Source organism: Amaranthus tricolor, chromosome 2 (genome assembly GCF_026212465.1).
Source record: "Amaranthus tricolor cultivar Red isolate AtriRed21 chromosome 2, ASM2621246v1, whole genome shotgun sequence".
Classification (NCBI taxonomy): Eukaryota; Viridiplantae; Streptophyta; class Magnoliopsida; order Caryophyllales; family Amaranthaceae; genus Amaranthus; species Amaranthus tricolor.
In genome coordinates this window covers 7,279,802-7,340,749 of record NC_080048.1, presented here as the reverse complement: position 1 = coordinate 7,340,749, position 60,948 = coordinate 7,279,802, and the positions used below count along the sequence as shown (strand labels likewise).

Below are 60,948 nucleotides of genomic sequence, written 5' to 3'. Positions count from 1 at the left end.
CATGACACACACACACTATTCATAGTTCCAACCTAATTTTGGGTTTTCCTATTAATTTAGCATTGAATTATGACTCGTTTATTATATTTAATTAATATATGCATAACTAAAAAAATCTGTCTGATATCAATTTTGAATAGGGAAGTAAATTATTTCCATCGATCATCTATATAACTTACCAAAAAGTCTAATAATTTTGAATTTTTCTATTAGGTTTTGAATTATTTTTCTCAATTTTCTCTATATATGTAACCAAAAAGCCTAGTACTTTTGAATTTTTCTAATAATTTAAAAATTTTCTGATTAGATTTCGAATTACTCTTCTCTATTTTCTCTATATTCTCTATCTATCTGTATACGTAAGCAAAAAGCCGACTTAATCTCTATTTATACATATACATATATACATACGTATATGTTTTTAGATGGAGAGCAAGAGCGAATTCGAATTGAAAAGCGGAGTTCCAAATCCAAAGGAAAAAACTTTTGTTAATATATTGCAGGCAAATATTAAAGAGACATTTTTTTCCGATGATCCTTTTCGAAGATTGAAAAAACAACCATTACTTAGAAGAATGTTATTAATAATACAATATTTTGTACCAATTTTAGAATGGGCGCCTCGTTACAATTTGAAATTGTTTAAATCGGATCTTATTGCTGGCATTACAATTGCTAGTCTCGCTGTTCCTCAAGGAATTAGCTATGCCAATTTGGCCTCTTTACCACCCCTTATTGGCCTATGTAAGTTCTTTTTCTTCTTTTTTTTCGATTATTGCAAGTAGAGGTATTTATTTCGGTATTTAGGTCGTTTTAATTTGAGTTTTTGAGTATTTTATTTTAATTTTTTATTATATGAGTTATTTTAAATTGAATCGGATTAGGTTCTATTAAAATTCAGTTGATCGAGTCAACTTGATTATTGCGTTTAGAGGTGTTCATTTAGGTATTCGGTCGATTTAATTTGAGTTCTTGAGCATTTTATTTTAATTTAATTTTTAAAATATGAGTTATTTTAAATTGGGTTGAATTAGGTCCTATTTAAATTCAGTTAATTGGGTCAATTTGGATAGCTAAATACATTTTTATCTATTTGGCATAAAATAATTTTCTTTTTTCTAAGGGATTAATAGTTTTGCGATGAACATATAGAGTACTTAATTAATATGATAATATAATTGGGAATTGGGATAATTTTTCATTCAATTAGTTACTAGATATTCGCCCATCAATATTTTGGAATTTAGATAATCGCTAATTCGGTATGATGGTATGATATGATATGGTATGAGTGATAGCAATATTATCAATTTATTTCGTGAATAAATTTTATGCATTATTTTGAAATTCTTGTTTCTTTGCATTTTTCAGTTTATACCACAAAGTTTAGTGCTTGTTTCATTAATTTTTAATAGCTATGCTTTTAATTTTCACACAATTTAATGTACATTTTAAGATTTAATATCTTAGCTTAATTAAAAGTTATAAAAAGTCAATATAGTGAAAACATAATATAATTGTGTGTTTTTTTACACATTCGCAGAAAAATTATAAAATAATATTAATTGATAAACAATGTATACTGTTTAAATGTAGCTATTTATTAAAAATGGAGAATGTAAGTCAAAAAAAAAAGAAAAGAAAAGAGTATTAAAGAGAAGATGTAAATCAGTAAACTTATAGAATAAGTTCGTTGTATATGGGAAATATATCTTCAACAATTTAAATATCTGATACTCTTTTTTTTTTCTAGCGTAATATTTGATATTTATGTGATGCATATAATTTAATAAAATAAGTAAAATTTGATAAAAAGTTAAATTGGATAAATTGCATTTTTAGTAAAACTCTGAAAAAACTTTATGTATTGAAAATTACTTCTACTTTTTCACTTAAAAAAACTACTTCCTCCAATTCAGTACTAACATTCCATTCACTTTATGTACTGTATTTAATGCACTTATTTAATCTTTAATATTTTTAATTGTGCATTATTAAAAATTATGAAAAGTTAATATGAATTATTAAAAACTATATTTAGCAAAAATCACCATCGTTATAATACATAGTATATTCCGCTCAAAAAATTAATAATAAACATAAAATTACGCGTAGATTCAAGTGTTGTACCACCGTTGATTTACGCAATAATGGGAAGCTCAAGAGATTTGGCAATAGGAACAATTGCAGTTGCATCTCTATTATTCAGTGATACCCTTGGGAAGGTTGTTAGCCCCACCGAGCATCCAACCCAGTATTTACAACTCGCTTTTACAACTACTTTTATTGCTGGCTTTATTCAAACAACTTTTGGAATTCTCAGGTAATAATAATTACACATGCTACATTTTGTTCTCCATACTTAACTAAAACACTAATTCAATTTTTATTATCCCTAACTTTCAATAACTAATATTTATATCTAGAAATCAATGCTATAAAATGCAAATTAAAAGTTTCCCATAAACAATGCTAAAAAATGAAATATATATATATATATATATATATATATATATATATATATATATATATATATATATATATATATATATATATATATATATATATATATATATATATATATATATAACTAAAGTGGTGAAAATTGAAAACTAGATTGTGATATACATATTTGTGACAAAATGTATAGATACTATCTTATAAGGTGTATATAATTTTGTGAAGGAAAATTTTCATATTATTTATAAAAATGTCATTTGAATATGTATACTTTTAAGCATGTATATACACTTTTTAGAAAATGTTTAAATATTTACAAAATTGCCACTGAAATATGTATATCATTTAAACTTTTATGTATACCTATTTTTAGTTTTTACCACTTTAATTTAAGTGAAAATGATAGAAATCCGGGAGAGTAAGATAAGAGGATTTATTTGGATTATTTTTTATGAGATTGATTTATGGTTCATATTAAAATTGATCTGAATGTTTTGTGATTTGACAGACTGGGGTTTATTGTAGACTTGCTATCTCATGCAACCATATTGGGATTCATGGGAGGAGTTGCAACAAAAGTTTGTCTTGAACAGCTTAAAACAATTCTGGGATTACAACATTTCCCTCATAAAACCAATTTTATTACATTACTAACTAATCTTTTCTCTAGATTTCATGAGGTAATATCTATACACGACTCTATATACACTTTATAAGTTAGTATCTTTAATTTTATTTTTTCTTTTAACGGCGAGGGTAACACAATTTAGAGATATTTGTGATTTGGTGATATTTAGAAAAACCATTTTTAAATTAATATTAGGGTTGTATGTTTAATTTGGACGAGAGGTGTTTAATGGGGCGGATCGACCAGTCCAACGGGTCAAGAGTCTTTTAAATGGGTGATTACCGAGTTGGATTGATAATGGATTGTATCGTTATTATGGACTTTGATGTAAAAGATCGGGCTAAGTCGGTGCGGGTTTTTATTGGGTCTGGTTGCCATTAAAATCTTCTCACATTTTTTAAATTTATTTATATTTATATGATTTTTTTTATATATAGCGGATGAATCCAACGGGCTACAAAGTCGGACTAAAAGATTACTTAATGATCGAACTTTTTAAACGAGTCGGGGTGAGTCAAGTCTAAATGGGCTTTGACCCGTACCTGACCATTATAAATTGAGTTGCCTCACATCAACCCGAACCATTAACTTTTTTGACCCATCCCATCCCATTTAAGAACTCTATTTTGGACCTCTTGGCGAAGAAGGCTGAAATCTCTTTAAGTTGCTTTAAATTTTTATTACTATTTATATTCAAGTAGTAGTTTAATTTGTGTTCGAAACTTTAAATTTTTTGTTTTTTTTTTTTAAATTTTTTTTAATAAACCGGTATTATATGGATATCTATCTCAAGTAAATTGATAATTAATAATTTATCTTAATTTGTTGTTATAGTGGAAGTGGCAGACTGGGATTCTAGCTTGTGGCTTTATCATCTTTATGGTACTCACAAAATACTACGTAAGTAACAATGAACTAATATACACTATCAACTAATTTGCTCATCATTTTTCATACTCAACAATTTGTTTAGATAGTGTTTGACAATATAGAATTTATTTGAAAATAGAAAAATTAATTTTGGTATTCAAATTTAAGAATTGTAAATGACACTTATGTAATTGGAATTTTCGAATTTTGATATTTGGCCCATTTTTACTTTGTTATTGAAATTCAATGGAAATGACCAAATTTCACATTTTCAAATTGAAGATTTGCGAAACATAATATTTAGGCCAATTCAATATTTGAAAATGAATTCCAAGTTACAAAACATGCCATATGAATTTTTTTTACTAATTCAAGTGATTGAAATTGATTTAGTTGATTAAAATAATTTATATTAATTGAAACTGATTATACCAATTGAAATTGATTTTTATTGATTGAAAATTATTTTTCTGATGTTAACTGATTTTTAATTATGAATAATAACTGAACTGTACTAATTCTAATTGATTTACACTGATTGAAATTGATTTTTACTGATTGTAACTGATTTTACTTATTATAACCCATTTTTCTAATTAAAATTGATTTTTACGGATTACTTATTTTTTTAAAGGTGAACTAAACAGAATTAATTCCGTTTAACAAGTTTTGTTATGTTTTTTTGTCTATGACTCACGCTCTTTCTTTACTTCTCATACGTATATTTAAATTATGTTTTCATTATATCCACACATTTTTTCCATTTTCCTATAAATTACATTTTCATTCACTTTTATTGTTTTTTCTTGATTTGCTTAACTTTTATGTTTGTAATACTAAATAAAAAATTAAAGGGGAAAATTTCATAATAAACTGATATATATTATTTTATAAATGTTCCAATTTGATTAAAAAAATTAGAGTAAGAGAAAAGCAGGTATGTTTTGGATAAGTGCGATGGCTCCCCTAATATCAGTTATAGTAGGAAGCCTGATAGTGTTCCTCACTCACGCCGACAAACATGGTGTTCCAGTCGTAAGTAACTTATTACTTTATCGATTAGTGTTTGACAATCTAAAATTCATTTATTTAATAATATAAAATATTAATTTTAATATTAAAATTAATGAATATATATTTACTTATAATTTATAAATTTAAAATTTAAATTTGCTAATTGTAGTATTTGGATTAATATAGCATACTAGTATAGAAACTTGTATAATGCACGAATTTATTAGTATAAAATATAATTATAAAAATATAATAATAAAGAATAATACAAGTATGTTATCGTGATGAAATTTATCGAAAATATGATTTTTAAAACAAAAATTAAATAATGATTTTTTGAAAAATTATTTATTGAATACATCACTTTTCATTCAATTGAACGTATTAAATTTGAGGTTAGGCATATAGAAATGAATTCCAAATAAAAAAAAAATCAAATTCTAAATTAGCTAAATATTGTCTTGTAGTCAATTATTTTCCACTATAATAATTCTATTTGTCAATGCTTTCTAAGGATGACAGTTGTCATTTTTTAACATTTTTATTAGTTTGTATGATAGAAATGAATTTCAAGTTAAATATAGCGGTAGTGTTTGGCAACCCTAAATAATACATTGGAAAATAGAAACTTTTATTTTGAATTAAATTCATGAATTGTAGTTGACATATACTGTCAGTGATAATTTTAAACGTAATAATTCATCATATGAATATAAATTTTAGATTGTGAAAATAAAATAGACTAATTTTTTTTTTAATTTGATTAACAAAAATATAATATAGTAAATTATGTTATGCATGGTCAGATTGGACTATTGAAGAAAGGACTGAATCCGCTCTCATTCAATGACTTGGCTTTTAAGTCACCCCATTTATCCGCAGTAATTAAGACTGCTACTGTTACCACTATTATTGGCTTGGCTGTAAGTTTTTTTATAGGGAAAAATGTTAGTAAGTAATCTAATAATTTTTTTTTAAAAGTATCTAATAAAAAAGGTTTTGTCAAAAAATATCTAACAATTTTTTGTCAAAGGGTGCCAATTAACGTTTTCCTTCAGTTGACCGTAAAATTTAACGGTTGACTGGTCAAAATCGAATATTTTTCTTCCTCATTTTCAATTTCTTTTTCGATTTAATTTCCTCACAATCTTCTTCCTCTATTTTTTTTACTCAAAATCGAAATTAAAGATGAGGAACAATAATTTTCGATTTTGACCAATCAACCATTATATTTGACGTTCAACTGAAGGAAAACTTACTTGGTACTCTTTGAAAATTTTTTTTATTAAGTATTGTTTGGCAAAATTTTTTTATTTGGTACTTTTTAGAAAATTTTTTTTTATTAGAAACTTTCAGACAATTTTCTCTTTTTTATACTACTCCTAGTAGTTAATATAGTCGTGATGTTTAACAATTGATTGTTGGTGGGTTTAATTGCTTGTTTGATTAACTGGTAAAAATGTTTTTGAAATTAGTTATTAATTTCTAAATACTTGTTTTTTATTTGAGAAATAATGACTGATAAGCAAACAAGCTTAAAAAAAGCTAAGTCAACATTTTTATTTCAATTTAAAATTAGTTTTTTGGTCGAATTTATTTACTAAATAAGTTTTTATAGTTTGTTTGACCGATCAACAAGTATCTTAAATTCATTTACACAACACCCTAGCATCAAGCCAATTGTTGGACATCATCACATCAACCATTAGCTATTTACCGATGTATGAGGAAGATTAATGAACCAAAAACTTGAGTTGAAGACACGTCATATATTATATACTCTGTCACATCTCTTACACGATAATTCTTTAGATTAAAAGTGTAGATGCAATACATTTTCTACAGTGCTAAATATTCCACTTGAGACGGAAGGGTGGAAGACATTTAAACCCATAACCCTTATGTTCCGTTGGTTTTTCATACTGTAAATAAATCAAGTCAACCAAAAACTTGCGCTGATAGTTAAAGCCTTACTGTTTGTTATTTAACTCCAAGAATTGAATGAACAGGAAGGTGTTGCAGTTGGTCGGAGCTTTGCTATGCGTAAGAACTACCACATTGATGGGAATAAAGAGATGCTAGCATTTGGGTTAATGAACATTGTTGGCTCATGCACTTCTTGCTATCTCACTACAGGTCCATTTTCATGAATCATCATCTCTTATCTCACTCCAACTCTATCTTCCATCCAGAGTTGTTTTTTAAGGACCCTGAACGAAAGCAATAATTATCAAACAAATAATCATCAATGGTACCTAAATTGAGCTTTTTGATATGAATAATAGCACTATTTAGGTACCTAAATCGAATAATTATCAATGAAAAATAAATAAATTAAATAGCATCATATGGAAAATAAATAAATTAAATAGCATCATAGGCAAAAACTCAAAAGCAATAATTATCAAACAAATAGTCATTATCAAGCTAAAGAATCATTATTAATTATGAAAAGTTTTGAAATAGATTATATGAACATGATATGTTGCTAGAAGCATTATATTTTTTAATATTTAATTTAAAGTCGGAAATATTGATTTTATTGGACCGTAAAAATTAGGGGGCCCTGAGCTGTTGTTGATGTGGTAGAGCTGATTCAGCTTTCATATTTCTTCCGTTCTATTATACTTGGAATTGTTATATGTCACAATTGTTGCAAGTATTTTGGAACAGAAGTAATATAGGTAATATATACGAATCTAACTAGGGCCGGCTTTTCACAAAAGCACCATGAGCAATGGTTCAGGCTCCGTTATTTTGAGAGGCCTAAATGTTTTTGATATATTATATAAGAGGTATAATATACTTACATTACATAGATGAAAAAGTGAATATATAATACATGTCAATGATTTTCAATAATTAATGGTTATCTGTGACCCTGTTAATGACTAGTTATTTATTTTTCGATTAATATAATTTGATATTTCTTTCATCCGTTATTATAATGTTTAAGTAACATAGTAATGATTGTATTTTATCACTTGTCACTTTAAAAAGAATAATGTTTGTATTTAAACATCTTGCTTTCGATCAAGACTCTTAAAATATCCAAGACAACACTGAATCTAATAAATTAAAATGAAGTCTTTGTAAATAAAAGTTATTTGTGAAGTTAACAAATCATTCTTATATGATAGGATTTGATAGGGTGGGAGTTTTTTTATATTTTAATTTACTAATTTTTATAATTTTGTTTATTTTATTATTATGATTTTTGTCTTTTAGTGGTGATTTACAAATCACTATTATTGATTATGAATTATTGGTGAACTAAATTTGTATGTACTTATAGTTATATATGGAGTAACTCTAGGTTAATAACAGTTATTTGCCACCTTGATAAATCAAACTCATATGAAAGAATTTGATAGGGTGACTTTTTTTAGATTGTAATTTATCTTTTTAAATTTTACTTATTTTATAAATATATTTTTTATGTGATTTATAAATTAAAGTGATTGATTAAGATTTTGAAACCCGATTCTTATTTGTCGCCACCCTTTTCATTTTATCGCCACCCCCCTCCTAATGAAATTACGAATTTGCCCCTGATCTTTAAAAATTTACAAATTTGCCATTGAATTAATAACTTTTCATTTTCATTTTTTTTTAATTTTTTTTAATTATTCTTATTTATATTATTATTGTTATTATTATTATTATTATTATTATTATTATAACGATTATTATTATTATTATAACGGTTATTATTATTACGGTTATTAATAATAATAATAATAATAATAATAATAATAATAATAAAATAATAATAAAAATAATAATAATAAAAAAAATTTTAAAAAAAAAATACCAGTCGCACGAAACGTGCGACTGACAGTCGCACAAACCAGTCGCACAAAACGTGCGACTGACAGTCGCACAAAACAGTCGCACGTTTTGTGCGACTTATATTTTTTTTTTAATTTTTTTTTTATTATTATTATTAATATTGTGGTTGTTATTATTATTATTATTAAATTATTATTTTTGTTTTAATTATTATTATTATAATTGATGTAAGAAAGAAAGCGTAAAATTTTATTATTAGAGGAAACCCAAAATACAAATATTGGCTAGATTATAGAAATTAGGAGTTTATAAATTACTCCAATACAGAAAATCTTAGCCAAAACAAATTTTTTTGGGATGATGCAAAAATAATGCCTAAGACTCCTTTTATAAGGAGAAGAATAACAAGCCTTTGTTATTCTTCCGATGTGGGATAATGATAAACATTAATCTTCCAATGTGGGATAATGAAAAACATTAATATTTCAATGTGGGATAATGACAAACATCAATCTTCCAATATGGGATTCAAGACATAACCTTACATTGGAAGATTGATGTTTGTCATTATCCCACATTGGAAGATTAATGTTTTTCATTATCCCACATTGGAAGATTAATGTTTATCATTATCCCACATCGGAAGAATAACAAAGGCTTGTTATTCTTCTCCTTATAAAAGGAGTCTTGGGCATTAGTTTTGCATCATCCCAAAAAAATCTGTTTTGGCTAAGGTTTTATGTATTGGAGTAATTTATAAACTTTTATTTTCTATAATCTAGCCAATATTTGTATTTTGGGTTTCTTTTACTAATAAAATTTTTCTCTCCTCTGCATGTGGACTTAGTTGACACATTGTCGGTGAACCACGTAAATTCTGTTTGTTTTGTGTTTGTCAATTTTTATGCTTTCTTTCTTACATCAGTTATAACAATAATAATTAAAACAAATAATAATTTAATAATAATAATAATAACAACAACAATATTAATAATAATAATAATAATAATAATAAAATTAATAATAATAACCGTAATAATAATAATAATAAAATTAATAATAAAAAAAAAAAAAAAAAAAAATATCAGTCGCACAAAACGTGCGACTGCTTTGTGCGACTGTCAGTCGCACGTTTTGTGCGACTGATATTTTTTTTTTTTTTTTTTATTATTATTATTTTTATTATTAATGTTATTATTATTATTATTATTAGTATTATTATTATTATTATTATTATTATTAATAACCGTAATAATAATAACCGTTATAATAATAATAATAACCGTAATAATAATAATAATAATAATAATAATAATAACTATGATAATAATAATAACAATAATAATATAAATAAAAATAATTAAAAAAATTAAAAAAAAATGAAAATGAAAATTTATTAACTCAATGGCAAATTTGTAAATTTTTAAAAATCAGGGGCAAATTCGTAATTTCATTAGGAGAGGGGGTGGCGATAAAATGAAAAGGGTGGCGACAAATAATAATGCCCTTTTGAAATTATATATGCAGGAATATTTTCAAGGACAGCAGTGAATTTCAGTGCAGGATGTAAGAGCGTGGTGTCGAACATAGTGATGTCAATAACAGTAATGATAACGTTATTGGTTCTGATCCCATTGTTTCGGTACACTCCGTATGTTGTGCTTTCATCTATAATCGTGAATGCTATGCTTGGCCTCATCAAATACCAAAAAGTTATTGAATTGTGGAACATTGACAAATTTGATTTTGTCATTTGCATTGGTGCCTACTTTGGAGTTGTTTTTGGATCCGTTGATGATGGCTTGATTATTGCGGTAACTTTTATCTTTCACCTTATTTAAATTTTCAATTTATTTTCATGTTAAGGCTTTGATGATTATAAGTTTAGAAAGAATATAAGTTAGGATTCTATTGAACATAATTAAAAAATTACGCTGATGATTAAAATTCTAAATTATGTTGTATAAAATTGAAAAAAACTTGCCTGGGATAATATAACCTTTTTATGTTTTACTTGCAATAATTCAAATATTTGATTAGCGATGATTAATACGAACTTTAAATATTATCGCAACTATAACACAATGGTTTTTTTAGGCATAAATGGCATGTTTTATAGGTAAAATTTAGATAATAGAGGATAACAACTTTAAGTTTATATTATTTATAGTTAATTAAAAATTAAAATCATTATAAGAGAATCAATAAAAAATTAAATTATTTTATCTAACTTTTTCTATAATAATTTGATGTATAATATAATATTACAGATTTGTCTATCATTGGTGAGGCTTCTTTTAGTGGCAGCAAGGCCTAAGACAATGATGCTTGGAAATATACCAAACACAACTTCTTATAGAAGCATTGAACATTATGATTTTGCCCAAAAAATTGTTGGACTTCTCATTTTAAAAATTGAAGGTCCCATTAACTTTATTTGCACAAACTATTTAAGAGAAAGGTAAAATTATTTATTTTTTTAATTTGAAAAACTACTAATAATGAAAATTAATAATTAGATCACATTTACTATATTGATGTCTCAAATGCATGTAGAATTATGAGATGGGTTTATGAAGAAGAAGAAAATAGAACCAAATCTTGTGGAGAACAACCTTTGCAACATATCATACTTGATTTGGGAGGTAATTTAATCCTTTCTTAATTAAATTAGTTTGAATTACATATAAGTGTTTGTCTATTGTAATTAAGTAACAAAACAATGCATTATCAAGCTATTATCACTCAGATACTCTTCTGAGAGACTGTCTCACGGTAAGATGGCCTCAAACAAAGAGCTCATATGCTCTTAATATGTGTTAGATGAGCTATTCAACAATGTATGAGGTGTGTCTCACAGTGATATGTTCTCATACAACAATTTGTCATTATTAATTTTTCAACATGTTAGAGATTTTTTCATAAATAGTCAAGTTAGACACTTAACACCTGATCTAATTTTTTTGAGTTAAACTGTCTAACAATATGTTTGAATTACAAAATTAATAAACAAAGCTCAGTAATTAAATTGTTTATCAAACTTCAAAAAAAATGTCATCAAAGGAATATTTTTTTAATTTATTTTAAATTTGTGCCAAAATATCTTTTCAGGGGCAATGACTAATATCATTTGAACATTACAGCCGTAGGTAGCATTGATACAAGTGGAATCAGCTTGTTGAAAGAAGTTAAGAAACTAACAGAGGCAAGAAAATTAAAGGTAAACCCTGCTACACACCTAAAATACCACAACAAACGATATTCCATTATCCAATTGACATTAAGTAGCTTCTACTTAGGATGAATTTTAAGGGTCGAATATATGCAAACTTATCCTTATTATATACTAATTAGTGAAAAAAATTATTTCTGATTCACCCTTAGTAACATCATCTGAAAGTTCACTTGAGATGTACACATAATTTAATGAGTTTCTAAAATCACGTCCGTTTCGAATATTTTAGGGACTTGGAGCGAAAATTATAATATAAACGTGCATGTTTCAGTTTTTTTAAAAATATCATTGATAGAGTATCAATTTTTTATGAATTAAACAAGATAATATTTTACTTATTAACTCAATCAACCGCTAAAATACAAGAAATGAACAATATAATATACTTGACTGTCTAGATTCAATGATTTACTCAAAAAAAAATAATATCAAACAATACCGAATTACTATCAACCCAAAAATAGTAATTGATAAACACTACACTACTATGTATTAACTGTTATTAATGAAAATTATTGACATGAATAATACAATGTTGACTAACGCTTATTGCTCTTTTAAATATAAATAATATATTTTTAATAAATTAGTGAAAAAGTATATATAGATTTTAAAAAGTCAAGCCGTTCTCAAATAATTAGGTCTTGAGTTGTCACTTATGCGGCTCTTACTACATAGTTAGACTCTGTCTAAAACCAAAAAATTATAAATAAGTGTTGCTATTCAAATAAACACCTAAAGGTAAATCTGCATAATTTTTGAGTTTGACTTGGTGTTATGGTGCAGCTACATTTAGCAAACCCAGGAAGTGAATTAATGAAGAAAATGCATTGTTCCAAGTGTATTGAAATCATCGGCGAGGAGCACATACACACTACAGTTTCGGAAGCTGTAAAAGCATGCTCCTTCATGGCACAGGCACATGACTCTTCTATCAACATGATATCAGGAAATGATGAACAAGCTGCCCGTGTCTATAACGTTTAGACGGACAACCATGTCGATCGACTATGCAACATTGGCGAACCCAATTAAAGGGCGTAAGAGTGTCCAAGGCACACCATAAATTATAAGTTATACTGATGATTTTCTTAAGAAAAATTGTAAAAAATGTTGAATATTGAGTAAATTATGTAATGACTTGGCCTCTCCATTTTTTTGGCTTATTATTATAGGAGTAAAAAAAAGACGCATGAAAAACAAAAAAATTAAATTAAGGAATTTTATGAAGCAAATTGAATTCCTCCTGACAGCTGACATGAAAAATGTACATTCAGTGCTTCATATTGAAAAATTAACCATTAAAAAATGTAACGTCACAAAAATTTAATGTAACATCACAGTAAAAATAATGTAGCAAGCTTGTAATCCTCACTCCTCAGCATACATCAACCAGTTCATACATAAAAAACTTGTTTGACAGGAACCTAATCGTTTTCGATTCCAGGCACTAAAATACGCATGCAAATTACGTCTTACTGACTATCAAATGGATAAAAACTTGCTCGTTAACCCTTTGCTCAAATCATCAACAGCAATTATAGGCAAGGGAGATCCACCGAAATTTTATATAAATTGCTGCTTTTTTCCCTTGTGCATCGAGCAGAAAACTGCCTTGAGCACTATTAGCAGGGTGATCTGAAAACATAACATGAAGAAGCTAGTTTCTCACTGTTAGGAGTTGCTCGGAGATTCTTTATAAAGGCGCGGAAGCAGTTCATGAGCGCCAATGTCTAAAGCCTCAGGATCCCTGAAAAGGTGGTCAGCAATCAGCAAATAACATAAGATTTTACAAAAAACTGTACAATATTGCATTACTAAAAGCATCTAAACATCAAGGAAACAAGAATCATTGTAGAATCATTAGTGGAAGTTAGTATATAGGAGTACAAGCTTTGAAACATGACTTTCTCTAATCCCCCGTCGTGCTACTATACACTCCCCCCCATCTCTAGCACCCAAAGCATTGATAAAAGCATCATCATGAAGGATTAATCTTACTAGAATCATTACTTATATAGGAGTAGACGCATTAATACATGAAAATCCCGCACCATAAATCCCCTGCCATCATGCTACTATTCACCCCATTTTCACCACACAAGCATTAATAGTTTAGAAATAAAAATAGTGGCACACTGTTTCTTCTGGTCCAGTTACAGCCACAAAAACCTGAGCAACAACAGAAGAACGAAGGAAATGCCATAGCTGATAAAATAATTGGTTGAAAATGTATACAGAACAGGTTCCAAAATATCACCTGCATATGGCCTTTCCTTTCAAAATGTTGCAAGGAATGAACCATAGCTTTCGCAGAAACGGTGACTCAAATTGGATGAAGAATCCATCATTCTGCCCGTGCTTCCATTTCCTAAATCCTTGACCTTTCCAGACCTATAAATGCATTAAAAACCTTCTAGCATCAGAGATTCAGAGGTAAATATTAATTGCATTTTTTTTCTAAAAGAGATTTACAAATGGACGACATACAAGAGGCCACCACTAAATAGTGACGTCAAAATGGCTCTAACATTAACCTTTTGATGATCAATTTAGGAAAGATGAAGAGTTCAATCATATGAGTCTACGCAATTCTACTAATTCAACAATTTTCTGACTTACTAGTTATGATTTCAACTCATGATAACTTTGATATGGGAATTAGGATTTTCGTGGTGATGTATTTGAGGGGTTCTTTGTGGTTTAGTGAGTGAGAGTTTCTGATTGAGTCTCAATGGTTTATGGTAGGCAGAGGCTTCAGTGTTTTTCGATTTCTCCTATGAGTAGGTGAATGACCGAGTGGTTGCACAAAAAGAAGGGAGGGATCGTGCTTATGCTGGTATGATTAGCTAGTGGATGCCTTCATGAGGTGGGGCCATGGGGGAAGTCAGGTCGCTGTCGTATCAGTTGGTGATGACACTTTGCGGAATGCTGGGAGGTGCCACTACTGAGGAGTAAAAGCAATGAAACTATTTAAAAATTGTTAAAGAGATTGAAATCGGAACCAAACAGGTTATATGTCAGTGTTGGGAAGAGAGTAATAGTTAGAAGATATGTTAAATAGTAGTATTCATTTTTTGATACGTGTTTTGAGCTAGTTTTGAGCCATAAGTAGTTAAATATCCCTGTGAAAAGTGATAAGTTGATAATCCTCTAATGTTTTAAAATGAAACAAAGACAATTCAAAAAACTATTTTGTTTAAGCCATTACAGCCTAAAACAAAACTAAAATCATTCGATTTTCAAAGGAAATAAACACGGCGTGAAAACAGCACAAGGTAATATCATTCAGAGGATACACTCATTGGAGCATTTAGGAAATACTGCCATGAACTTGAAAGTACCTGAGGATACGATATGACACTTTTTGATGTAATTAAGCAAGCAGCTTTAGAGAATGAATCCACTGCATATTGCCTAAGAAATGAGAAGCAATTGCTGTGTGTATCAGGTGATTCAAATGCCTGGATGATGAAAGAACACAAAATAGTCAGGAAAGAAAATATATATAAAATAATTGACCCAAAAAATTATGTTCCATGATCTTCACAAATGCAAATCTAACCCTGGAAAGTGAAAATATACATCTGGTTTTTATTTTTGAAAGACAACCTATCTACGCGAATCGATACTTTTCTGTTGAAAAGCCCGACATAGCAAATCTGAGTGATTTAATGACACTTGGAGCAGTTATTACACAAAGAATTTTCTCTTATTAAAAAAAATATGGAATCAAATGAATAAGGTTGAAACTCCACAAGAGGACATTCAAGACACTAGTGATTCACTTCAGAACTGTAGTTAAAAACAATGTATTTCCTTGATGAAAAAAAAATTATATTCAATCACATAAAGAAAAAGGGTAATAGTAAACATTCCTACCTTATCTATGTTTACAGCAGGGGCATATTTCTCTGTATCTGTCTTTTCATTATCGAGAAGGAAGTAGACTCTTGTTTCTACTTTTGAAGTTTCATGCCATGTCTTTACAGCATTCTCCATAGTATGAACAAGAAACGAGAACAAAAATTCGGACGATTCTTCACCCCCATACTTTTCGGCCTGCAGATATAAAGACTGGTTGAAATTCAACTCAAATTTTACAGAACTTGATGTCACAAATAATATCTACGCATAGTGAGTATTCGTATACTAATATGTTGGAGCCAACTAATGAACATAAACCCAAAACTGGTATGAATTACATTTTTCAAATTGCTAACTCAACTAATTATCAAGAGGTATGTTGGAGCCAACTACTATACAAAAACCAGACTATCCTTTAGAAACAAAGAGGAATTGGGAAAAAATTAAAACAATGAAGAAATCAATGTAATGAGTGAATGGAGTGAGGTGAGCTTTCAACAATACAATGGGATAGATTTTTAAGTCAAAAATATAATTTGACCAACATGGCACATCACTAAAGTACCCGGCTTCGACATGATAAGAAATAAGTAAAGAGAACGGGAGAACTTCAGAAATAAATGTAAATGTGAAATGTTTCCAAGATAACACAGAAAAATTCTTCTAAGCAATTTTTCCCAAAAGTATTTGTATTGCTTCACATATGTTTCAGAAAATTGACTATGTTGATAGGTTCCGATTTTTGAGTTCTGAGACACATACTTTTATTTTCGAATTAATGTTAACATCATCAAAATTGACAAGTCTAACCCATAGTGCAAAAATGTGGGTCGAGGTAACAATTCTAGTAACGAATACGATGATGCGATAACGGGGTGATGTGATTGTCATACCGCCATTGATCAGCAAAACAATGAGATATCCCTTGAGTCGGCCTAAAATGTGTTTTAACATAGGACCTCGGTGGCCTGTACCATCAAGGCATCAACCAAGCCTTCAAGAATATGGTGCCGACTGCCGTATGAATTTTCCACTAAAACCTTCTGAAAAATGAAAATTTTTTACACTGAATATTCATGAACACATGCCATAGGAAAATTATGAATACTCTTTTCTAAAGATCATAGATAATTAGCTAGCAGACACTCCAAAAATGATGTCCAAATTTATTGGATTTCACAACATGATTAGCCTTAAAATGCATTCCAGTATGGCGGCAAAAACGAAACCTGTAGCTTTCAATGCATGCTGCACGCACATGGTGAAATCCTCATAAGGAGTAGGTTATTCTATATGCAGATGCAGGGTCTTTATTTAACAAATGAGAATGGATTTAAATATTCTCACTCAGTCCAACCTTTCTGGAGGTCTAGCAACTGAAACAGCTCCTTTAGTTTCCACAATGATTTGATGAAATGGGTATAAAGGGTAATGTGAGGATGGCGGTAGATTTTAGTAGCAGGGTACTCCTAATTTTTGCCAAATAAGTTACTAGGAGCTGGCTTGAGGGGCAAAGTTAAAGGAGTTTCTTAAAAAGAAAGGATCTTAGATTATTTATATTGAAAATATGACAGGGAGAGAAATCATCAGACGTGTGGTTATTGTAACTTTCATATAGCATTCTAAAGAAAGTTAAATCTTTAAATGATGGGAGCTTATCTTTGATTCTTATTTGCAGTTAAATTGATTAGTTTCACTAGTTTCCTCCATTCCTTTCATCCTCTTCGCAATGTCAGTCATTAGAAATGGTTTCAGAGTGGTCTATTCCTTGCCTCCTCTATGTTCCAACAGCTACCAGAAATAAAGAGTAAAGAATTTGACAGGGTCTAGGGATCAGATGATGCTGATGAATATTGTCCTTGATCACGTCACATTCCATACACAGACGCATAAGTGCTACTAATTAGAGATTACTAATTTTGCAGATGCAAGGAATGGCAGAAAAAGATGACAGAATCAGACCAAGAGCATTAGTGGAATGCAAAAAACCCTGGAGAATGGAGATTACAGCAGAGAGAGATGATAGGTTCACAGAGGATGAATAAAATAAACATTGGACGATTTGACGAGCAAGTAAGTCCAAGAGCATCCTAGCACAATCACAGAGAAGTTAGATGATTCAGTGAAACAGGTCCCTAGGTTCAAAAGTTGCAAGCTTAAGCCCTCAGAATCAAAGTAAAAAAAAAAAATGGACTACATGCATTAATCTTACATTGTTTTACTTACAACAGAACTATTGGATTCCAAGTGCATACCTCCAACTCAGGCAGTCAAAGCAAAGAAGCAACAATGACTTACCATTTCAGATTTCACTATACTCAAGTGCTTTGCCACATCAACATTAGATCTCATTATTTCTACTTCTTCGGCTCGCTTCTTATCTTTAGCCAATAGTGAAATTTTCTTGATTTTCTTTGACACTTCTGTACTTTTTGGATTATGCTGTAATGCTACTTGAAATGCATCTAAAGCCTGCAAAATCCAGATAAGTTCATGATAAACAGATAAAAGTAAACAGCTTTGATTCAGAAATAGGTAGAGCGACAAGCCATGATAAATACCTGATCATATCTTTCCATGGCTTCCAAGACACATCCTTTTCTAAAGTATCCCTAAATGGAAAAGAAAAAAGATTCTTAGAACAAACTCAAATTATAGTGATCGACCCACGTGCTGGCCTGGGCATGGCCCGAGTTTCAAGCCAAAAAGCTTGTTTGGACTAAGCCTGTAAGCTTTTCAGCCAGCCCTGAGGGTCAGCTGCCAAAATTTTCAGGGTGCAAAGACTACCTTCTCCCAGTTTGGATGAAGACTGATTGTCATCTCAGCATCAGCCAGTGCTTTGGTGAGTTTGACAAGGTTAAGAAAAGCTGCAGCACGGTTGCTGTTGCATGATAAAAGAAAATAGACAAGTATCAATACACAAACATGACAACTCATCACCTCAAGAAGCAGCCAGAACTAAAACAAAAGTCCAATTGATGTATCAAATACATTCGGAACTTTCATGAGTTGCCCCTGAGAATTGAAAAGGTTCATAGTTACCCACTAGTTTTTTGTCCAGCAACGGCAAGTAACTAGAAAATACATATCATACATAAACCCAACTGATTCTGGCCACTCCAACAAGCCACAGGTGTAGTTTCCATATTACATCTTAAATTAACATGATGAGTGAGTTCTAATGGAAAGAAAACATTTTACTGAAGAAATAATTGCCACATTTTCCTTTGCTTGGTTTACAAACACGGAAGACAATTTTCAAAACAACTTTCCAATGTGAAATAGTTTTCCTAAAAGTCAAAACTATTTTCCTTTTGCAAGGAAGAGAAACCCATTTTCTACCTACTCTTTCCTTATGCTCTTCTCTCACTTATTCTCTTTTCCTAATCATTTCCCATTTCCGTCATACTTTTCTAACAAAAATACCAAACAAACAACTATATCAACAAATTCAAAGATATGATATCAACTACATGATCCATGACAAATCAAACAAGAAATAGTTTGTAAATTCACCTTTGTGTTTCTTTACATTGAATATTGTGGTCCTACAAAGAGACTTACCTATATTACTTGGACTGCGGTACAGGTATCAGATACGAGTGTGGATCCTAGTGTTCGGTACGATATTTTTAGAATTCAAGGATACTCGGACACCGTCTATCATTTATTATGCGTACGGGGATATAGAAAAAAAAACCCAAAGGTAAATAGTAAAGTAGGAATATTTTGTCTTCAATTTTGCACGTAAAGCCACCCACATTGAATCCTATGATTCACAATCATATTAATCTCTCCATACTTTTTAAATTTAACCAAATGCTACAACTATTTGATGATAAGTTTTGATCCTCTAGTCTAATGTAACCACAACCCATTGCGGGGTTGACCCTCTCTTGCAAAAGGAAGGGCTCATCGTGATGTCAATTGAGGAGAGTCAATATTGTGCTTGTAGCGAAACTAGTAACAAATTAATGCAAGAATGGAGGATTGGAAGGTGACCTAGGAAGGAAAAGAAATACGAATAAGTAGCACGAAAACAAAATACCTACGATGCAATTTTAGTGTGGAAGAGCAAGTGGGAGAACCTCATATCGTTGTTGGAGAAAATGTCCTGGCGCAAAAGGTCAAGTTTACATATTTAAGATCGATTTTTAGAGTAATTATGAGAATAGTGAAGATGTAAAGCACTAAATTCAAGCCGAATGACTTAAATGAAGAGCAATCACTCTAGGGTGTTGTGTAATAGGAGATTCTTAACTAGGTTAAAAGGTGAATTCTACCGAGTTGCAAACGAGCTGTTAGTCGCTTAAAAAGACATATATATAAGATGGAAATAACAAAGATGCAAATGTTAAGGTAAATATATGGCGCACCTGAATAAATAATATTAAAAACTAAATTCTAAAAGAAAGGCTAGAGGTTGCACTCATTTCGACAAATATGTGTAAGTAAATTGAGATGGTTTAGGCATGTGCAAAAAAAGAGCATTCACGCATGGCGGCATGGGTGAGAAGGGCGGAAAAAATCACAATTGATGAAAAAAGAAGTTGTGGGTAGGCCTAAGAAAACGTGAGAAGATCAGATTAGGAATGGCATAAGTGAGTTGCAACTCTCTAAAGACTTCATTAGGGATAAAACTAGTTGGAGATGTCGTATTCGTATCCTACACCATCAGTAGTTATCTTTATCGTGATTTTTGTTAGTGTCTTTGTGATTGTTATTGATATTTCTTAGCTATTCATACTTAACTTGCCTTGCTTTGCCTATGGTGGGCTTTGTTCTTTCTCAAGCCAAAAGTCTCTATGATCGCAACCTTCTTATCTTTTACCTTATATTATTCCTCTTTAGACTTAATCATAACATTTATGAGCTGAATATACTGGGTATGATGATAATAATGATGTAACGCAACAACCTCTCTTGTATTCCATGTTCTAAGGTCACCACATCTTTGTTTGTTGCCTGTGATTGTTAAATTGCAATTTGTACTATATATTGCTAAATATAAATCTAAACCACTAGATTATAACTTTTGTAAACATAAACCCAATTTAGTTTTGACACCTAATTTCAAAAACCAAAACAATATCATGTACAAAAACTATCATAACACTTCTTTGACATTGTTTTATGCTTTTCAAAAATCTATGAAGATCATGTGCAAATATTTTCCTTACCTTTGATAAATGGCTTCAAGGTAGATGGGTCATGTATGAAATAAACTTGGATTTTCAATAATTTTCTACATTACAAAATCATATTTTTATCGATAATTTCCGATAATTTCATAGTATGCCTTACAAGTTTTATTTCTCAATATTTAATACAATAAGTATATCTCGTTGATTCTTATAGATCGTAATGAAGGTGTTCTTCCTCTAATCTAGCCATCATTTATTGTGTGTGGGATTGACTGGACAAGTCCATTCAAGACTATTTTGGGAAAAGATAAGCTTAATCACCTTGGAAATCCCCAGTAATCTAATACTCCCTTTGTTGAATTTAGAGCAAGTTAGGTCATACCCTAAGGCTATAAGTATAGTGGGACATAAAGAATTATATCTAATAGTCCAAAGTGTTTTAGAAAACAAAACGCAAAACATTGAAGTAAAGAGACAAAAGGCTGTTCGTGTAGCACGACTAGATTTCGTGCAGCGGGACGCTTCAGGAGCAGTAGCCACTTTGTGTGGCGTGACCAAATGTCACGGGGATAGTTTTGTTAAATCAAAGCTTTGTTTCATGATGCTTTGTGTTCTTACGTCAATGAGTATTTCTTCACATTATAACTGATAAATTATCAGTTATAATCAAGAGGTTATAGGATGTGTAACTTACAATATTACCCAATATATTTATATGACTGCATGAAAATTCAGATAATAAGAGATATGTCAAACAAATACATTTTCTCTGAATTTAAGAATCTCTTATTGTCTTTCATTTATACTAGAACATATGAAGAACTTTAAAAGCTCTTAATATAGTTTTTGATTTTAATCATTTTCCACAAACTCATATTAATTTAGATTAATCACTTTGTACTAAGTGTTTAATGTGATTGATGGTTTCTCATAGTGAATTTCTGTTGTCAAAACTCAAGTACCTTTGAGAGGAAAGTATCACTAAAGAAATTTTACTATCGCCTTTGATCGATTATCGAGATTTTCGAGCGACTTAAGTGTCACAAACCAATCTCCACGGTGTTCATCAATTAGCGTTCATCCAAAGCAAAGAGTCCTTGCATCATCATACACAAAGAAGTCTACAATATAGCATTGTAATTGTAGTGTATTTTTCAACTTGAATATAATTCAATCCTTTTAATGTAATGATTTTAATCCACACAAAAAACGAAGGTTTCGGTAAGTTGGTAACAGTAAGGTTACATGAACCGAAATCAAGCGAACTGTGAGAAATCCCTAACTCGACAGTGAGTGCAAATCAATACAGTGTTAAGTACGCAAGAGTTTCTACATTTTGACCAAAACAAACTACATGTACAAATGTGGACTTAAATGACAAAAAGTTTTACACTTCACTTGAGGTATGAGTTTAGCACTGTGTATATAAGAGTTGCTAGGTCGCCACTAAAAAGGTGTGCAATATCTTGCGAATGTGTCATCATTTGAGCAATGATTATTCAATTTAAGGATAAGACACAAAGTAAAAGAATTAGATCTAATCAAAAACAAGACATTGGTATAAGTTGAACATTACGAGCCAACCCAATTAAACAAAAAATTCAGCAAACAGTAATTATATTTCACACTTCCAAAATGTCAAGAAACAACTATCTAGAAGTATATATGCTTCAATCATTTTTATTAATGCAGCAAATTATCAATACCAGTAACCATTATTCACTAATAATAGTGAATCATTCCCAAATGCATAATTAAGGCGAATAAAAACAACGAATAAGAAGCAAACCTATAAAGAGTAGCGTTATTAGGATCCTGCTTGATGGCTTGAGTATAAAGAGCAGCGGCTTTAAGATAATTACCAGCTTTGAAAAACTCATTGCCTTGATCCTTGAGGGAGACTTCACCTTCAGTTACAGTATTGGATGGTGCTCCTTCTGATCCCGCCATTTTTGGGCTTCAATAGCTTCCGAAAGTGTGATTAAGGTTTAGGGTTCCTACCAAATTACACCAACTCTAAATTGCAATTGTAATTAGAAAAGCTTTTGTTTTGTTCGACTGTTTCGCACAATCGCACAATCCGGGACGGTAAAAAACATGAAATATTTCCAAATTCCTCTTGAATGGTAGATTACCTTGCAATTCATATTTGTTTACCCATGTAATGACATTAAATATCTTATTTCTTGATTTAATCGTGTTCATCAATTCCTTTTAGTTGTAAATTTTATTAAGAATTATTTGCCAATTTCATTTTTAAAATTAGAGTTTTTAAGATTACGGTGTTATTGTTTTTTCCGAATTACAACATCAAAATACCAATTTTTATAGCATTCTGGCTAAATTACAAGATTCTGAATATTTTAATGGTCGAAATTTTAGGTTAATTGGTCGGAATCATGTGATTTAGCTAGGACGTTGTAGACTACTTTAGTAGTTGTGATTCGTAAAGAAACATTGAGCGTGTAATTTACAAAAGTTGGAATTTAAGGTTCATCAGGTAGACATTTAGAATGAACCAAGTAGGTATAGAATACCTCAAATTGTAACACCCTCAGAATAGGTCGAACTTTTAAAAACACCTTTAATGAAAAATATGAGCCAAAACCTACTCGTGGGAGTGTTACCGCCACATCTATTTCTAATAACTTAATAACTTTAAATCCAACAAAGGGTCTTACAACATAAGAAAAGACTGAAACGCGATCTATGTCCATATAAAATTTAAACAATTTAATTAAGGTAAAATTTAAACTGAAATACGACTCTAATAAAAGCTATGTTTCTAGGTGATCCACACTCCACGATTCCCACGCAATCAATAACTTGCAACATAAGAATGCAAGAAAAACAAGGGAAAAACTCCTAAAATCAGGAAATTGAGTAATTCCAACTCTATTCCATAAAACGATTAAGTTTGAAAATGATTTAAGAAAATAAAATATAATCAAATTGAAATAATTTTAGAAAATAATATATAGCTGAGTTTAACAAAAAAAACAATTTGTGAAAACAATATATATAATATCACATAAACCAATTTATTAATTTGATACTTAATAATGACAAACAAATAATCAATTTTTAATTTGAGGGAATGAGAACGCCAGTAGGTCGAGGCTTTACCCCTATACCTACTTCATCAAGAGGTCGTCACCCCAAATAATTCAAGGCCAGCAGAGTAGTCTCAGGGAACCCTAGTGTGCACACCTTTCTACTTGAATCACAACAAATAGAAGGAAGACCAAACATTGTATCATGTATCAGAAATAATAATACCTGTCGGCAGCTATACTAACCAAACAGGACAACCTGTTCATCACCCTTATACTTGGATTACAACAAATATAAGAGCTTCATTTTCCTCGTGTTACACTTTACGTGATTTAATATATTTTAATAATTAATCGCCAGCACACAAGCATATAATCAAACATACATTATACATTTTATTTTATGATCATAGGTCTTTCCAAGAAAAATATATCTCAAGAATATTCAATTGCAATATTAATATCATAATATTTTTCTCCCAAATTCAATAGCATTTAAAATCATTATTAAAATAATAACATAACTTCATCAAAATAATAATATTATACTCCCTCCGTTCTTCCACATTACTATAACGGGTAGTTTTAAAAGTTCTTCCACTTTAGAATACTTTCTATTTTTAGAAAGTTTTTATCCCACTTTTACCCCTTAACCCCCCCTTTTCTTTTAATGTACCCCTTTTCTTTTATTTATAATTATTTTCTCACTCATACTTTCAATACAATCATTACTTCACACTACTATTTAATTAAAATAATACCCACTACAACCTCATACTTCCAATACAATCATTACTTCACACTACTATTTAATTAAAATAATACCCACTACAACCCAAAGATTCTATCTTCCTTAATATGTGTGAAAAACCCAAAGTGGAAGATCAAAAAAGAACGAAAGGAGTAAGTATTTCTCTTTCAAATTAAATCGTATCTAATTTTGTTACAAAAATAATAATATAAATTTTATCAAAATAGTAATTATAAATTCAAGTTTGACAAAAATAATAGTAGATATAATTTGAGAATATATAAAACATAATATCATACAAAATAATGTCATATAAAATCATGTATTCTATTTAAACACATTAATTATCACTTAGCACATAATATTAACGGGATAGTCCTAATTAGATGGACATTGAGAATTACCTTGTTACGTGATCCTAGATAAACGTACGCTCCTAATAATCTTTGTCTACAAATCTGCTATCTACACGATAAAATTATATAGTTCAAATTAATACCCCAATTAACCAATAATAAATTAAAAGACTCTTGTTTTATATATATTTAAAATGACAGTTTCAAAAAAAGTAATTAGAAATTTTAAGAGTAGTACATAAAAAAAAGGAGAAAGGTTAAAAAAATAATATGATTAAAAGGATTTAAAAAGAAAAGAAGAAAAAATAAGAAAAGAAAAGTAAAAAGAAAAGTTAAACATAGAAAAAATAGAGTTGGGTTATACAGTATCCAACCCACGAAAAGAAAGAGAAAGAAGAGAAAGGAGGAAGGAAGAAGGAAGAAGGGTTGGCTGCCAGTCGGCGGTGGCCGTCGTCGCACGCCGGTGATATCCCGGTGATCGCCGTATTGCCGAAAAACTAAGGTCAGAAAAAATTATATATATATATATATATATATATATATATTTTTTTCTTCAAATAAAAAAGATGAGTGTTTTTTAATTAATAGCATAAATTTCTTTTTGGGTTTTGAATAAAAAAATTTCTAACAAATAGATGAAATTTATACTTTTAATATCAAAATCTTGCCTTTTCTTGATTAAATTTTAAAAAATTGGAAGATGGAGGAAGTAGTTTGTAGGAGAAAAAGGAAGTGTGAGTAATAATGTGAATGAACTAAGGGTAATTGGTTTAATTTATAGTGGATAAATGAGGTTAGTTATAAGATTTAGAGGGAGAAGTGGGAAGTTATTTGTTAATGGGGAGTTTTTTTTTTTTAAAAAAAAAAAACAAATGTTACATAAAAAAACGGATGTTACATACACTTCCCCTTAAAACAAAAGTGAGATAAATCTCACTCATCGATATATCTCTCTATGACCTATTTGGTTCATATATTTTACACACATGTAGTCTTATTCTTTCTAAACCTAACTAAAAATAAGAATCCAAAAATCGCATCCGTACAAAATTCCATCTTAGAGTAATGGGTATTGCTATTTTTTTATTGGAAAATTCTACATAGTAATTATGAGGTTTTGGATTTTCTACGTAGTAATCAAAATTTTAAAAAAATTCACACGATAACTCTGAGATTTATCAAATTATTCCACCGTGACCTTTTTACATATAAAACGTTAGCAAATGTTAATTTCAAAGTTTTAAGGCTGTTGTATGCGACTCTCCATTTTAAACGCCATCAGTTTCAACATTTTCCCCAAAACAAAAACCCTAACTCTACCATCATTGGATTTGAGGGAAAAAATTATAATTTGGATGAAATATGGTAGATTTAGGGTTTATGTTTTGGTGGAAAAGATTGAAATTGATAGATTTGAAATGGTGAATCGAGGCGTACAACAACCTTAAAGCTTCGAAATTAACATTTGCTAACATTTTATGCGCAAAAAGGTCACAATTGAACAATTTCGTAAACCTTAGAATTATCGTATGAATTTCTTAAAACTTTTAGTTACTAAGTGGAAAACTCAAAACTACAAAATTATCATGTGGAATCTCCTTTTTTACTTCTATGATTTTTATGATACATCAATTATAATTCAATCAATTTTTAGAATTTTTGTCTAAAGAATTTTCAGATAAAAAAAAATTTCCATTCAAGAACGATTGTGTTTTTAATTCTCATTTTACCGTTAGCGTAGGATTGAAATTTATAAAGAAAAAAGAGGAGGTTACAACTAATAATGTCTGTGGTCATCTTTATAGTTGAGTCGCTTGCATTGCATTGTGTAATAAAAATCACATTATACATTTCTCTCACAAAAATAGTTTTATTTGTTCTCCTTCTTATTTGAGGTGCTCGGCTTATATTGGGTGAAACCTTATATGAAAAAGTGATATTTACCCACCAACTGAGATAAGACCCGACTCTTAAAAGAAATTATTGAACTTTTAAAATAAAAATTTAAAACAAACATATTGAATAAAATATAATGATCTAGTAGTATCTACGACAACATTGTTGAAGAAACAATCTTCATAATTCGATTCATATTTTTTTTGTGTAGTTTACAAAAGTTATTCATGGTATTATAAACATTATTTACATTCCCTTACTATAAATATATAATAATGAATCTCCTCTTTAATCAAATCAAATAAAAACCACACTATACATCATTTTCCACCAAAAAAACTTCAAAGGAAATAAAAAAACAACCATTGACTAACCAACTTTTGGGTTTTATTATTTTTCTCCTAGTCAAAACAATGCAAATCAAATCAAATGGTACAAGAGGACTTTTCTAATCAAACAAGCCAAAGCTAGCTGGACACAATCAATTTAGTACTCTCCGTCTTTATGAAATTGCACTATCTTTAAATGATACAAAAATTTAAAAATAATTGAAAACATTATAAATTTATATTGTATTTATGTGTAGATAGCATCAAAAGAAAAAGAAAATATGTAGATAAAAATTTTAAAATGGATGAGGATATTTTCATAAACGAAAATATTGTAAAATTAGGAGTGCAGAAAAAATAAAGTGTAGCATTTTCATACAAATTAAGGGAGTACTTGTCAACCGGCCTCTAGTCTAAGGATTGTAATTATTATGTGATATATCCCAATGTGGATGCCGATGCGGTGTCAGTGGCAGTGGAGGGGGAGGAGGTGGTGGAGGAGGAGGTGGCGGAGGTGGTGGTGGTGGAGGAGGAGGAGGTGGAGGAGGAGGAGGTGGCGGTGGAGGTGGAGGAGGAGGAGGTGGCGGTGGAGGTGGAGGAGGAGGCGGTGGCGGAGGTGGTGGTGGCGGTGTTCCGGGACAACCAAAAGAGCTACAATAAGGAGGGTAAGAAAGAAAAGATTTACACTCATCAAGAGACCTTTGGAAGGGTTTAAAAGGAAGACAATTAAACTTATCATCTTTATCCTTCAACCTCAAACAACTAAGAGGTTCCCCACAAAAGTAATTATAAGAGTAAGTAAAATTCTCCAACTTAGGCAAACAACAAATACTTGTAGGAATCTCCCCAAAAAACTTATTATGGCCCACATTTAGCTGTTCCAAACTCTTCATTTGACCTATACTTTCAGGCAAAGTCCCAGTGAGATCATTGTAACTAACATCAAAAACAGTTGCTTGTTTCAAATTAGCAATACTAGATGGTAAACACCCTTTTAATCCCGTATTCATTAGTATAATTTCTCGTAAACTCGAACCCATTTTAGTAATCTCTTGGGGAAAACACCCATTAATTTTATTATTAGCTAGTACAAGAACAGAAACAGGAGAATTCCCTATATTTGTAGGAAGAGATGAAGAAAAATTGTTATTGTTTATAAAAAGTGCATCAAGTTTTAGGTCAAACACCCTAGAAGGAATTGACCCATGAAAGAAATTGTACCTTATATCAAGAAATTTTAAGTTGGGTAGACAAAGAAGAACTGAGGGAAATTCACCACAAAAAAGATTGTTACTAAGATCGATTTCATAAAGAATTTGGAGATGAACAAAAGAAGACGGAATAGTACCGAAAAATCGATTCGAGTTAAGGTGAAGAAGGGCAAGATCGGTTAACAGGCCTAAATGTTCGGGTAATGATCCTGAAATATTTGCATGGTTAAGATCAATTCCTGCTACAGTTTGAACGTTGGGATCATCAGGCGCAGGTGCACAATATATTCCTTTGTAGGTGCATACGTCGTGCCCAACCCAATTCAAGGTGAACCCGTTTGGGTCGGATGTGATGGAGTGTTTCCATGCTTGTAAGGCTGTGTAAGCATTTTGGAGTCTTGTTTGGTTGTTTTGTTGGAGGGAAGGTTTTGGGAGGGATAAAAATAAAATAGAGTAAATAAATGGTAAGAATATTAAAGGTATGTTTGATTTATAATTTCTCATTTTGGTGTGTAAATTATTGTAGTGTAATGAATGAATAATGATGTCTTAGTTTGTGAGGAATGGTATATATATAGAGAGGTGTTTGTTATCATATGTAGGTGTTGACTACTTCGTGTAGTTTTCATCTTGTGATTTGAATACAAGGTCGATCTTGTGCACCTAACATAATATCTACCTAAATAATTAGAAGTACGTATATATTATTTGTCTTGTTAATTTTGGTCAACCTCTTGTTGGATTTAATAGTTTTTTTTATTTATGATAGTAGTTAAGCATGTTTAGTCATTGGGTACTCGGGGATAAAAAACAGTTAATTTTGTATGAACTTACATTTATATATACGCTAAATAGTTTGTGTTAGCTGAGTCTATTTTACTTGCATGAAAAAAGTAAATTTCACCATTTATACCATTATTTAATGTTTTCTTGAGTGAATATCTTTTATTGTAACTCTCCTTAATCTCTTTTGAGAAAATAATGAGTTCCAACACCTTTCTTTCTTGTATAAAAGATGAAAATATTTAGACTGTTTTTTCTCCCTACTCTTTATGTCATAGTTTACCCTCTTTCTAGGTGGTTCCCTGATCCTATTATCAAGGTGACATACATTTTTCTATTGTGGGTAGAATAACATTAAAGAAATTGTATGGACTTTTTAAAAAATTTTATGAAGTATGTGGATGATCTTGAATAAAATAAAAAAGACAACTTTCATAAAATGAAAATTTAGCTTAATAGAGAAACTAATAAAAATGAGAATTGTAACAAATTATTAGGATGTAGGGGCATATAATATTATCGAGTCTCATAAATTGCGTACATAGTGTCAATTTGAGGACTTATGTTCTATATATTAGTATTTGCATTCTTGTATGTTTGTTCAAACCTCCAAGTTTCAAGGTATACATTTTATATCGTGATCAATTATTTATTTAAAGTAAAAAAAAAAGAAAACATTGATATTGTTAGATCAAAGATCAATTCTCCTAAGAACTCACATAATTTCATTCGTTTTAAAATACTTGCACTAAATACATTTTTACGCAATCTAATGTGTTTGTCGGATCTTTTATATTTAGAGTTATACATAACTAAAACGTTATAAAAATTTGATATTATGAAAAAATGTGACAAGATGAATAAAACAAGATCTCATATGACTATATTTAAATAACTATGTGTTTTTCGTATAATAGTCGAAATATGTAAATTACCATAGAATAATAAATAGTGCAAAATTTAGTTTGGTACAAGTAATATGGAACATGAGAAAGTATATTTTAACTTATTCTTTATTAATTAATCATCAAATCGTTAAATCTTATTTATAAATAGTTGAAGAAGTCACGATAGGAATAGGGATGTAGTATTCCATACTTTACCATTAAGATAAGAGTATTTGGTTAAAATTTAGCCCTTAAAAGACTAAAAAGGAAGAAAGAACTTGCATTATTTTAAAGAAAAATTATGATTAGTCAAACCTACCACAAATGATAAGTAATGAGCAAAAATATACTCCTCTAGGAAGATTGTCTTCCATCAATGACACTTTGCTTCTAGATAACAAAAATATACTCAACTAACCATTCATTGGAAAAAGGAAGCTTCTTTAATTAGTCATTGTTAAGAGTATATTCACTCCGTTACTTGAAAATTTTCCCATAAATTTTAGACATAATTAACTTTATTCATCTAACTAATATTTTTTAACATAACCATAATACTTTTTAGTTAAAACATTGAGACATATTTAATCAACCAGTCACTAATTCAGACTTATTTTTAAACTTTTTTTTAAGATAATGTTATTTGATGTCAATTCTTCTTAGGGTAAATTAATAATAAACGTAAAGTTCAAAATTAAAAAAATTAAAAGGGATCGAATAATATATTGTAGTACATATTGTTAATATAAGATACATCAGCGGGGACTCTACCAATCTACAAGGGTAATTATTCGTTAACCAACCTGTCTTATGTAAATGGACTTAATCCTTTGCACTCCTAGAATTTATCATTTATGTCAACAAGTAATGTTTTGTTGGTATATGCATGAGCATGATATCTCTTTTTCTATATATATTATAGGAGCATGATAACGTAAAAACAACTAAAGTGGTGAAAACTGAAAACCAGACTGACATATATATATTGTGGCAACAGGTGTACATAGTATCTTATAGGGTGTACATATTTTTGTAAAGGAAAAAGTTCATAATATTTATAGAAATGTCATCTGAATATGTACACTTTTTAAGCATTTATGTACGCCTTTTTAAAAATATCCAATAATTACAAAAATGCCATTGAAATCTGTACACTATTTAAGCTTTATGTACACTAGTTTTTAGTTTTCACCACTTTAATTGGTTTTCACGTGATCTAAAACATATATATATATATATATATATATATATATATATATATATATATATATATATATATATATATATATATATATATATATATATATATATATATATATATAAAAGGTAATATTGTCAAAATGTAAAATAAAATTTTTTTGATTTGTTATCAAATTAATATTCCAAACTAATTATACCCAAAAAATCTAATCATAAAAAGAAACAAAATATCATTCCGAGCAATTGAATTGGAACAGACGGAGAGAGTATGTTAATATCTTCTTATGCCATCAACATTGAATGGGACCAAATTAAATTGAGTATTGAAATTTTGAGAGTAAAAATAACATTAATCCTTATGTTCCTTTTCGTTTGATTCTACTTATTACACATTTTCAAAATAAAATTTTAAGCATTAACATCTCTTATGAATAAAAAAAATATATAAATTATATAATAAAAAAAATACATTAAAATGAATCTAACATTATTTTTGAGGTATATATGTTTTTCTTCAATATATACCTCAAAAATATTATTGTTTAATTCTTTATTAAAGTGAAAAGTTCTAAATGAATAAATAAAAAGGAATGAAGAGAGAATAGGATGAATTGAACTTATAAATTGATTCAAATAAGCAAAATTAAACAAAATTGATTATGTGAAAAGTTGTAAAAGACTAAGTCAAATTAATTCTAGTAAATAAAAAGTTTGAGAAAAGTAATATTTAGTTGTTGGGTCCTTATATATATATATATTTAGGTAATGTGAATGAATAGTTGTTGGCTCCTATAAATTAATCAACATATTTAAAAATTAATTAGTTTTTAATTAAAAATTAACAGAAATAAAATAAAAAAAATAATGTTGTTTTGTGTTTATTTTGGTCTAGTAACCAAAATGCATGGTTGAATTAAAAAAATAAGAAAATGGCTGGCATGCATGGTTGAAAATAAACTTATTCTTAATATATCATCATTGGCGTGTTGAATATTTTGGTAGGCAGTATTTCGCCTCAGATAGAGAACCTTCAGCAGCCATTTCTCACCAAATACACGCATTCTCAACATCTGTTCCCAAGCATTTCCAATATCAGCAAAAATCATTCTGAATAATATATTTATTGTGGATTTACTATAAAGAATCCATACTATTAATTATTTTTAATTAAATAGTCTAATTTTTATATATTTTTTATGACAGTACCCATTAACACATTTTAAATTGTTATTGTAGTCTGTAGGTATATATCACCAAAGAGGAATAGGGATAGACCAACGAAAAAGCACAAGGAGGAAAAAGAAGTAAATTTAATGGCCAATAGGTAGCTACAGTAACTGGTTGAAACGTAGCAAGGGTGCTGTTAGCAAAAATATATTAAGGTTTGATATTTATAAATAGTCAATAGTATGAATTATTCACAACATATGAGTAATATGTGAGATTATTCAGGATAATTTTTTTAAAATTTAAGAAAATTAATAAAACAAATAAAGTGGGTAAATATAATTTAAAAGTGTAGATAAAGTGGCCAAAAATAAAATGTAGGGGACATACTAGAAATAAAATATAGCAATTATGTTCAAGTATAATTAGGTAGTTGAAAAGCTTAATTATATAGTTGAAAACCTTTGGATAATCCCAATTGGTTAAACATTAATCCCTTCCTTTTAAGATATTGCAAAAAATACATAATGATACAATTATAAAAAAATGTAGATTTTATTAAATTGTGTGGATAAGATTAAAAGTGAAAAAAAAAATAAAATTATAATGTGTGAATTTTTTTTTAAAAAAGTAATAAAAACACTACTTAAAAATATTACAAAGTTATAAAGACAACAAAAATAACAATTATGGGAGCCACTAATATATGAGACAACAACCATCTACATATAGGAGTATTAGATAGTTAGCCCCCTAACCTGTACCATATATGAAAATTGAAATCTTTTTTAATTTATTAAAAATATATAATATTGGTTTATTTAGTTGATCATTTATATTTGAAAATAATATGTTATAATTAAAATAAAAATAGACCTCAAAAATTTATAAGCAAATGACTCATTTATTTAATTGTTCAACTAATAAACAATAAAACAAAAGGACTATGAAAAACTTTGAAAATTAAAATTTAACTAAAATTACAAAAAAAAAAAAAAAAAAAAACTTCAATAATATCAATTTTTTAATTACTTGAATGGATTATTTTGCAAAAGCACATACTAATTAAAATACAAATAAAGTATCAAAAAATTAATAGACAAATATGCATAATAAATTATTTGTCTCATAAATTTTAAAACACTTCTTTGTATACCATCTTATTAGTGGGAAATATAGTTTTGATTATCTTTGTCAATAATGAAAATCTAAGTCTTTTTTGTTTGTCACTCTTTTTTAAAATTAAAATTAAAATTAATTCATTTATTATAGAGTTTTTCTAAAATAATCCAACATTTTTATGATTTTCCTACAATAATCCCACCTATTGATTAACTATGAATAATCCAAACTTTTGGAGGTATTTGCTTAGAGTAAAACCGATAACCGGGTGACTTGTTATATACAGCAAGTTTTTTTTATAAAAAAAATTAAAATAAAATAGCGAAAAAAATGTAAAAAAAATTCTAAATTTTTTATTATTTAGAATTTTTTATGTAAATTTTCAAATTTTTTCTCTAATTTTACATTAATTTTTTAGTTTAATTTTTGGGTAACTTACGTACTACAACAAGTTATCCGATTACCCGATTTTACTATGGCAAATATTACAATAATGATGTATTAAAAATATGTGTTACAAGACAAATCCACACTATTTGTAATCCTTTGTATATGGCTTTGAACTCTTGTTGAATCACCAAGGAGACGATGAAGATATGGTTGCGACAATCAAAGAAGTCGCTTGGAAACTTGATATGAGTAGAAGGCGTTCATGCACTTTCCTATTGTGATATTTCTCCCACAAAGGTGTTTGGGATGATAAAACGAAATTCACAATGAGATACAATCTACACAACAAAATCCTAGCACAAGGAAATTGCAATAATAAATACAAGTGTTGTGGTGAATTAAGAACTTTGATGATATTGATTGTTAATTACTCTCTCAATATTATCTCATGAAAGGAAGAACAAGAATGTGAGTATTCTTAAGAGAGAAATAAGAAATGATATGAAGATGAGATGGATTGTCCTTTAGCATGCAACTTTCATTTAAAGAACTATGCATCAAACAATACCTCCTTTTGAAACAAAAATGTTTCACCAAGCAAAGCTTATAAATGAAAGTAATATTTTACCAAACAAAGCTTACGCTTATGAATCAAAGTAATGATTCATCAAACAAAACTCATGAATCAAAGTAATCGTTCATCAAATTCTTTGAGGCATTTAATTGGACTTATAATATATTTATGGGAAATTCCATATGGTAGCATCCAGTTTTCATGAAATGCCAGTGGTAGCACGTTTTTAAGAAAATTCCACATGGTAGCATCCGGTTTATGCACAAACTAATTGCCGCAGCATTTTCCGTTACATTCTTGTTAAATTCTGTTTAATTCATCATTTTGTAAGTTTTTTCCACATGGTAGCATCCAGTTTTTGTTTAATTCACGATTTTAGCATTTAATTCACCAATTTAATGTTTAATTCACCGTTTAATTCACCGTTTAATTCATTAACGCCCATAAATGTTGTAATAATTTTTTTTTCATTTAAATTGTTGGCATTATAAAGTTCAAAAGGTAAGTAGCCAAACACTAATATTAATACATATTTACTTCAAGCAAAATTAGAGATAATTCTAATAATAAAAGCAAGTATTTTCCTGCTAAAAAAGATTTGCTACAAAAAAGTTACCTATTTATTTAACTTTTTCTTTACAATTTATGAAAAAAAAGTATAAACCAATATTACAAAAAGTTAATGATTAACGCCGTTAACAAACAGGAAGATGGCAAGTAGGATTTGGTGTTGATGGTGACGATGGGGAACCAGTGTTTATAACCTCCTAACAAAACCTTAGCCTTTTGTTGTATCCACTTGTGCATCATTTTATTATTATTAGAATTATCTCTAATTTTGCTTGAAGTAAATATGTTTTAGTATTAGTGCTTGGCTACTTACCTTTTGAACTTTATAATGCCAACAATTTGAATGAAAAACAAAATTATTACAATATTTATGGGCGTTAATAAATTAAACGGTGAATTAAACATTAAATTGGTGAAATTAAACGTTAAAAATGTGAATTAAAAAAAGCTGAATGCTACCATGTGGAAAAAACTTACAAAATGATGAATTAAACGGAATTTAACGAGAACTTAACGGAAAATTCTATGACAATTAGTTTGTGCATAAACTAGATGCTACCATGTGGAATTTTCTTAAAAAAATGCTACCACTAGTATCATGAAAACTGGATGCTATCATGTGGAATTTCCCTCTATATATTTTAGTCCCATTACTATACTAAGCATATAGTATATATAAATTTAGGTCTATGTACTCTAAATGTTCAACAGCAAATACCCCATAAAGTTGGGATTATTTATGTTTAATCAATAGGTGAAATTATTATAAAAAAATAATAAAAAAGTTAAATTATTTTAGATAATTTTTCCTAAAATAAATAACAAACAAATTCATAAAATTTGAGACCAGATAACAATCCTGATCAATGAAGCCAAAATTTTTGTACATGATATACGTTTGCAAAGCCTATTATACATCGTTTTTTGATATAACTTTCAATGCGAGAGTCTTTTAATGTGACGTAGTTTTCAAATAGAGTTGAATCATCACGACTCTAAATTCTCATCTGGAGAGATTTAAAATTTCAATAAATGGATAGAATAAACCCATTAAATAGGTAGAATAACTCTCTAATGGAGTGATGACGATTCCAAACATAAAAGAAAATCGAACTAGAATAAAAAAAGTTAAAGGCTCACCATCAACTAAAAGTTTTGGTTGATAGTAGCCCCAAAAATGACATGGAAAATTAGAGTTGAAAAGAGAAAGTAAGATAGACGACTTTCTTGCTTGTCACTCTTGACACACAATGATTATCTAGCAAATTTACTGGAACAAACTGAATACTGATAAATAAGTGAGAAACATGCAAATAAAACATAATTTTTTTAAAAAAAATTAGTTTTTTTATCGCAATAAGTCTGAAGAATCCCTATAGATAAAAGGAAAGGGGGAATTAATCCCAAACCCTTGACACAGTGTGAAGAGAAGGTCTTTAACCATTATATCGGGCCATGATTCTTAGACAAAAAATCAGTAGACTTAGAGGTGTTCATTCGGGTCATCAGATTAACTTCGGGTCATCAAATTAACTTTGGGTCAAGTGTTTCGAGTTGGTTAAAAATCGGGTCTTGAGCCCACATTGACTTTTACAATATTTTAAATTCATTTTGAAGTCGAATTCAGTTTCAAGGTTGGGTAAATATATGGTCATTAGGTTTGTTTTGAACACCTCTAGATGTAGTCTTATAGAGCATCCAAGCATTGATATTTATGTTTAGAGGTAATTCAAGCTTCAGTTCTGCACAATCAGTGGGGAACATAGTAGAAACATAATTGTTACACATCACAAGTTCATATTGCTAAAAGATTAAGACCACATTGACTGAATAATCTACTAGAAATCAGAGCATTATCTAATTTAATTAGATTAGCATGCTTCTGGACACTATAAAGCCTAAAAACTACAGAGCACCCATGAAAAACAAGACCCTGCAAAGTACACTTCTACCGTTACAAATGCTACGTTCAACCCGATACAACAGTTCCTCGAGTTACCTCAGTTTTTAGTAGCCGTAGGTCTCAAACAGCCGCAAAAACGGGGCTTCTTCTGCTTTTTACTCTTGCGTACTCGACTGTAGAAAAACTCCCGCAATACAACAGCTGCACTGCTTCTCGAACTATCGTCTTTGCCTTTCTTGCCTTTACTCTTGTTATTGTTCAGCCTCAGGAAAATATATTTCATTTTCTGCATCTCAAGCTCCAGTACTCCAATCTTGTCGGCCTCTTTACGTACTTGCTCTAAAACCCGCTTCTGCCTTGTACTCTCAGCCTCATCTGACAATCCATCGGGTCTCATTGCTGACGGCATGTGGCTCTCCTCGATGGTTCTGATCAATTCAGCATTGATATCCATTAATTCGACTAGGGAGTTCTCTGCATCATGTAATTGTCCCCTAAAAGTGTCGTACTCGACATCTTTGCCTTTTTTCCTCCTCTTTTCCGGCTCCATTTTTCTCTTCAGCTCTTGAATTGAAACCTGCAAGGTTATCAACTTTTGTGCATCGGAAGTGAGTCTCTCCAACACGGTTTTCTTCGTTCCGTTTTTGTGAGACCGAGTGCTTCTACTCGACAATTCTAGCCTATCCACTCCCAACTCCTTCTCAAAGAATGATTCCGGAGTTGGGTTGTTTAAACTAGTTTGGTCTGAAATTTCATCCTCGATGGTATTTGTTCCATGTTCTTGCACCTCACTTATCGATTGATCAAGGCAAGAGCTATCCTGCTCTGCTGCTTCCCACAGCTCAAGCATCTGATCATCAGACGTTGCACTGCCTCTCTGGCTCGTGCCCCGGAATGATCGGCCTGAAGCTTGGTCGAGGGGTATATCCTTCATCTCTGCCCCACTTACTACTTCCGGAGTTTCAGATTCAGATATTCGGCCGCTGTACCGATGCTCCTCTTGATAATAGTGATGACCGTAAATTCTCGTTTTCAGCTCTTCAATTTCTTTGAGCGCAGCATCAAGCCTGATATTGGCAATTGATTGTTCTTGTTTGGCCACCATTTCCTTCTCTTTTTGCAATACATCTTCTATCACCTTGACTCTATCCTGCAGTTTTCGCAACTCAGAAACGTTTGTCGATGTTTGCTCCAAATTTTCCTGCACGAATACCAAAATTAATATCCTATAGAAAATTTCACCAACTTGCTACAGTGAACAAAAAGTATAAATATGAACAAATGATCAACCAAGTGCACCAATAATACTCTCTCGGTCCCCTGAGTTCGCCAAATGCCATTTTGGGTTGTCCCAATGTGTTTCACCAATGCCTAAAATGGAGGGAATGACTCTTTTCTCTCTCTGTACCCAGTATCCATTACCATTGCCAACTTAAAAGTAACCTTATGGATATAGGGCTAACTTGAGCAGACAGAGGGGTATGTCGGTAATACTCAAGCAAATCGAAAAGTTCATAGATACCCAATATAAAGAACCACTACTTGTTACCAACATTTAACGTAATTAGGAAGGGGACAAACTCAAGGGGTAGAGGGAGTTTGACAATAGCAATAAACTCATCTAGTACTGAATTAAATTTAAATTTGCATTGCAACCCTGGACAACCAACATATACAATCTAACATGGAAAAAGGAGTTCATTCTTGATAAACCACGGTTAAAGAACCACAATTACACAAATCCAACTACCAAAAATGAATATACTAAGCACCACTGCAACATAACTCGCCTTTGAATTAGCGATTCGCTTAAAATGACGCAAAACAGCCCAAAAATGACCATATTTCACGTGGAGATTTTGAATCATGTGACTGCTCAATAGAGTCAATACTGAGAAAGGTCTAAAGGTATATTCTATCTTATGCTATGCACTACTCTCAAGCATAAGCTTCAAGAGAGTAAGGGTGAGCAAATTCGGATATTTGATATCCAATAAATGCCATCTTCAATATTCGTATCCGATCCACTCCAAATATTAGAAGATATTCTGATAGGATATCTTGGGTTCAAATCGGATATCTGAAATATCCAATGACATCATAGTTGGGTCAATATAAGTTTTTAAAATATAATTTCATACTTATGAACATCAAATATCCGAATCTATATAAAATGTACGGATATCCAATACTCGAATTTCAAAAATTTGATATCCGAATTTTGGGACTGGATATTTGATCTTAACTTGAATTTCGAATCGGATAACAATATGAATTTCAAATTTTCCGATCACATAGTTTTGCCCAACCCTATAAGACACACCAGTTGCCATTTCATCAAAATGTGCTAAAAGATATGTTAGCATCAAGCTAGGTCCATCAGATGTCTTTCATTGAACAAAAACCAATATAAAATGAATTAGAATGGAAATAAGTAGTCACCTGCTTTACTGCAGTGGAAGTAGCATGTAGCTTTGCCTGCAAGACTGGATTTCTCTCGAGCATTGATATATTATTCTTGAGAGATTCTATAACTGGTAAGCACGTCGTGAGCTGGGATCTGAGAGCCTCAGCTTCACTTTCCAAGGAAGTGACTTTCTGTTTCATATTCTCAATCTCCATGCTTCTTCGAATGCCCACATGCTCAAGACTCTCGCACAAGTTGCTAAGATCATGGACTTTATTTTCGAATAAAACTTCACGTACAGAAGAAATCTGCAGATCAAAATAGAAGGAAGCTGCTTCAGCCTCCCAAAGTTCAAATTCACTACTCCTTTCATGAAGCTCTGAAGTCAAAATCACTTCTCGGATCTTATATTCTTCTATTTCTTCATGTAATTTGCCTACTTCAGACTCTAAGTTTCCATTAGCATCTCGAAGATGTACAATTTCTTTCTCTTGATAGTAATTGTTTTCGGATAGTTCGACCATCTCTTGCTCTAAAACTGCCTTCATGCCTTCCAAATTTTCAAAATTCTTTTGAAGGAACTGAACAGTATTGCACAATTCTCGGTTTTCATCCTTCGCAGCTATAATCTTTTGCTCCACATCAGAAATTTCTTTATCCTTTTGCTGCAGCAACTCCTTTCCCTCGGAAACTTCACGCCTCAGTTGATCGTTACGAGCACTAAGTTCATGTTGCATATCTTCCAAGTCTTCCATTGATGCCTTCAGAGTCAAATTCTCCATTTCCTTCATTATCAACTCTTCTTCCAAATCTCTAGATTCATTTTCAAGATTTCTGTAAGCTTTTCCAAGAGACTTTATTTCATGAAAAAGTATACCCAATTCACAGGATTTCTCTGTTCCATAGCTTTTCAAGATTATAGATTGATAGCCGGAAGCTAGAGCCTCAACAAGGATATCATCACTCTCCTCTTCTAGAATGTTCTTTTCCTTCTTAATATGCAATAATTCCTGCTGCAGAGACCGGTTCTCTTCGAAAAAGTTGAGATTTTTCTCCTGAAGTGTAACATAGGCACCCTGTAACTGTGTTTGCTTTAAATGCAGATTCTTCGCTTTCATATCCAAAGCTTGTGCCCTTCTCTCTCTTTCATCCACTTCCATGCTCAACTGCTTGCTCCTTTCAAGAAGCTGTTGTTTCTCGTCTTCAACAGTTGCAAGTTTTTGTGCCAATGTTAGAGATTGCTGCTCAACGGCAATCTTCCTAGAAGACAGCTCCGCGCATTCAATATGAAGTTGCCCGATTATTGTTGTCAGAATGGATTTCTCAACTAAAATTTTCTGATTCTCATCTTTAATTTCAGACAAAGAGTGTTTATAGTTTCTAACATTAGCAAGTATATATGGAATAAAATTCTGCTCGGCTTCAGCATCACTGCCATGTTTAATCTCCAAGGCTTTTAAAACATGATGAATTCCTTTCCTTAGTGTGTCAATCTTTTCCAACAAGATCTCAGCTTCCACTTCTTGAATCATATTCTCATTCTCTAATTCCGTGATCAGCTTATCGGAATATTTAGCATCTTCAACGTGTCTCTGACAATCGATCAAAAGAGAATAGTTTTTGTCTTCCATGTCTTGAACAAATTTCTGCAAGACGAAAATCTCAACCTGAGCATTGACAGCTTTCTCTAGCTGTTCCTCGAATTCCTTCTTTCGGTACTTGTTTTCTTCTTGAAGGTCATGGATGTGGCCCTCCATTGCTGATAATCTAGCTTCACTGGCCAGCACAAGACCCGCACGTTCTTGCTTTTCCACATTGAGGGAAACCTGTAGCTCATTAACCTGGCTAAGAGTCACTTGCTTCTCCTTTTCGAGACCCACATACTTGTCTTCCAAGTTTGTGAATCTAGTTTCCAGCTTCTCTAGCTTCTGCTCCACGATCTCCAACCGAGAAACCAGGCTACTTCTCTCAGTCAGAAGATTAGATCTTTCACTAGTGAGTAGCTGACAGAACTCCTCCAGCCCTTTCGATTTAGCTCGCAAACCTTCTAGTTCAGCATTCGCACCAGAGAGGGAATCATGCAGCAAATTATTCTTCTCTATGACACTCTGCATAGTTTTAGTGATTGCTTCTAGCTGGGATAGCAAGGCAGCTTTCTCCGAAACAAGGGAAGACTTCTCTTCAATCAAACCATTGCAAGATTCTTGCAAAACCTGGGCATTCTTCTGTGAATTGTGCAGCTCGGCATTCACATTCAACAACGAGGTTTCCAAATTTTCATTCTTTCTGAGGATCTCTTCCATGGCTTGCAACTTTTTGACTAGAATTTCTCTGTCATCTCTGTCCTGCACAGATATCTCTTTAAGCCTCGAATTCTCATCTTGTAAGCCCTTGACTGCCGATGAAAAGCATTCCGGATCTAGACCAACAGCCTCCACTTGCAGTATGAGAGCCCGGTATCTCTTGTATAAGCCCTCAATTTCTTCTTCCAAATTGTGAACCTGCAGCTCAAGAGCGTCGCTTTGCTCTGCTTGACGTTTAACCTCAGCTTCAAGTTTATCTCTGATCTCCTTTAGTCTCAAAATCTCGGCTTCAACGTTCTTTTGTGAATTAGTAATGGAATGATTTAAATCATTCAGGTTCTGATTTTGGTCCTTCAATTGACAAACATTTGCTTCTAGATCTTGTTTGCTTATCTCCAAGTCTTTAATGATTTGGAGCCCATTTCTGAGTTCCAATGTGAGTGCTTTCTGCTGCTCTCGAGATTGAAAGTGCTCATCCTGAAGAGTATGGAGAGTCGCTTCTGCTTGAACAAACCGAGAGTGTTCCTCTTGTAAACTGGCAGTTAGCTTTTCGAGCTCAGCCTGCTTTTGTGAAAGTTCCTGGTCTGCTGCGGCTATTTTCCGCACCAATTTTTCGGCTTCTGACTGTAAACATTCATTTGTTTTGTCCAACATATCACACTTCTCCTCAGCACTCTTCAGTTTAGTAGCGCCCAACAAGATCTCGGAGTTAAGGCGGATATTATCTGCCTGAACTTCACTCAACTCGAGCTGCAGTTTAGAAATTATCTCCAAGCTCTGCTTATAACAGGAAGCCAGAGCATCTCTTTCTTCATTTACTCTTTTGATTTCTTCCTTCAACATTTTCACTTCCCTCTCGGAATTTTCCGACTGCACACTGAGCCTTTTCAAGCTCTCTTCAAGTTGTGCAAGTTCTTTCTCTAAAGCACCCATCTTTTCTAAGCACTCTTTGTATAATAGCTCAACAGCTTCTTTTTCATCCAGTAATCTAGCAATTTCTTGCTTGAATTTTTGGGATTCACACTCTGCATGAACAGCACGCTCGTTGAATCTCGTAGAATCATCAAAAGCTTGGCAGAGAGACTTTTCAACAGCGGCTAATTTCTCCGATGTTTGTCGGGATTGTAAAAGACTTGCATCTCTTTCAGCTTCCAGTTTTGTGAGGGCTTCTTTCAAAGTTAGAATTTCAGTTTTCGCTTCACGCACTTGCCCATCGAGATCTTTAGAGTCCTTTTGGGCAAGACTGAGATCTTTTTCTAGATTAGAAAGGTTATGCAGAGTCTGCTCGTATTGCAGAAAAATGGCGTCTCTTTTAGCTTCTAGCTCAGCAAGGGCCCTCTTCAGGGTTTGTAGTTCATTTTCGGCTCTACTGGCTCGCTCCGATTCAGTAAGAACCTGACTCTTTAACTTCTGATTCTCCTTTGATAACTGAGTCAAAAATCCACCTGAATTTCTCTCCCCCTTCGGACTATCAAACAAGTGTTTGCCCCCTTCAGACCTACTATCTGCAGAACTTGACTCTTTAACCCCAACATCTACGGAATGAAACATATGATTAAGCTGCTTCAAACCCTTCCTGCTGAATCCGCTACCTTGTGAACCAGAGGTGGATTGCCCCTGAAGATGATCAGGGTCAAAAAAGGATTGAATAAGATGCGGTGTTTCAGGTGTGTCTGGCTCTGAACCAGACGCTGCATCATCAGCCAGTCCAAACGGCAGTTGGTCAGGAAACGCTTGCGCCATTGTTCGTTGAGCATGGCGGAGCTCTCCAGTGGCATGATTATATCTTTCCGCCAATGCACGGTAAGCTCTGTAGAATTCTTCAACCAGTTTCATAAGCTCGGGTCGTTTTTTATAGTACATCTCAGCCCTCCGAGCAAATGAATCAGCATCCTCTTCAATGAGCTTGATCATTGCTTTTACTCTAGCATCCATGTCTGTGTAACAAAAGGAACAAACTATATTATGCAACGCGTCTTGTTTAGGTAACAAATCAGTGAGAATTTTCACACATACAAGACTATTACTGAGCAGTACACATTAATTATAGACTTATAGTAAACTTTGACAAAATTCTTCCATAATTATCATCCACAACTTGAGATATATTACCAATACACACAACACACACATACAGCGAGACATGGAAAGAGGCTAATTAAGATGAAATTTTAAGAATCCTTCCGAAAAGAAGAGTTTTTGATCTCATGAATCACTTCACCTCGTTAACTGTGCTAGCTACTCGCCACCCTCCCCAAAGTGAGATTCTAGTGCCATCTTTATCGATCCCTTGGGTTTGGTAAGTGAGTGTGTTCCAAAAAGTATTCTTAAGGATTGTGGCGACTTTATTCAAGTTCACTGAAACATAATTAGCTAGTTAGTTCACCTTCTAAATTCGCGATTCGCTCAAAATGGTTCAAAAATAGCCTAAAACTGACTATATTCGTTTTTTCCGATTCGCGATTCGCGAGGCGACCAACAAATCATGTGACACTGTTCAGGTTGCATATGCATCATGGTAGAGGGGTGTCCAGTGTACGCTTGGTGTCTTTCCATCATACCAAAATTATTTCATAGGCAAATCGCCCCAAGTTAAAGTATAGAACCTAGACATTAATACATGATTCATTGCATATGAATAATCAAATCTCGGTTAATATTTTCGTTTCCCCATTAACAAGATTTATTAAATCTAAACTCTTACAAAAACCTACTCATTAAGCACACAAATCTAATTCAGTTATGACCAACAGAACTTTCACTTTTGATGTGCATCAAATTATACCCCCGAACCCCACCCTTGGTGGGAGCCACTTCAAGGCATTTGGGTATTATAATGTATGTATATGCATCAAAATATAAACCTGTAGTAATCAATTTCCCCCAATAAAAGTAAATAGATAAACCTACAGTGAAATAAAAGCCATTTGTAAGGAAATACCAGTGAGATTCTCCTGAAGCCATTTAGAGTTCTTGGGGCTAACATGGCTGTCCCACCACCAAGAATACAACCGCCTGGATTCGGAATTTAACAAGGTCGCCATGACTACTGCAAAAAACAGCCAAGCCGCGGGTTTGGACCTCACAAGTGACTGGTTTCCACACCAGTTATGTACGTAAGTTTCCCAGGCCAGAATAACAATTCCTCCTAACCACTACTAAATAAACTACTATCACCTCCAAGTTCTTCCAAATATACAATCTGCAATATGAAAACAAACCATTACATTGGTGTAAATAGGTCTTCAAATAATCAAATAGAGCAATACATTTGACATAAACGTCAACCACTAATTTAAGCTTTCAATTGAATTGGATTTTTGACATGGTATCATACCCTAGGTCACCGAGTGCGAATCCCATCCACCCCTCCTTTCAAATAGAAATATTAGCCCCGAGTATGAACAAGACTTGTGTTGCATCCACAGTTTTTGCGCCAAAGATGGGTCATCATAAAGTGTATAACATATATTGGGGGGTTAATCATTAGCTTAACCTTTTAGTTGAATTGGTTCATGACAATGTTTGTTATAGAATTCATTTCATTTCATTATTAAAACAAGATCATGATGAATTATTGCTATGAATAATCAACAACCTTAATTATGCTTGAATTATTTACCTTCTAAATTCAAAACAAAAACTTCAAATTCAGTTCAAGTAAACCAATGTACAAGAACAATCTACAAGAAAAAACAATAGATTTCGAAAAAGAGGATAATGGGTTTCTTTCACACTTATTATTGAGTTTCGATTCTCACATCCTTTTCATTAACCTACCCTCAATCAAAAAAAATTGAAAAAAATAGCAAAAGAGAAGAACCCATTAATCTAAAAGATGAAAGAAATACATCAGGATTCAAAATACAACTAAAAATCCCAAAATGAATTTGTTAAAGACGATTCAAACAAGATTTAAAAATGAATGACTTACCCAATTTGTAAAGAAGAATAAGATTAAAAGATGAGCAGCTGTAGATTGAAATAGAAACCCAGCTGCATTTCTTAAAAATCAACTCATATTCCCATAACTATCCTTCTCTCTCTTTGTAGCCATTGTTTCTCTCACTAAATGAGAAGTCAAGTGAAGCTCCAATGATGGAGTGTTAAGTGTAAGAAATAAGAAGGAGAAGAATGGAGAATGGAGATGGGAACGTACAGAAAATTATAAGAAATAAAAGTTAAAAAGAAATTGTCGGCATTTTGTTTTCGTATTTTCTTTGGCAGCAGAAATTATTGCACATGCGGGTGGTGTACTCACAGTTACAGCTCAGTTACTGGATATGAATATAACGTATACCAAATGCATAAAACAATGTCAATAAAATCAATATCTTCACATAAAGCAACTTTTAAATGAAAGCGAAAAATATCATCTTAATATTTATGAAATATTTATTTTGAACGATCTTATTTATTGTCTATTTAGTGTTATTATTATTTATTTTTTAAATAATAAAATAGTTATATATTTTTTTGTTGACAATATTCCTTGTTATATTTTGACCGACTACAGTAGATACCTAACATCAAAGAAGAGTAGCAATACACCTACGAAAAAGAAAGAGGAAGAAGATGTAAGTGTAACGATTGGTAGGTACCTACAATAGTCAATTAAAATATGGTAGGGGTAGGTTGAATTATTTATAAATAATCAATAGTAAGGATTATTCTCAGCAAATAGGCAATAGGTGAGATTATTTAAGATAATTTTTCTTAATATTAATTATTTATGATTAGTGGGTTTAATAATCGGTATAATAGTCAGAAGGTTTGACCGGATATCTAGAATAAATGTGACTTGTATGAGAGTTTTCTTAACATGGTGGTCAACACTATTGGTCAAGGAAGCATGTTTCTTGGTGAAGGGGCGGTATACATGGGCGAAGCCACTTTGGGAGCCGGGGGAGGCCCGGTCCTCCTTACCGAAAATGCAATTCTTTGTAATTTTGGCTTTGCTCCTTACTAATATGATATACAATGCATAAATGTAACAAAAATTAATATAGCTCAATGCGTGGTAACATATTTGCAGTCTAAGGTTAAGGGATCAAATCCAAATTTGAACTATTATTTTTTAATAGACTAATAAATTTATATTATAATGTCATTACTCTTTATCTTTCATAATTTCACATTCATCATGTTTAGTGTGTTTATATTTTTTCTATTTAAATTTAATAGTATTTTCTTGGAGACTTAGTAGGCATATCTATAGAGTCGAGAACACTTGGTTTTTTTTTTCAAAAGGGGTTATTATAGGAAAGCTTCAACTTTATTTGTTAAAAATAATTTTTGCTATGATTCAAGTTTATTTTAGTCTATATGATTTTGAAAATTTCATAGCTTAACTAATTTTATATTATAAATTATTTGCTAGTATATCGACAATTCATCCCCTAACTCAAAATTTCAGCTTCACCCCTAGCGGTGTAAGGATATAGATTATATTTGCTGGAAGCACAAACTTAGTTCAAAGCAAACAATATTTTACTAATTTGGATTATTCATGCCTAGTGGCCCCATTTTTATTTTATTTTTTTTGTAGGTTTGTCACTTAATTCATTAGAAATTCCAAAAGAAAAGTTATGATTTTAAGGAGGTGAAAATGAAAATTACAAGGCAAGATGTTTGAATGAGATCTTGGTATCTTTTGTCCTTCCCAAAAAGGCACGGAACCCTCGCTTGATGTAATGATAATACACTATAAAGGGGTACAAGTATTAGTCCCAATGAAAATTCTAAGAAATGACATTGAAAAATTATCCGAATCTCATTTATTTTGCATTAATTATTATTTTAGTTTATTCCATTCATTTAACATTATTTTTATTTTTGAATAATGACCTTATTTTCTTTTAACATTATCCATATATTTTAACTCTTTTTTTATTTATTACCAACTTTTAAAAAACTCACAATTTCTCTTAGTATTACTGAATCACTGAGTTTTTCCCTTTTCATCATTATTTGTGAGAACTTTTATTATAATTAAATGGAACAAACTCTAGATATGATGGAGTATGATTATAATATTGAATAGTTACTTGTAATAATTAAATTATTTTTCTATATTCAATAAGATTGAATTCACAAAGTTAAAATAAAAATATCTTTTAATTACTTATGTAGGTACTTGTCATAACTATTTGAGAATAAATACTCTCAAGTAACATCAAAGTTATAGTATTCATCATTAAAGATATGATGACAAGGATACAAGTATATTATCTCATTATATTCTAATTAGTCTTGGATATCAAAATCAAAAGTATATAAAAAATCTAAATTAAATTTTACTATTTTATTTATTCAATTTGTCTTATTTTTTATGTTATTCTGCTTTAGTAAATTTATCATATTTTTATTTATAGATTTGATTTCACCATATCTACTCCTTAAATCTATCTTTATTTTTGAATACTCTATTACTTATAACCTAATATATTAAATTTCTTATTTTTCGTATAAAAAGCAAATGGAACTAAATAGCTAGAATAAAGCATTGTATAATTCATTCTGCTACACGACAAGCAATCACAAACTTACTAAAGTTATTATCAAAAGAAAGTAAAAATATCTTCACTCAAATAATTTAGAGTAGGGATGACACGAGTCAAATTTAGATCAAATCTTTTATTTAGGAGAATAAACCTAAATTCGAGTTTGCGAGTTAAAATTATCAGATCTATATTTGTATCCATGGATCCTACATATCCAAAATGAATCAAAATTTATTTTAGCGCATTTTATTTGATTTTGCTTCGTATTGCAATAGCAATAGAGTTATAAAATATAATTAATATTTTTATTATATAAAACTATTAATGAAAATCCAAAATACATCGAATATTATACAAACTAAAAATGTATTAAAATATCAATATTGTTCTAAAAATTTCTTACATAAACAAAAGTTTCTTCATCGCATAACCTAACATCTAAAATAACGCAACTTAATTAATAAACTACAGAGCTGTCTTAAAAAGTTTAGGGATCTTGTGCAGAACTTTTATTTTGCACCTTATTTATAGTAAATATATTTATTTTATTACTTAATAAACTTAACATATTTCTTTTTCTAATACTTAACATATTTCTTTTTTTTATTAACTTTTTCATATACAAAAGAAAGAGGGAGCCATGTGCGATCGATCATCTCTTAGACCCTCAAAGACCCCTCTGATAAACTAAATTAGTAAACCATATATATATATAGGAAGAAGTTCAAGTGAAAACCATCCTTATATGAGAACTATCAGAACCAATCTGTTTGACAAAAAAGTGTTACACTTTTACTAAAAAGGTGTTACTTTTAGATAAAAAAATATTATTTTTTTGGAAAAGTGTCAAAAAGTACCTAATAAAAAAAATTCAAAAAAGTACCTAATAAAAAAAAAATTCCAAAAAATACCTAACAAAATTTTTTTTTTCAAAAGAGTACCAAGTAACGGCTGGGATTAAGTTTTTCGTTATCTTTTTTGCCTATCTTTAAAAAGTACCTAATAAAATTTTTCTTTTCAAAAGAGTAGCAAGAACACAACATAATTATCCAATATAAACACAACATTATATATAGAAGTGGTCGTTGGATTTTTTCCCATATTATCCCCTTCATGTACAATATACAAGTGGTACCATCTATCAATTTCAGGGGATTCTAAAAAAGAAGGAATATCTTTATCATCTTTAATTTCACTTCTCCCATTTTTTTTATACCAAATCCTTCCCACATCATCCAAACCACTATCATTATTAATCAAGTGTGCAATTTTAAAGTAATAAACTTCCTTTTTTTAATGTCTTAATCCTAAAACCCTTCCAATCATACATATTTCTATTACATTTTGACACAAAAAAACTCCCAAAGTAAATCCTAATCTTAATAGGTTTCATGAGGTCACACAACCTAAAACAAAGTAATTGAAAAAAAAAATCAAAATCCAATCACAAATCCAACAAGAAGAATTAAAGCAAAAGTGTAAAATTCAACAAGAAGAATTAAAGCAAAAGTGTAAAATTCAACAAAATTATGTCAAATTTTCGAAAATAAAAAATTAGGGCAAAGTTACTTACTTGAAGATTTTCGCAGAGGGAATTGAGTGAAGATGAGTAAGGAAATAGTAAAAGAAGAAGAACTTTAAAATTGCAAACAAATGGCTACTTGGGCGAAGAAGATGGGGAATTATAGGAGAGGGAAAATATTTTGAATAAGAAAATGGAATTGGGTCAGTATTTTCGAAGGTAAAAAGCAAATGATAACGGAAAACTTAACTCCAGCCGTTACTACTGTTTTGAAAAGAAAATTTTTTGTTAGATATTTTTTGGAACGTTTTTTTTATTAGGTACTTTTTTGAAAAAAATAATTTATTAAGTACTTTTTTACACTTTTTTCTGTTTTTTTTGAAAACAAAGATGATACTTTTAGGCAAAAAAAAATGTTACTTTAAGAAAAAAAACTCTGAAAAAGACTCACAATAAGGTGTTACTTTAAAAAAAATGTGTTACTTTGTATTTATATATTTTTTTTTCTAAAAGTAACACTTTTTTGCTAAAAAGTACCAGATTTTTTTAAAAACAAAAGTAATTTTTTTTGTCTAAAATAACACCTCTTCTGTAAAACAGTAACACATTTTTATTGGATAGATTGATTCTCAGGATTCTCATATAAGATTGGTTCTTACTGGAACTTGAACCATCCTTATATGAGAACCGTGAGAACCATAAAAAGGATTTACTTTTCCAGAAAAATGTGTTACTTTGCATTTATATTTTTATTCTGAAAGTTACACATTTTTTGGTAAAAAGTATCAGATTTTTTTAAAAACAAAAGTAACACATTTTTTGTGCAAAAGTAACACCGTTTCTGTAAAAAGGTAACACATTTTTCGATTCTCACGGTTCTCATATAAGCTTGGTTTTCACTAGAACTTGACTCTATATATATATATAGAGAGGAGGGATCCAATGAGAAGAGTAAGAAGAACTTTACACCCTTGATTTACTAAAATAAAAAAAATCTATGGTCACGATTAGGGATGGTCATGGGTCCAAGACCCTGTTGGACCTGCTCCGGATCCGCCCCTTTTTTACGGGTCTGGGTCTAAATTTTTGAGACCCATCGGATCCGGGTCGGATCTGGATCCAAAAAATATTTGACGGGTCCGGGTCCGGGTCCTAAGGTGAACACCCGGACCCGGACTGGGACCCTAAACTTTTAAATTTTATATTATGAATTTCTGATTTTTAAATTCTAATATTAATTTTTTATTATTAATATATAATAATATAATGCCTTGGGCCCTTGATCAGTTGATTACTTGATTCACTTGATTGCCTTCTCAAGTTCTTATTCTCAATCCAGTAACCCTAACTCCCTAATTTTTTTCTCATTCACTTGATTCACTATGTTTCTCATTTAGTCTTTTATATTTGATTTGTAATTATGTATTTAGACAAGTGTTTTTACGTTTTAGTAATTATTTTGTATTTGAATTTTATGGACTCGAACAAGTGTTTGTAATACGATAATAAGTTGCTTCTAAAAATACAAAAAGACTCGCAAAAGGTACAATTTTGACAAATTAAAGAGACTTTGTATAAGACCCATTAAGGACCCTAGACCCGTCAGATCCGTAGAATCTGGGTCTGGGTCTGAAAATTTTGGACCCTAAGGGTCCGGATTCGAGTCTGGATCCATAAAAAATAAACGGGTTCGGGTCCGGGTCTAGCCAGATGATGCAATTATAGGTAGCCCACAATCCAAGTCAAAAGAAGAACAGCATAATTGCATCATTGTGCTTACTCAACCCATTGAACCTATGAAGTGCTTGGAAAATAAAGAGGATGATCATCAAAATAGACTAAGCATAAACATGGAATTAAGACAAAGACAAGAAGGAACACAAGGAAGTCTCCTAACAGCCATCAAGCAAAACAGGAACATGAACCTGTTCCCAAGTCTACAAACAGCAGAATCAACAAAACATCACATTGCCTGCCAGCCTACCTTTCGAGCATTAGAACGTCTAGCTTTTTGTGCATGCATGAGCATGGAAATCCAAGGAATGGCATCTCTAGACATGGAAGATTACACCAAGACTCAGAAGCATTACAACGGACCCTCACAGAAGCCACAAGACCAGCTCCAAGGTCGCTTGTTCACCTGACGTTTGATAATGGCTGATTCAAAGGGCAATCAAGCTGCCAGCCATCATCCACTGAGCAGCTGACCTTGAGGTCCTTCCACAGAGTCAACCTGAGCATCCCAAGGTACACTAAGGGTAGTTTTGGAATCTCTATACATGGACCTTTCCATCAAGCCCTCAAGTGCCTCCCAACAATGACAGCAAGACACCAAGAAAGGGAGCTGAAGGTCCCCTGTCAGACAGGAACAGGCTGGAAGTTTTAGTTAGCATTCTGTTTTGTTGTTTTGTTTTTCTTAATTGTACACGTGTTTTAATTTTAGGCTTTGAGTTAGTTTTGTTTGTTAGCCTACTAAAACTAGCCGTTAATAATCCTCTATAAAAGGACATGATCATTGTAACATAAACTCAGTTTTAGTTTTGATTAATACAGATTTTCTTCAAAGTAATTGTTGTTTCAATTACATCTCTTAGTGTGTTCTTTGTGAGTGAAGCAAAGAGTCATTCAGTTTGTTCCACAAGGGTTAGGAGAGTGAATCTTAATCTTAGTGTGAGGAAGAGGCCAATTGGTTGAGTGAAGACCAATTTGTTTCTATCCACGACATAGAACCATCCCCACGGATTGTTCTAGTCACCCTTCTGTTTTCACACAAAACAGAAGGTTTGTTGTTCTTTGTGTACATTCATAGTGTTCTTGGCCATATTCTTGAAGGCATTGAGGAGGTTCTTGGATCATTCCACCCCGTACATGCATCACCAGACCCGCTCCAGACCTGCCCCATGACCATCCCTAGTCACGATTGAGTAAAAACCTAATAATTGTAAAAGTAACTATCTTACACAGAAAGGTAACTATGAAATAATTTTTAAAATGTTCTTAATTTATAACATAGTATCCTTTTTTGTATATATAGTAACAAAATAATATCAAACAAAAATATTTCTCACCCTTCTCATTTTAAAATCCTTCTTATTTGATAATATATATATATATTTATATATATATATATATATATATATATATATATATATATATATATATATATATATATATATATATATAGCATTCCTAATTTAGAGTTCACCGTGTGAAAAAATATAACAAGGGCTTGATTATAGTCAAGTTCTCCATGAATAGAAATATACTCCTATTATCTTACATTTCTTTCTAATGGATACATTACAATTATCAAAACAAGCATTTGTGAACGAACATTTTTAACTGCCTTGTTTATACCGATTTTACTTGGTTATATTTGTATTTCAAGTGTTTTCACTTGTGCATTACTCCCTCTGTTGCTATAAAATATTAATACTTTTTATTTTTATTTGTTCTTCTAATTTTATAATATTTTTTTATGGAATTATTTTCATCACTTTCTACGTTCATCCACAAAATTTCTTTCTTTTGTTAGTATCATCTACATAATTTTAGTGTTATTTTATGGTGTTGTAAATTCACGAAAAAAGAGTCAAAACCAAAAACCTTTACCAAGTTTTGATAAAGAGCTCAATTTGTATTTTTAACTCACTAAGTTGGTCATTTGAGTCCTCAAGGCTCCCATTTTAGAGGGTGTTAATTATCAAGTTAGTAGTATAGAAATTCGTACAATGCACAGTTTTATTTTTGCACATATAAAACATATGATATTAAAAAATAAAGCCAGAAATATTATGCAGTAAAAATACTGAATTTTTTGACAGTTATATGTATAAATTAATTCTGTAATTTTGTAAATTGTCAACAATATATTATGCTATATTATATTCTGTAACTTACACAATTTTAATATAAATAAATGTCAGTCAAAAATATTTTAATAATAGAAATGTTGGTCAATATTAAATGCTATGTCATTTTTTAACTAATAAATGAGTTTTATTTGGTATAACTCTCTTTAGTTAGGACACTTGGAATTTTCCAAGCGTTTTAGTATAATGTATGAGTAATTATATCGCAAATGTTATCTTTACTTTTACCCAAACTAAAAAAATTATAAATAGAATTGAAAATATATCTTTGGCTCAAACATATATAAATCACAAATAATTTATAAATAGATAAATTATACATTTGTAATGAACTGACCAATAAGAAAATGAAAAAATTGATGAAAATAATCTAAACTTTCATCCATTTGCTGTGAATAATCCCACCTATTGATTATTTTTTAATACTCTCATCTTTAATATGTATTTGCTCCCAGCATATCATGTGACCTAGGGGAGGGGTTGAGTTGTGATGGTTTAGGGGTGGGATTATGATGGTTTAGAACACTGAGTATGTTTGGAGAAAAAAATAATAAAGGTTGAGTTATTTGATAATAATCCTAAGAAAATTGGCTTATACTCAGATGGACGGGGTATCATATTATTATATTACATTGCATTTTATGTAAGAATTTTCTTTTTGTCTATATGCTTGTTATCTAAGGTAAGTAGTATGTATTTAGTGCTTATATTAATATATGATATTCCCTCCGTTATAAGTTAGTCAATATTTTTATTTCTGTTCATTTTTTTTTATCCACAGATTTTATAAAATCTTGTGGTTAGCATTGAAAAAGGACAAATTGATTTTAAAACTTCCAATTTTAAAATTTTCAAGTTTATATATTTTTTTTTTCAAAAAAACCCAATTCAATGGGTATCTTATTTTAAAATACTCAATATATTGATGATTAATATAAAAGGTAATAACGAAAATGTTACATCTTTTTAATGATCCTTGTATATTTTCATTTAAAATTTTTTAAAAGTTAAGATTTTTAAATAATAATAAAAAGTTAAGATTTTTAAGAATAAGATGCCTCCAAAAAATAGGTTTTTAATAATATCTCAAACTTAAGAATTTTATAATTAAACATCAACATTAAAATTTTTAATTTTAATTTATAAAAAATTGCCATGGTAGTTGATAAGTCTATTAGTGATTTCCCTCTCTAACCAACTAATTACATCTTAAAAATTATTAATTTTACAAGCATCAAAATTTATTATTTTTTCTTTGTTACTCACTTGGAAGTGACGATCCTATTGTTTTTAATTTTTAAACGTCACGTTAGTACGCATAAGTCATAAATAACGTACAATATTACCCACCTAGAATGTTTAAAGAAATTTAATTAGTTATTTTTTTTTCTTGTTTGGATTGGATTTATGGAATATCATCGATATTATAGAGAGATATATGAAATTTTACAAACAAAATGATTTGAAATGAGATAGGGTCGTTTCAGAATTTAGATATGGTAGACATTTGCTTAGGGCTTAGAGCCAAAAAGGGGCTTAATATCTCAATTCAACAACATTATCAGTCCTCATATAACACCGCTTGTAAAATTATAAATTTAATTTTGTTTAACACCCATTTAAAACCAAAATCGACCTTCTAAAGGAATGACTCATTTTTTCATTTAATTTCCATGTCAGGAACGACACTGAACTGTACTCTGCATTTAGCAGTGAGGAGTGTACTCTTGTACGTATTTAGTCTTCACTATAATATTGCATAAGTTTTTTAATATGATTTGATCTTATATTTGATTTTATTCTGAAAATAAAATGGTGCATAATATCGTAATAAAAAATTTGAAACAAGAACCGCAAACTAAGTAACTTGAGAAAAATTTAATGGAGCTTAGATGTAATCGTTACTAAGCGTTAGACTTATCGAACATAAGAGTTGTTTGAAATTAATAGCAAAGAGAAAGAGTAAATGTGTGGGTAAATTGATATTAATTCTCCCTTTAAATTAATAACACATAGAGATTAAATATTTTTAAAAAACAGTGGATATTTAATAATAAATGACAAGAAAAATAAATTATATGAATGAAATTAAAACAGAATTATAATGTACAGTACAGATGATCAGATTAAAAGAAAATTGTAAATTATTATCCAATATTAAAAATAATATAAAATAAAAGAGGCAACTAAAAAATAAAAAATTATGATAAATGAGATATGGAAGGAATATTAGAGGATGTAACAGTCTAACAAAAAGAAATAAAGCATATGCTTAAAGCAAGAGGTACTAGCATCGACAAAGTTTATGTTCACAACTTGAAGTAATCATCAAATAACACGTACACTTAAATTTGGAGAGACAAGACACCTCAAGAAAGATGAACCAAAGATCACACATAAGGACTCAGCAGTCAGGTGCAAATTTAAGATATTAGTATAAGATAATTCGAACATTTATTTATATAAAACTAATTTGATTGTTATTTTTTTATATTATGTATTAGACATTTTAATATTAATAAGATTTTTAAATAAATAATTAAGATTATAACCTAGACAAATCTAGATTGTTTGATCCTCACATGCACCCACCAAAAACCTTTTATGTGGATAAAATCAGAAAAGTAGCAATTTTATTGATTCAGAAATGAAAAGTTGAGCATAATTTAAATACTAAAAACAGCAAATTGCAATGGTAGTAATAATGGATCCATGGGATAGTGGGATATGGATCTTAGTTTTGTTTGGATTATTTAATTTAAAAGGACATACATGACTACATTATTCTCTTTTCTGTTTACCAAAAGTAGCAATGAGTGATGAATATGATCCTTCACATAATATAATTGTATATCAAAATCCAATCATGAGGTTTTGTTGATTACACCCTGTTTTTTTAATTTTTTTTTACTATATACTTCATCGGTTATTCCATTTTAAATTATTTGCAATATTTAAAATACTGTACTATTTGTTTATCACCCTTAACGCGCATTTTTCTTTGTCCACTCCTTGGAGAGGCACAAGTATGATTCGCCTGCTACCCTACTTTCCCGATCCTGTATTGTGCGAAATGCTGGGTTGCTGACATATTTTATCACTCTTAATTTGTGATTAGTTATTTTGTTTGATTCATCTTAATAAAAATATTATTATTATCAAATTTTTATAATTTTTAATTATACATTACTAGAGATATTAAAGATTAAATTAATACATTAGACTACGTAAAAAAATCAAACTTTGCAAGTATTTTAGAACAGAGTAAGTAGTGAGTTGTGCATAAATGTCTTTTGGGATCAAAGATATAAGTTGTCATTATACGCCGAATCTTATCTTTAGGGATTAAAATTGTGACATTCGTGTTTTTGTGTATGAAGTGAGTCGTGTGAATGTAAATTCGTTACAGGTTTTTCCCCTCGTGCTTCATGCTAGGCAGCTCAAAGTTGTAGTGGTAGGGTTAGGGTTAGGGGTAATAAGACTTATGAGGCAAGCAGATTTATGGCCCTCAAATGAGCCCATTAACATGTGAAGCTAAGCTACGTTTTTTTCTAAATTTTAAAATAGATATATCGTAGTAAATATTTTGATACAGAAAATTATTCATTAGTTAGTTTTTGATAAATAAAAATTTATAAACTACCTTTTTTTCTACAGTTGAATTGAATTAAATAAAAAATTGAGCTCAACTAAAAAAAATAAAAATAGTGCTCTACATAATAAGATCCAGAAAACTTGTGCGAACTAAACTAAGACGAAATTTGCTAGTCTACCGATAGGCCATGAAATATGTGAAACTATTTTTGTAATTAATATTCTCTCTTTGTCCCTATAAGAAAGCATTATATGAATAAAAGATATATGTGTTTTGAATCATGTGATGCAAAGATGGACAATTAACAATTAAATCAAAGTTTACAATTTTAAAACAATTTATGATACTTCCTTCATCATTTAATTGGTTGAATGTTACTAAAACTTGAATTATACGGAGGAATCACCTCTATTGAACAATTACCTTCTTGTTTTACTATTAGGATTTAGGAGCCTAAGCACAAACATACTCTGCGCATGAGTTATAGTCGGTCTCTTGAGAGATCGTTTCTATAATAGATATTTCTCAGGCCCAACCCATTAAAGTTTAATACTTACTTACCGTATCCTTAATGCCTACTTACTGTATCCTCAATGCCTACTTATATTATTTTTAATGCCTACTTACAGTATCCTTAATGCCTACTTACATCATCCTTAATGCCTACTTACAATATCCTTAATGCCCACTGAGAAACGCACTCTACATTTTTCTTTTTGGGTCGGCCTAATTAGAGAAGGTATCTCAAAAACACCATCTCTCACAAGAATTTTTGTTACAAATATGAGGCAAAGTCACTAAGACGAATGAGTAATAGCCTACAGAATTTGTTGCATGGTCGGGCTTTGGATCAGATCATTCTCATGTCGGATTATTTTCAGGTCGGGTCATTTCGGGTCCTGTGTCGATTCATATTGACCCAAATTGGTCATGACTTAAAATCTACAAACATTATTTTTCATAATTTTATTTCTTTCAAAATTTGAGCGTATTTACTTCAACCATATATGTCTAATAAGTGTCTATTAAGGGTTTGTGTTGTGTGTCTCTTAAAAATTGTTAAGATGAGTAAAAACGATGTCAATCACTTTTTTCATTTTACGCACTAAAAAAGATGATACATACTCATTGCAACCGAGTTAAGGAGATGTGAGTCTTATTAAGATTAATGTGACACCCATATTTGGAAAAAAAAGACGTTGCAATGTGTACAAGTAACATTAAATTATCTTTTTGATTTTCATGTCATCAATAGTAAAATACGTATTTTGATCATTATGTGATATGAGTTATGTGCCCTATTAGATGGATCGTACATAGTATATAAAATATAAATGTTTGGAATAAGAATCATTACGATTGTTAAAATTAACATTAAATATCTTCGAAATTGGAGTGGCTGAAAAATAGGCAAAAAATATCTATTCGACAACTATTCAAATGGCTTCATCTTAGAAAAGTGCAACGTTGTCATGCTAATCGATTACCCATGTTTAAAGATCCAAATACAGAGATATAGAAACCAAAAAATAAAAAAGAAATGATGTTATGCATTTTTATCTTCATTTTATGTTTTTATTTATATTTAAGAGTCACGCTTGTGTGATAAAATGCATGCTTACTGAGTTAGCTTCAGCTTCATTCATTCCTATTCGTTGTAGGAACTTCTCTTGATTTTTCTCGAGTTAAGGGTCTCTTTGACCGCACTCTTCTTTTTGGGTATGAGTTGTCACCTTCCTTTCCTCCCCAGACCTTACCTATAGTTTTTTTATGGGCGGAATACACTAAATATGAAAATGATGATGATAATGTGTGCAAGGAAATATGCATATTCAAAGAGGGTTTATTCACAAGCGTAGGGTTGCAAAACCTGCTCAAGTAGGAAAATGTCTCAAGTTATTGCAACTTGCTTGAGAACTCCTTAGGTCCAAAGGCTCAATATGTTCCTTGTGCCAAGATTGATATGAAAGTGATTTAGTTGAATTTGATAGGGCACCATGTTGATTTGCATTGTGCCTTTTTCTTTTGGCCTTATTGGTTGTATTTTTTGGGCTTGATTACTATGTCTTTTAATGGGCTTATATTATTGACTCTTAGGACAATTAGTTGAGCTTGAGATAAAGTTAACAACCAACAATAATGTTGTTCATTTTGCTATTTTTCTTAGTCCAAGTACATAATTATTGCATTTTATAAATAATGGTCTCTAATCCAATAGGTCAAACCTAACCCCAACCCGACTGACCCGTTTATTCCCATGTTGTTCAGGTTCGATCAAGTTTCATGTTACGGGTTGATTTTCAGGGTTGAAACATACTTTTTTCGGTCGATTTTTGAATCAATTTCAAGTTGGATCAAAAAATCCCAAGTATTTTGCTAGTATAAAAACAATCAAACTCTTAAAGTCTTGGCATATATCAAAAATAATCTACATGAAGCTGATAAAAATCAATAAATTTACTTAACTTCCCCTAGGAATATATTACAGATATTTATATCATACTACAAGAGTCTAAAAAGCATTCACATAAACCTATTTGGAACTTTTTTGGAAGGTAAAAAACAATGCAGCAACATTATAAGGACAGGAATGAGGAGACTGAATGTAAAAAAAGACTATAATTACCACACATATACCGCGAGATTCAGATCATAGGTGTGTTACTCCCCCTTTTCGATTTAACTTACATAGTCAGTGTCTAAAGGGAAGGGAATGATGGAATAGATTGCAGGATGAGCTTACGGCTGCTCCTATGTCCGTTGACATTGCGAGGAGAAGATACCCTTTTGCTGTTCGGAGACAAAGTCTTTAACGCACTGCTTGGAGGACTGCTGTTTTGCAGAATAGCTGGAATTTCGTCTACTGATGCACTCTGACAATGCTTCTCTGTGCTGGAATGTGATCGGAGAAATGTGGGTCTTGGCAAACCGGAGGATGAACCCATTGTCCCAAGAGAAGATCTTGGCGGTTTTCCCTTTGAGGAAGTAGTCTGTGGAACTAATGGCCTAGTACACAAGATATAGGTGTTCAGTTAATTAACTCTATTGGAAAATGCAAGGTTGAATCAGGAGTTATGAATATCAAACCTGTGAAGCTTTGATGGTGTCACAGGGATAGAAAATTCAGAATTTTGGTCATCGTCATTGTGGAGACTAGGTATTTCTGAAGTTTTATGCATTATCGATATGGATCTCTCGGAGGCTTGCAACTTTTCCATTTCAACTTCTGCTGATATCAGAGTGGAACCTGAATCGTGAGGTGTTAGCATAATCAGAAGGTAATGAGATCACTTAGGGCATGCTTGAATTGGGTGTAAATATTTAAGGGGGAAATAAAGTCAAACTAATAAATTGAAAGCAAATAGAGATGCATTTGAAGTAGTTGAGATAGTTATGAAAAAAGTAAAACAAGCATGAAATAAAAATAATGAAGAAAAAAAAAGATGATTTCTCCTATTATGGAGGTCATACATTCCCCCACTCTCCACTAGGATAAATATTTACCCCACGAATTTGAGAGCTTCTTTCATTTTTCATTACTTTG

The 60,948-nt window shown here is 30.8% G+C and overlaps 5 protein-coding genes across 5 annotated transcripts in view; 1 reads left to right on the top strand and 4 right to left on the bottom strand.

Annotated features, from left to right (window-relative positions):
- The first annotated feature begins 425 nt into the window (after positions 1–425).
- Positions 426–13,084, top strand: LOC130805467 (sulfate transporter 3.1-like). The gene is made up of 12 exons (XM_057670242.1): positions 426–744; positions 2,116–2,323; positions 2,969–3,140; positions 3,923–3,988; positions 4,880–4,993; positions 5,779–5,895; positions 6,982–7,108; positions 10,292–10,578; positions 11,035–11,225; positions 11,321–11,409; positions 11,908–11,984; positions 12,786–13,084. Exons 1-12 carry the CDS (start codon positions 426–428, stop codon positions 12,984–12,986), a joined length of 1,968 nt encoding a protein of 655 aa, XP_057526225.1. The 3' UTR covers positions 12,987–13,084.
- Positions 13,085–13,253: 169 nt separating this feature from the next.
- LOC130803905 (uncharacterized) lies at positions 13,254–23,164 on the bottom strand. Its single transcript, XM_057668138.1, has 8 exons — positions 22,800–23,164; positions 18,654–18,747; positions 18,428–18,478; positions 18,165–18,338; positions 15,882–16,061; positions 15,344–15,463; positions 14,260–14,393; positions 13,254–13,749 (listed from the first exon to the last, which is right to left on the bottom strand). The coding sequence occupies exons 1-8, from the start codon at positions 22,958–22,960 to the stop codon at positions 13,674–13,676; spliced, it is 990 nt and encodes a 329-aa protein (XP_057524121.1). The 5' UTR covers positions 22,961–23,164; the 3' UTR covers positions 13,254–13,673.
- A 4,067-nt stretch (positions 23,165–27,231) lies between these two features.
- LOC130803895 (leucine-rich repeat extensin-like protein 6) lies at positions 27,232–29,146 on the bottom strand. Its single transcript, XM_057668126.1, has one exon. It carries the CDS (start codon positions 29,108–29,110, stop codon positions 27,809–27,811), a length of 1,302 nt encoding a protein of 433 aa, XP_057524109.1. The 5' UTR covers positions 29,111–29,146; the 3' UTR covers positions 27,232–27,808.
- A 7,870-nt stretch (positions 29,147–37,016) lies between these two features.
- LOC130803885 (protein NETWORKED 1A-like) lies at positions 37,017–46,180 on the bottom strand. Its single transcript, XM_057668117.1, has 4 exons — positions 45,847–46,180; positions 44,854–45,114; positions 39,645–43,849; positions 37,017–38,403 (listed from the first exon to the last, which is right to left on the bottom strand). The coding sequence occupies exons 2-4, from the start codon at positions 44,954–44,956 to the stop codon at positions 37,300–37,302; spliced, it is 5,412 nt and encodes a 1,803-aa protein (XP_057524100.1). The 5' UTR covers positions 44,957–45,114; positions 45,847–46,180; the 3' UTR covers positions 37,017–37,299.
- A 13,630-nt stretch (positions 46,181–59,810) lies between these two features.
- The window catches only part of LOC130803879 (protein tesmin/TSO1-like CXC 2), a 5,399-nt gene continuing 4,261 nt past the window's right edge, over positions 59,811–60,948 (bottom strand). Inside the window, exons 10-11 of the mRNA XM_057668104.1 lie at positions 60,492–60,651; positions 59,811–60,410 (exon numbers count right to left, since the gene is read on the bottom strand). Of these exons, the coding sequence (XP_057524087.1) occupies positions 60,104–60,410; positions 60,492–60,651 (467 nt within the window). The 3' untranslated portion in view covers positions 59,811–60,103. The remainder of the gene's footprint in view (positions 60,411–60,491; positions 60,652–60,948) is intronic.

Excerpts from the sequence above, each read along its gene's own strand:
- LOC130803905 (XM_057668138.1), bottom strand. The coding sequence starts at position 22,960 with ATGGCGGGATCAGAAGGAGCACCATCCAATACTGTAACTGAAGGTGAA. Across the intron at positions 18,339-18,427 it reads CCATGGAAAGATATGATCAG|GCTTTAGATGCATTTCAAGT; the intron begins GTATTTATCATG and ends TGGATTTTGCAG. Across the intron at positions 14,394-15,343 it reads GTGTCATATCGTATCCTCAG|GTCTGGAAAGGTCAAGGATT; the intron begins GTACTTTCAAGT and ends ATGCATTTATAG.
- LOC130803895 (XM_057668126.1), bottom strand. The coding sequence starts at position 29,110 with ATGAGAAATTATAAATCAAACATACCTTTAATATTCTTACCATTTATT.
- LOC130805467 (XM_057670242.1), top strand. The coding sequence starts at position 426 with ATGGAGAGCAAGAGCGAATTCGAATTGAAAAGCGGAGTTCCAAATCCA. Across the intron at positions 4,994-5,778 it reads ACAAACATGGTGTTCCAGTC|ATTGGACTATTGAAGAAAGG; the intron begins GTAAGTAACTTA and ends ATGCATGGTCAG. Across the intron at positions 11,985-12,785 it reads CAGAGGCAAGAAAATTAAAG|CTACATTTAGCAAACCCAGG; the intron begins GTAAACCCTGCT and ends GTTATGGTGCAG.
- LOC130803885 (XM_057668117.1), bottom strand. The coding sequence starts at position 44,956 with ATGGCGACCTTGTTAAATTCCGAATCCAGGCGGTTGTATTCTTGGTGG. Across the intron at positions 43,850-44,853 it reads GCTTCAGGAGAATCTCACTG|ACATGGATGCTAGAGTAAAA; the intron begins GTATTTCCTTAC and ends TTTGTTACACAG. Across the intron at positions 38,404-39,644 it reads CTTCCACTGCAGTAAAGCAG|GAAAATTTGGAGCAAACATC; the intron begins GTGACTACTTAT and ends GTATTCGTGCAG.